This window comes from Pistacia vera, unplaced genomic scaffold, assembly GCF_008641045.1.
Source record: "Pistacia vera cultivar Batoury unplaced genomic scaffold, PisVer_v2 Contig524, whole genome shotgun sequence".
In the NCBI taxonomy this organism is placed as follows: Eukaryota; Viridiplantae; Streptophyta; class Magnoliopsida; order Sapindales; family Anacardiaceae; genus Pistacia; species Pistacia vera.
Genome location: NW_022196362.1, coordinates 473,122 through 544,184, shown reverse-complemented (window position 1 = coordinate 544,184; position 71,063 = coordinate 473,122). Strand labels below are relative to the sequence as shown.

The window sequence follows — 71,063 nt, the reverse complement described above, 5'->3', positions numbered from 1 at the left end:
AAGAAAGCTTGCAGACAAGATTGCAGCTGCTGGATTCTATGTGGCAGTTCCTGACTTCTTTTATGGAGATCCTATGTAGTTAATCCTGAAAGACCTATACAACTTGGTTAAAAGATCATGGAAGTTGGTTCTGAATTTTGATACATGAACTTGTTTATTTAATCAATTTCTGTTACAAAGAGTCGTTTTGCTTCATTGATATCTCGGGATTAATTTTTTAGGTCCATCTAGAATTTCCATGTAGCTCCTAGATTGATTCAGCTGCCTTATTTGTATTAATTGTTATTTCTGTACTAAGCCAAACTGCCTGCTGTACTCCACCGGTCACTATCATGCCTAAATTCATAGTTCTGATGTCTCTGTGGAGTTGTTAATAATGCACCATGTCAGCTTTTAAGTGGCTGAGCCATTTATTGTTTTTAATAGGATAAGGGTTTGATGATGCAAAGCCAGTAATTCAAACCTTAAGAGTAAAGGTATACTGCAATTGGGGCTGTAGGCTTCTGCTGGGCGGTAAGATTAGATCTTTTGCCTTACTAATTTGTTTTTTTTCAATAATACTACACATCCCAAAATTCCCATCCCAAAAGTTTGTAATTTGTGGTGTTAGATGTAAATGAATTGATGATTTGTGAATGAATGACAATGCCAATAAGATGACAGTCATTGGTAAGTGAATTTTGGGTATGTAGATTACTCTTTTATTTTACTTTTTTGATAGTATCATATCATATTCTTTATATCAATATTGTCACTGTAATACATGCAATATTGATTGAGCTGATAATACTACTTTTTTTCTCAGCTAAAGTCGTAGTTCAACTGCAAGGGTGAATTTATCAAAGCTGCTGTCTGTGTCATCCTCATTTGTCACTCCTGACGATATCAGGGTATGAATTCTGAGATATTCTGGATATATTCTTTGTTAATTGCTTATTCATTCTCAGCTAACTTGGGGTGGGTTTCACTGGGACCACTCTGTTAATCATTAATGTTTCATTTTGGTTTAATTAATCATATGTTTGTGATACTCAGTGGTTGAGGTTCCCATTGCTGTACTGGGACTGAGATTGATCACCTTTCTCCACCCTCTCTTGGAAACAGTGAAGAGATCCTAACTGCTAAACCTGAGGTAAGAAGATGCTTTGTCCTAATTTGTCTAATTTGAAAGTGTATTTTCTTTGTTTAGGTAACAGAATTAAACCAAAAGCACAGATTTTTGGTTATGTTGTATTATCTGTTAGGCTTCTCCTGTTATGTTTCTTTACATAACGTGGTTCATATTTGGAGATACGATGTCATCTTAGGTTTAAAATAATGAGACAGTAGCTCATGAGGATTTGATGATGATTGTGTGCCTTGTTGGGTCGGTAATGGTTATTGATGGCATATCTTCAAATTTTGTAATAGTGATAGATGATAATTGTGATTAAATAAAAATACTATGTTTTGTTGAAATGTTTCTTTTATTGTCTCACATTTGTATGGTAGTAATGTTAATGATTTGTCACTCATCTTAGCAAAAATCTAATTCCAACTGCATAGCAAAATTAATTGCTTTGTCCTTAGCTCGTTGTGGGGACAGACCAGTGGTTGAATCACTTTCCTAAACTTCCTCTTTTTTGACTTTTGCCTTGTCTTTCATGGCCATATTGTATTTTGTAGAGACCAACGACATTGAACCATTTGATTTAGGATATTGAATGTTTGTTCTAATGGTCAAATTGATTTTTGTCAGGTTGATGCTTTTGTGAAAATATTCCCGAAAGTTTCGCATGGATGGACGGTGCGATACAATGTAGAAGATGCAGAAGCTGTGAAGTGTGCAGATGAAGCTCATCAGAACATTCTGGAGTGGTTTGCCAAGTATGTCAAGTGAGAAGCTTGCCAGATGATAGTAGTGGTCAATATGTTATATCTAAGTATCTATCAACCAATAACTAGAGACTACCTAGACTTTTATTATCCATGATGTCTGATATATCGAATAATAGCATCTCTGATTAGGGAAAGAGGGTCTTCTTTAGCACACCTCTTATGCATCTTGTATCTGGTAAAATATGTCTCTCTGCGAGTGATTTATGTACCTGTCTGTGTAGTAGATTGTGAAATCTTCAAGAACAATGAGAGATTTGTCTGTCGAATTCGCTTTTCCAGTTCTATGATTTTGGGCCCTTTTAATAGTCTGTCATTTCTGTATGTTCATATAGCATGGACTACTGAGATTCTTCTTCTGTGCATCCTATACATTTACAAACACCCAATGAAGGTGTGCCATGTCAGCATGCGTGTATGATGTGGACTCCCTTGTTGGGCAGTTGTAGGTGTATTGGATGCATAGAAGAATTGTTCCAAGAAAGGGAGGTAAAATCAGTCGGGTTCATTGTGACATTAGCCAGAAAAGATTAACATAGCAAAAGTTTCTCATGAAGATTAACATCCCTTGATCTTATCTGAAAAACTTTGCAATTTCTTCTGAGATAGGTTTCCATGAGCATCTTGGTGGCCATTTTCACAGGTATTGAAAGTCTGAAACTGACTGAAAACAAAAGGATGATTTGTCGTCCAGGGCTTCTCTGTTGTACTATGTGGTGAGTGTTGCATAGTGTCTCATATCCACACACATTGCACATGCTGGAGACTGGGACAGGCCCCATTTCCTTCAACCAACAACCACAAACAAGGAAATACTAATCAATTGCTCAAAACCCCGTAAATTTTTTTTTTTTACCAAAAAAAAAAAAGATACATATAACTATAATTAGATGGTTTTAGTTCCGGCATTGCGGGGGCTCTTAACAATCATGGTTTTTGTTGATGAATGTTTGGCCAAATTAGGTTGTAGATTGGGTATTATATAACAGATAGTAAATTCTTTGAAGGAAATTCTGCCCAATTCTTTATAGGTAGAGGGAAATTCCTCAGGTTTCTTATTCTATGTTCCTATTAATGAGAAACAAATTGACACATTTAATTTACCATTACATAACTGTAATTTTTTTTTTTTATAATTGAAGTGTTTGGATCAATTTATATATATCTTAATTAGTCTACGCTTTGTTAACATGATTGCAACTTTGTGAAAAAAAAAAAAAAAGTTTAAGCAAGTCAAATCATCGAAATTGTTCAATAAATATATAAATAAATAGAGTTGATTTTTTATTCAACAATCAAACAATTTTAACGGACTTTTTCAATAATCAAAGGATAAGAAAGAATTTCCCATATTTATTGAAAAATAAATAAATAAAGTCTACGTGGCTGAGTCTCTGAAGATTGAATTTGCGAAGAGCTTAATGGGACACAAAGCATTTGTTGTCGTAATAAAGAATGAGTAGTGATAAAGCGGTGGAAAGGAGAGGACCCAGCCCCATGCGCCTTACGAAGCAAGTGGCGGACACGCTCTATCACCGATTCTACACAAAACGCGTCTCGTTTCTATCTGGGCTGGCTCTGTGCAAGATGCCACTCACATTACATCACGGGCAATTGCGCGTGGACTTTATACTTGTCCAATTTTTTTTTATTTTAGTATTCAAAAATTTTCCCGTGCTTTCTTGCTTCCACTTTCCCTTTGTCTTCTTGGCCCCGCTTTCATGAATTATTTTACAAACAAACCTTCTCCATCCCAATTTCGCCCTTTATTTTTATTTTATTGCAATAAACTTTAAGAAGGTTTTTCTTTCACCCATTGAGACGTTGAGGCCATGTGCTGCCACATGCCCCCATGTTAATTTCTCCATGGGATGAACTCTGCTGAATTGTTGATGCAAAGAAGATGACAACACGTGTACAAACAGCGACAACCTCAATAATATTAACTATTAAAACTCCCTTATTTTATAAAGATCAACGACTGCAGTAACTTCATTCAATCTTATCTTTAATGACTAATCACCCTATTAATTAACTATTTAATCTTTCCCCTTTTTGGGTAAATTACACCTCAACAAATTACTATTCCCTTCACTCAACATTATATTTTATATTTTTTCATATTACAATGCTGATAGTTTAGGTGGTAATTAAAATAGAATTAATGTTTCTCCTAATTTGGAGCTCCACTAATTATAATAAATTTATTTTTTTATCTTTTAAGAATCTTAGGATCCAAGATATTTATTGGTTTTATAGTCTCTTGTTAAATCATTATTTTTATTTTACCTCTTAAAAATGAAAAATTCCATCTATTTAATTTACTATTTATTCTAGTTAATTCATAATGTTATTTTTTTTTTCTAATTTAAAAAAATATTTTTAATAATAATTTCCAAATATTTTAATAAACATAATTTAAAATTCATTACAAATATTTACTTAGATATCTCCCATAACTATCAAATGTTATTAAATAACTTTAAGAATAAAGATAAAATGGTTTCTTGTGAAAAAAATTGGAGGAAATTCGAAACTTATTATTTACTTTACCGGTAAATTTCACCAATTTGCAGTGGCAAAATGGTCTTTTTGTAGGAAAATGATTGTGTATTACTTTATCAAATTTGAAAAATAAAATAAAAATCCCGTTTCGTCCGTTCTTGTTCTCTCTGTGCTTCAGAAAAAAGCTTTCAACCTGAATAAGTACAGCTCACAGCCCACGTAGATTTTCCATTCTCCGTTTCTCTTAAGATCCAAACACTCAAGCCCCTTTCAGAAAACACTTCGTGTTTTCACTTTCCTTCTGATTAAACAAAGACCTTTCTCAAAGCTCAAAGCTTTTTCATTTATATTTGTTTTCTCACAACACAAAGTACTAGTTTTGATCGTTTTCTTAGATTCATCAAATTTTAGTTTTTTCCGCTAAATTTAATTCTTCTTGATCTGTTACCTCCCTTTTACAGCTGCATTTTTTAGACTCCTCCGCCACAATTGATTTCCTTTTAATAAAGCAAAAATTGAGTAGCTGTTCGGTATTTGTAATCTAAAGTTTGTTGCTTTAGCCGCAAACTCATCGTTTATGTTTCCTTCTTTCTGAACTTCTCTTTTGCTTTCTAATTAAAATATTGTTGATCTTAGCATTTGAGTGCTTTTTGTTTGGTTTTGGCTTCTGGGTATTTTTGTTTTGGTGGAATTGGGTTTTGGTTATCTGGGTTTTTGTGATCTTGTGGTTGGAGTTGCAGTTCAAGTTCAACTTGTTGATTTATTTGCTTTGAAGAGTTTTCATGCTTTGTTGCTAAGATGCAGCCTGATCAAAGAAAAAAGGTAATTTTGATCGTTTCAAATATGTGTTTATGGTTTTGTGTATGTATATGAACTTGTGTAAGCATGTAGAAGCTGATATTCGTAGTGCAAGATCTAAATGAATATTAAGACTGGTGATGTTTATGTGTTGGTCATTACCGATCGCTTATGTTGTTTGTTACTCTAGATCAAAAATATGTTATTAATTTCAATTTGCTCTATACAGCCCTTGAAATTTCTTTTTGTGGCCCAATTAAACTGGAAATTCCTGTGGTATAGTGGGTATAATTTTTGTATCTGGATAGGAAAGAACAGCATGTCAAGGTCATGTCCATCTTCTCTGCCACGTGGTTACGTCTCTTTTGACAATTCGGTGGGAGGTCCCACTGCAACATTCTTGTCACGTAAGAACTGAACGGTTAAGTAGCTTTAGCACAAGTTCTGGGGTTTAAAGTTGATTCAGATACTGTAAATGTGATCTAATTGATACAAGGAATATCACATTTTTTGGTTCAGGATTGTGGAGGCTCTCCACCACAAATTTTATGTTCTAATTCTTTCTCGTTTTTTCCTCTTCTTTTTGTGTTCTCAAAGTTGCCAGAGAAAAACATTATTGATTTTGGTTAAGTTGCCATCTCACCTAAAAGCTTAAGCTAGTAGGTGAAGGCTCAACATTTATTTGACCATTCAGTGGCAGCTTGACACAAAGCTCTATATTCAGCCTCTGTTGATGACAGATACCACCTTCTGTTTTCTGGAGGTCTGTTGAATTAAATTTCCACCAAGGAGGATGCCATATTCACTAATAGATTTTCTGTCCATACCACCTAAAAGCTTAAGCAAGTAGGTGAGGGCTTAACATATATTAGACCAATAGGCCCCCTCGCATCAAACTTGGATTTTTTTCATTTTCTTTATCCAATTTGTATGTGGGAATTCAAACTTGAGACCTTTGGCTCTGATACCAAGTTTAAGTTGTCATTCTATCTAAAAGCTTAAGCTAGTAGGTAAAGACTCAACATATATTATACCAATAATTTTTGTTTTGCATTTACTTTCACTCTGTATATGTCAAGTTTACTTCATCTAGGCGATGGAACTCTAGGAATTCCTTTTCCCAAATTCCTTTATGTAGTCATTAACCTTTTTTAATTGAACTTCTGTAATCATTTCAGTAAGTAGAGAATGTAGACCAAGTACTTCTGTTGTTCTTATACTTACATTGAGGCTGTCAATTAAGCAAAACCTTGATGATGAGAGATGGCAAAAAGGGTTTTTTATCAATTTTAGGTTTTTGGATGTCTATATTGTTGATTTTTATAATATTGCTTTATGTCACAAGTTGATTGATTCCTATTATTACTCTTTGAGTATCTTGTTGATATTGTTGTGGTAATGCAGTCATCTGCAGATGTAGACTTCTTCACAGAATATGGTGAGGGGAGCAGATACAGAATAGAGGAAGTGATAGGTAAAGGAAGCTACGGTGTTGTTTGCTCTGCATATGATACACATACTGGAGAAAAGGTTGCAATTAAGAAAATCAATGATATCTTCGAGCATGTCTCTGATGCCACCCGCATCCTTCGTGAGATTAAACTTCTTAGACTCTTGCGTCATCCAGACATTGTCGAGATCAAACACATCTTGTTACCTCCATCTAGACGGGAATTCAAAGATATATATGTTGTATTCGAACTCATGGAATCTGATTTACACCAGGTTATTAAAGCAAATGATGATTTGACTCCAGAGCACTACCAATTTTTTCTTTATCAGCTTCTGCGAGGTCTGAAGTACATCCACACAGGTTGAAATTTTATTCTTTGATAGTAGGAGATTTTTATGCGTTCTTGTTTGTTGTATAGTTATAAGTCACGGATGTACCCTAAGTAAGAAAGTTAAAGTTGTTGCCAATGAATATAGTAGTCTGATTTTTTTATTTCAATTATGGTTTTGTAGCAAATGTCTTTCATCGGGACCTAAAGCCCAAGAATATCTTAGCAAATGCTGACTGTAAACTCAAGATCTGTGACTTTGGTCTTGCAAGAGTAGCTTTCAATGAAACTCCAACTGCTATTTTTTGGACGGCAAGTTTTCTTTAGCCGATTGTAAATTTGCAACCCATGAAACAATTTGCATGGTCTCTAAATATTTTTTTTAGTCAATTTTGTGATGAACGTGCATTTTTTTTTTTTTTTAATTCTAACAGGATTATGTTGCGACAAGGTGGTACAGGGCTCCAGAATTGTGTGGATCCTTTTTCTCAAAGGTGCAAGAATTATTACCACTTACCATTTGCTTGGAAGTTGCTTGATCTTTGCATCTGGTATCGTGATTCTTGTTCTGTTTAAAGTGATCGTTCTTGAGTGCTCTGTTACAAATTTTGTTTGCTAGTGTACCATTTACGGTGTCTTTTTCTCTTTCAAATCATTCTCTTTTCTATTTTTTGTGCAAAATTGTGACAAAGTATGAAAATCCTCATCACCACTCTTTCGTCTTTGTTTTTCTCCTTACTTTTTGTAATCTGTTTACTCCTTTGTTTTTTCTTTGTTTACTTTTTATTGTTTCAATGCAACTTGAGTTGGATGAATAGTTGCTCAGAACAATACTTCTTAAAAACTCACCTGTTTGTGTGTAGGATTGGAGCCTTACTACGATTAAACTTATTCTTTTGGTTGGATAATTCTTATGAAAGCCTTGTGTATGTATGGCCAATTTTGTAGCTTATCCTCTTCCCTAGTCTTCTTTTCATCATCTATTATTGGCAAACTGAGTTGGAATGTTGCTATAATTTACTCTAAATCTTCGTATTATTTATGGGAATCTGGCCTCATGCAGCGTGACATCGTCAGGAGGAGCTTTTATATGTTGTAACAAGCTTAGCCTAGGTTTAATATTTTCTTATAGTGGATGAGCTCTGCTCAGCTCAAATTAGATTTATTCATAACAAATTTTTTTTCTCTCTTTAATGTTATGTAACTTTTTACAGTATTCTGTTTGTACTGTTTGTCAAGATAATATGCATTACTTTATCATAGCATGTTCTGCTTTTGATCATACTCTTTGCTTTTCTTTCAGTATACACCAGCAATTGATATATGGAGCATTGGTTGTATCTTTGCTGAACTTTTAACTGGGAAGCCTCTTTTCCCTGGGAAAAACGTCGTTCATCAATTAGACCTTATGACCGATCTGCTTGGAACGCCATCCGCCGAAGCCATTGCCAGGGTCTGTTCAATGTTAAACTTATTGTCTTGTTGTGGATATGATTATTTAAAGTTCATTATTACACTGTTTCATGTCCTTGTTTATGCATTTCTTCACTGAATTATTGATATTATATGGACAGGTAAGGAATGAGAAAGCGCGGAGATACTTGAGCAGCATGCGGAGGAAAAAGCCCATTCCTTTCTCTCAGAAGTTCCCTAATGCCAATCCCCTTGCACTTCGTTTATTGGAAAAAATGTTGGCATTTGAACCCAAGGATCGACCTTCAGCAGAAGAGGTGATTGCTATGTCCTGCATTATCTTATTTTTCAAAATGTATTCCTTTTTCTAACAGAGATGTGTTGCTGCATGTTGTCAGGCTCTTGCTGATCCATATTTTAAGGGTTTAGCCAAGGTTGAGAGAGAGCCTTCTGCTCAACCAGTTACCAAGATGGAATTTGAATTTGAGAGACGAAGGATAACAAAGGAAGATGTAAGAGAGCTTATATACCGAGAAATTCTTGAATACCATCCTAAAATGTTGAAAGAGTACTTAGAAGGTTCGGAACCAACAGGCTTCATGTATCCAAGGTATTGTTGTTGTCTATTGATATTTTGTTATGAAAACATCTTAATTATGTTGCTAAATGAAGCTGCATTTTTTTTTCATTGATTTTGTTCCACTTTAACAGTTGTGAACTTGCATTTGACCATTCAATTTTTCACCAATCTTGTATATTTTTTATTTGAACTTTTCTTTGCAGTATTCCTCTGGATTGTTGATAAATTTAGTTCTGTTTTTTCAATATTAACTTTTGTTGAGGAACCATTAATTCCAAAACTTAAGTCGAAACTCTAAGTGCCATATGACATGAATGGTCTAATTTAATTAACAGACTTGTCGCATGGATCTAAATGCATGTAGATCCAAGCAGAGATCCTGCTTCCTTTATGTTTTAAATTAATAGAATGGAGGGATTTGACAAAAGACTTCTTGGTCCACCTAGTTTTGATTCTTCTGAAAAGCTTCAATCAATTGAAAGAATCTAACAATTGTATTTAAACTCGAACAGTTTAGAGGGAACCTTTGAGTCTTTATGAATTCACTTTATTCTGAAGGATGTTGAAAAGTCCCTTGCTTTGAAAGTTGTTATCTTATGTATGCATTTCTTATGCAGTGCTGTTGATCATTTCAAGAAGCAATTTGCTTTCCTTGAGGAGCACTATGGAAATGGTGCGACTGTTGCTCCACTCGAGAGGCAACATGCATCATTACCCAGGTATCCACTCACTATAAATTGGGCATGCTGCTATCCATTTCTTAGGCATCATGTTTATACCATTAATATGCTTCTTTAATGCTGCAATGAATTTTTATTTTATAGCAATTTCCAGCATCCTTATCAAATTTTATGCATGCAGGCCATGTGTATTGTACTCTGATAAACCAGTACAGAACTCAGTAGAGGTCACAGATAACCTTTCCAAATGTTCCATCAAAGAAGTTGAAAAACCACCTTTGGATAGGAGTTCAGGGATACCTATGACAAGGCTCCCTCTTCAAGTTCCTCAAAGCACCCAAAGTAAGTTCAGTTTTATCTAATTGCAGCTAATTTACAGTGCTGACCAAACACACATCTTTATGACATTGGTTATAATTTCTTGGTATTATCTTGCATGAGAATCAATTTATCTAGAAAGAAGACTGTAAATAAAGTGTGGTCCTGTAACTCAATTATTTGTAAATTTTACCATTATGAAATTGGTTATTAACATCTTCCACAGTCAAGGGATAAGATTTAAATTTTTTTGTCCATTTCCACTGCACAAAGGTCCAGACACCGCACATGGATGGCTGATGGTTATACACTTGTTCCTCACTTCTATTGGACCATGGATTGTTGTGCTTAAATGTTCTTGTCATGCAACTTGATCGGAACCCTCCTGTTAAGCTCCTTAATACTTTGTTGTTTCCCTGATACTGAAGTACTTTAACATGCACAATGAATATCCTTATTGTATTGGTGCTTTTTGTAGCACATGGTACTTACTATTCTCTCAAGATACATATTGCTCAGCTTGTGTCATATATGATATACTAATGGCTAATAAATTAATGTTTTCATTCCAGCAGGTGCTGCAAGACCAGGGAAAGTTGTCAGTTCAGTATTGCGTTACAACAATTGTGGAGCTGCAGCAGCAGCAGAGGCTCTTGATCAGCGGAGGGTGGTTAGAAATCCAGCTGTCTCTTCCCAATATCCTGCCAGTTCATATCAAAGTAGAAACCCCGTATGTAAAAATGATTCTGTGGATGATGAATCCGTTGAAAGTTCCAATGGATTGCAGCCAAAGCCTCAATACATGGCACGGAAAGTTGCTGCTGCTCAAGGCGGTAACTGGTATTGACTGTGTTGTGTTATTCTTCTTGTGGATTCAATTGCATACAGTCAGCTGATGACCGTGGTTAGGTGTCACCGCGGATTGATCTGCTCTCAACTAGGAATCATGAGATTCAAGTGGTATGTTTTACCAGCACAGGGCCTGCAGGGACTGAAAAGCTCTCAAGTTGTAATTTATAGCACTAACTAGAAAGGTGGAAGGGGTAATTTTATGTGCCACTGCCCATGACCCTGTTCTTGTATGATCAGAACAATAAACCAAGATACAAGGCATGTCCTCATGAATGAGGAAAAGGCAAGGCAATTCCTTGAGTTACCAATTTCTTTCTGTTTTCTCCTAATTCTTTTCAAATTAGAATTAAGTTATTACCACTTTGTTCTCTATGTCTTATTTAAGTTATTTTGGGGCATAACTGTGACTGTTAATTGTTGTATCTTTGACTTGTGCTTTCTCAACTTGAAATAATTGCATCGATTCTTCCTACTCTTTCACTTAACCAGTATATTGTCGGTTTTGGCATTAAATTTGATCAGAAATATGCATCGACTTTAGTTGATGGTTATATATGAGCTTTGAGAATTGAGACACCAGCTTCATGCAAATATAAGTTGGTTCATTTCCACTTACAATAATCTTGGATAATTGAATATAAAGATGCAAAATCTTACACATTATGCCTCAATAACCAGTATAAATAATGGCATATTTAGACCTCCTCTGACATTAATAAGTTACTAGTTTGACAGGTGAAAGGCAAAAGCAGATCATCAACATGCTACTTATTAGGAATAGGATCCCTATTTGCAGAAATCACATTTTGCTGCTTCTAGTTCTAGTTCTAAGACTTCTAGTTCTAGTTTGGCTTTGCTTTATTTGACAAAGTACCTTGCTATATTAATATTATTCAATTTGCAAAATTATTCCCACAATAAAAAAGAAATGGTCCTGTCAGAGTATGTATAGTTGTATACTATGTAACAAATAATCCCCGCATGCAAATCTGTAATTACATACACTCATTGCTTTAACAACTTACAAGTAATTTCACCATCTTAACTGACACTCAGCTGTTCACAAACTATAGAACAAATTAATGAACCACTATATTAAATTTATCAAATGAATTGTCAACTGTTAGTATGATCCAAAAATGTTTTAACCTAACAAGCTCTTTTTTTTTTTTTTTTTCCTTTTCAATTATTATTATTCTTCTTGAGAAAGAAAGCCCTATCTGTTATTCCTAATCAAGGTGTCCTCGGCTTCACCCGCCTCCCTTCACATCACAGCCATCTATTGTTGTCTCATTTCCATATCCCGAAGCAATGACACAGTGCTCACCAATTCTCGCCACATGCTGCAACAGTTCGGTGAGACAAAGCAGCTTTCTTTTAGTTATCAAATCCATCTGTTTGCATCACGGCTGAAAACAACAATTGACCACTCCTTTTGTTAGAAGCAATCATAATGGCTAAGAAAGAAAAAAGGATAACCAAAAGCAATTCAATTACATTTTTACTCTTTAAACCAATGACTAGCTATCCTGATGATAAAGGATTAGTGTAGCATAGTGATATCAAAGCAGCACAGTGGGTGAGGGATTATATCAACCCTTTTTTTTGAGTTTATAATATAAATGAAATTTTTTGGATATAACATTAGCAATAATCACAAACAAAAGACTAATATCCTACATTCACACCAACTGTCAGCATTACAAGCTGCGCCAAGTGCCATGCAAAACTTAGTACAGAGGCTCTAAGACATGGGGCAACGGCTCTCTACCACAGGTCAAAAACATGAGAGTGATTAATGGTAAACCAGTTCCTTGTACAATAACACATGTAACCCAAAAGAGAACTTTGTAAACATAGGACATAACAAGTGATGATGAATATGCATATTTAAATACCTTTCAAATTTCGGGCAATGCAGTGAACTTGAGACAACAGCTTTCAGTTGGAAACAGTGGTGCTGCTCTGCCAAGGCCAACGTGGTCAACTGTGTATGTAGACATCCTCACAAAGTTTAGCCTCACACAACAACTTGAGCCTCTCAAGAGCATATCGATCTGCTGCTGCAAGCAGATGCTGAGCCATTAGTGTAGAAGCCCTTTTGGATTTAGATCCACAAGCCTTCTCATGTCTGGTAGGTATCCCAGTAGATAAATGGAGTAATGCCTGTAAAGTTCCAACTAACATTAAAAGGAGGATACTTTCATGCAGGTTTACCAAGCAATACTCAGGTACAACTAAACCTTTAGAATCTTCTTGCATCTTTGAGCACTAAAATAAATTAAATAACAAACAGTGCATCACCAACTAGAACCAAAAATGAAAGAACAGACAAAAAAAAAAAAAAAAAAGACATGAATAAAATGAGGGGCAAATAGAAGTATTGGAAGCCATCTCTGCCTTTGTTCCAACTAAATTTCAACGAGGAAGAGGAACCATGATATCACTTGTATTTTCAAACATATGAAGATTTTGTTTATTCCATTGAACCCACACCATGCAGCCAGATAAATCTTAAGAATTTTGAGTACTTATTGATAATTCCAACAAAATCAAATGATTAAAAGCTCATTCAATTTAGAAACCATTATTCGTATCACCAAATAAACAGTTGGATAAACCTGTCCAACAGCAGGCTCTCAGTATCTTTTCAGCTGTCGACTGGACAGACAAATGAGAAATTACAAAAAAATCCTTCAAAATGCACAATCAGGAAATCAAGTAATTTAGATACTACTTAACAGGTGATTCGAAGTAAATCATTATACCATCAAATAGACCGACTATGGAATATATGCATATAGCAGCGTCAATCAGAAGAGAAGCAAAAGATACGTAAACCTTAGCTGGGGTGAGTAAGATTTTTGTACAGGAGCAGCGCCTTAGAAGAAGTTCCAGATGTACATTCGTGTATATATCATCCTGTACAGGAACGCATTACTCACCTCACAAAAGGCAACCAATAGAAGCTACCTCTTCCTATGAATCTTATACATTATGCATAATAAGCTAATTTCCTAACATAGAACTCATCCTTAGAGATCAGCAGGGGCTCAACAGAGAATTAAGAACAATTTGAGAACACGCACCACAACATCTCAAAAGAAACCCGCCTACTGTAATCCAAGACAACCCCTTTTAGTGATATTAATCCAAAAAAAGGAAAAAAAAAAAAAAAAAAAAAAAAAAAAAAAAAAAAAAAAAAAAAGAGAGAAAGAAAAACGATAACAAAAAAATTATATTTCAGCAGCAAGAAAATAAGTTAGGCTTACAACAAACCAGTGCCTTTTTAACTTTTTGTTTTAGCAATATACTAAGAAGTAGAATGGAAGAAGCCATCAGATCACCACCACAACCAGAGGAAATTACGTATTCAAACACTATTCTAAACTCTAGCAGGAAAAATATTTCTTTTGGTAAGGGCTGCAGGAATGTGCATATAAAACAGGGAATAAAAAAATGCCATAAGAGTTAATTTTTTTTTTTTAAACCAAATTATCTCTAGTCTGCCTCTGAAATTCAGTGATTATACACAAGACAAGCTTCATAACAAAGCAAACAGAACACAATCTGCCATTCAAAAATATAACTGCAAAACAAGAACTCAAGAGTAGGAATGAACCACAAAAACAGAGACAACATTTATATAATTTGAAGGCAAATGATTAACGTTTTCCGTCCAATTTCAACCAACAACAATCAGCATATATTGGATCACATATCTATCATTCAGTAAAAACTTTACACTGTACAACCTAAGCAAAGTAAGCACAACAGTGGTGTTGGAGAGAGAGAAAGAGAGAGAGAAAGAGAGAGTGAACCTTAAATACTGGGGCTTCCATGTCTTCAACATTAATGCATTGAGTGTTTTGATCCTTCAGTGGACCAAAAAGTTGAGCTCTGAACACAGGTGAGCGTGCAGCAAGAACCAATTTGTGTGCCGAAAACTTTTCCCCATCAACATCAAAATTCACATCAGTACACCTACCGCTTTCTAAAAGCTTCCCAAAATGCTTACCGATATCACAAGGTGGCACGGCAATAGTGTAAGTCTTAGGTCCCTCTGTATATGACTTAACTACACCAACACAGCAGCGAATTGAGAGGCAGTCATCTTTAAGGTAGTCTGATGTCTCAAGAAGAGTCCTTTTAAAAAAGCGCTTATAGCCCCTGAAACACCCAACAGTGGAACCCATTTCAATATGTTTCTGATCCACAAAAATACTGGACGTCATATTTAATTTATACCAAAATAGATGTAACCGAAATCTTATAAATTTCTATGACAAGACAGCAAATATAGCAATGTGCTCCAAGGCAGGTTTTCTGACACTCAAGAACATTTTTAGATTGCCTCTCTAAAGAAGGCGAACTTACTTTGATGTACTCAGTCCTGTCTAATCTTTGAATTTACATATTATCATTGTTTAAGATTCCAGGTATAGTGGAAGTTAGAATTGAAAAATTAATGAAAGGTTTTACTGTGGAAGGAATGAAGGAAATGACCTTCTTACTTGGAAGTTAATTTCTCGCCCTAGGTTGAAGGTGGATTAGGGATTCGCAATTTAGGGAAGAGGGATAGCAATTTTAGAAAAATGGCTGCTGAGATTTCCTTAAGAAATAAATTATCTTTGGCAAGAAGTAAATCAGCCATATTCAAGTGATTCATGAAAATAGCTTGGAAGCTGATGTGATTAGGAGCTCTCAAGGTTTTCGTGGAAGGCTATTTCAAAAATTTATCCATTTTTCTCCAGACATTTAAAGAATATTGTTGAAAGGGGGAGTAGGTTTAGTTTTTGGGAGGATTATTGGTTTGAAAAAACTTCAGTTTGTTCATTAGAAATTTGAAGGATAGGTAGGTACATGAGTTATCTTCTCTTCTTACTTTAACTGAGAATAATTTTCTGGATGAAATGAATAAATGAAAGATGACAGTAGGACAAATAATCAAACAAAATATGCTAGATAAAAAAACAATCTTCCAATTCCAGAGTCTCAAACAACCTTCAAACCACACTGCATAAACACATCACCAACCCCATTTACTAGAAACTTTCCTGTCCCTTAGCCCATGCATATAAATCAACAGAAATCCACATTTTCCTGCTTTAACATAAAATTGCTTTTAACAACAAATTAACCATAAAATCACACTAGAAGTCAATAAAGATCCATAAACACAAAAACCAAACAATTCAGTTCAAAACACAGATAACATGTTAAAGAAAACCACTGACCACATGCTCCCCCGATATTTAAGCGCGTAGGGTCCACTCTCGAGGGTCCTCCCAAAATGGGTATGAACCTTGTGCCGTGCCTTCCCGCTCTGATCCAAAAGCGTGAGCTCAAACAGCGCTCTAACGTCCGTCCCTTCGCTTGCGAGGGCGATAAACAGCGAAACATAAGCGGCGTTATCTTCAACGCTCTTGCCGTCAGGGTAGAAATAAACAGCCCAAGCATAACCACCGACAAAGAAGGTATCGGAAGCTATGTACTTTCCGATGCCCATGCCTTTAGAGAGCGAGTAGCCGCTGATCTTGAACTGGTGCCACCCATTTATGGTCTCGTTGCGAGAGGTGGAGGTTGTGGTGGGTGTAATTGAGGGTTTTGAAGGGTCTTTAAAGACCCTAATTGTGCCCATCAACCGGGGTGACGGTGAATTTCCACGTTATGAGAAAATGAATCGTTGAATTTGTCTAGATTAATTGGGTTAAATTGGGAATTAGGGTTTTGAGTAAATTCAAATTGAGGGATTTGGGACTGATAAAAATTATTTCTTGGGATTTGGGGCAATGATTATTTGAGAGAAGGGATTTAGAAACGACGAGACGGCGATGCTTCTTGTTTTAATTGGATGATGATGCAAGAGTTTTAAGAATTAGCTCAGCTGTCCTCCACGGAGGTTGCCATGTGACATTATATGTACTCTAAGAACTAAACGACATGTCATTTCTTTATTTACCTCAAAGGCATTTTATTAAAATTCAAATTTAATTAAAAGGGTATGTAGTTTTAAATTGTTAAGTAAATAGCCTTATTATTGATTAAGATTAATTAAACATGATTAGTGATTAATTAGGATTAATGAAGTATTGTATAATCTTTTAAAAATTATAATATGTCTCCAAAAAGCCGAAATTCTTGCAAACAAACCTAAACACCTTATTCTTCTTTCTCTTGCCACACCAACGCACCTCCCCTAATTGTTGTTTCTTCTAAGCTTCGTCTACATTTTCTTCTTCCTTCTTCCTCTACATCTTCTTCATCCTCCGCCATTAACACTTTCTGCTTCCTCCGCTATTAACATCTTCTCCGCCAAAGATTTGCCTCTTCCTCCTCCTCCTCCTCCTCCTCTTACTCCTCCTCATGACATTTCGTCCAAGTATGTGCATCTCCTCTTTGCATTTTAAATTTTGATTTACAAAGATTTAATGATAGATTGGGTTTGGGTTATGATTTTGATTTAGTTGTTTAGGTTGTTGGGTTGTGTTTGATGTAATGCAAGTTGAAAGGAGTGAAATTTGTTGAATATTTTCTTGCATTGTGGGTAGCTAGGGGTGGTAGCACCGATTGTAGGTGGAGATGACTGAAAATGTGTTCTATATCTGATGGATCGCTTAAGCGATCTGATATGTTTGGTATAATGCAGTAGATCACAAATCGCTTAAGTGATTAGATATATGGCAGTAGATCACTTAAGCGATAAGGTATATGGTAGAAGATCGTTTAAGCAATCAAGCTTATTTATACCAAATTGCTTAAGCGATATACTTGATCGCTTAAGTGATCCAGTAAGCGATATACCAAATTGCTTAAGCGATACACCACATTGCTTAACCGACTTTGCAGATGCTTTTTAAAATCTGTCAACCCTTAATATATCGGTTAATAATTTTTGTTTTCTTGCATTATGGGTACTTGGCTATTATTAGACATGGGACAAGTGGTTTTGGGTGTTAAATATTTTAGTGAGTGGGTGGAGGAAGAAAGTTGCTGAAAGTGGATTGGGAAGAGCAAACAAGTTAAAGCAATTGCTGTGAGTACAGAAGTTAGTTTTGATGAGTTGATTAATGAAATCATTAGAAGAGGTGGGTTGAGTTGCTCATGTAATGATATAGTTGTGAAGTATGTTTTAAGCAGAGCTCTTGCAAATTTTAAGGTACCCCTGTTGTATTAATGTCTGATGAAGATGTGAAGTTATTTATGCTTGATGTGGGTGATAATGGTTCGAGATAGATTTTAACTGTTTCAGTTATGGATAAAGCTTTGGAAGTTGGTTCAAGAGTAAGCGCTGATTTGGGTGGGGAGAATGATGGTTTTAATATTAACTATGAGGGCATTGATTTCTTTATTGAAAAATCAAAAGTATGCGGTGATTTGGGTGGTGAGGCTGACACTGTAGAAGAGGTTGGTCATGTGGGGCAGAATGAAAATGTGGAGGAGGAGGACCCCGTATATGTTCCTACAAATGTAGAGATTCCTATCAATACAGATTATGTAGAAGGTATAGTTTGTGAGGAAGAGAACACTATGGTCATTTATGTAGGCTCGAAAGCGGCAATTGAGGGTACTAGTGAATCACCTCACGTTTTTACTGATGGATCGGACTTGCGCGTAGGTTATTTATTTGACAGCAAGGAGGAAGTGGTGAGAAAGCTAAAATTTGTTGCCATGAGAAGTAATTTTGAGTTCATCACCAAAAAGTCTAATTCATCGTTAGTGACGGTTGCATGTTGTGACCGAAAGTACAAGTGGCGGGTTTATTGTAGAAGGTTGGTTGAGTCCGAAAAATTTATTGTTAGCACATATACCCGTGAGCACACATGTGGGTTAGGACATATTTCAGGTGAGCATCGACAAGCCTCTGTTGATGTTATTGGGCAATTTGTCAAAAGTCAGTTTGTTGAAGGGAAAGGTACATCTCCTAAGGACATTCAGAGACTTGTGCGCACAAAGTTGGGATGCGATGTTTGTTACTGGAAATGCTAGAAAGGGAGACAACATGCACAAGATTCTATGAGAGGCACGCCAGAGCACATGTATGAAGTATTAGAAGCACACTGTTATATACTTGAGTTGACAAACCAAGGTAACAAGACGACTTTGAGTGGGACAAGAATATGATGTTTAAATATTTTTTTGTTGCTTATGGTACTGCTATAAGGGGTTTTGTAAACATGAGAAATTTGTTGGCTGTTGATGGTTGCTTTTTTACGGGAAAGTATGGAGGTACATTGTTGGTGGTCACTGCACTGGACAACGAGAATCACACATATCCCGTTGCATGGTGTGTGGTTGACTCTAAGAACGACAAGTCGTGGACTTGGTTTTTTTAGCAATTACTTACGATAGTGCTTGACAGTGACGAGTTGTGCATAATATTCGATAGGCACAACTCTATAAAGAAGGAGATTGCCACTGTTTACCCTCAAACACATCACGGATTCTGTATGAGGCACTTTAGCGATAACATAAAACAAAAGTTTAAGTGTGCTGACCTCCTTCAGACATACTACATGGTAGCAAAAGCTTATCGAGTTGATGAGTTCGAAGAGCACTTTCGGCAAATCTGAATCAAGGATGATATAATTGCTAAGTATCTTGAGTATGATGTTGGTGTCGAGCGATGGAGTAGAGCTCACTTTCTTGGAAGAAGTTTCGATGTTATGACCACGAACATAGTCGAGTCCATAAATTCAGAGTTGTTAATAGAAAGAAAGTTACCAATTATTGCCCTTTTTTATGCAATCCAGAGGACATTGTCATGGTGGTTCCATGAGCGTCGTACGGAGTTAGATAATTTTACCACAATCCTTGTTCCGTCAGCCAAAAAATTATTGCTAGAACTATGGAACTGTCAAATGCACTGTTTGTCTATTGTCTCAATGCTTAAGAGTTCACCATGTGCGGCTATGGTCCAAATGCCCTAGTTAACCTTCTTAGTAAAACTTGCAGTTGTAAAGTGTTTGACATTCAACGTTTACCTTGTCCTCATGCACTAGCAGCACTGAAACACCAACGGAAGCCGAATTTTTGTTCAAGAATTTGTTAGTGTATGCCCTAAGAACCAATCGTGTTGTCAGTTTCAGGGCATTATATCTTGTAAATACTCTTTTGAGAATGGAAGAAAGAGTTATGTTTTCACATGTTGTTTACTGCTTCATTTATACTATTTATAATGCATGTGAAATGTTTGGATGATACGGATCTTTAGAAGATCAAATCATCGAAGCATTCCCTACGTAAGTAATGTTAATTGGACAATAACATTACATAGTAGGTATGGTGAATGCTTCCATTGAATATCATGTGATGTTATTAGTGTGAGTGATTATGAGAGTTATGTCACTAACGCATTAGCATGGACAAACAATTAGTTGACTGTTTATCGAATATGGCCGATTACGATAAATCACATAGACATTTAGTATGTGGTCAATGATACATCGTAGGATCGTAATAGTGTACCACTAATCCTTAGACCTGAGACATCACGGTTGGACTCGACATAGGATGCATATGATTCATATGGTGAATATACACGAGATTAGTCATGTTTTGTGTAAGAAGCCGGTTTGATAATATGTTATTCATGTGCAAGGACAAGTGATGGTCAATATGAGATATGTTGACTCAAAATAGTTTGGTCCCGAGTTCCCAGACGAATATCAATAAACATTAGAAAAAGGAAATCTTTGGCCAGAGTACAAAATAGTCATATGAAAAAGAGTTTCATGATGACACATTCTATTGTATTGATTGACAATTCAGATAAAGATTAAATTAAGGGTTTTGACATACCATGAACTCATACTTAATCGGGATTAGACAATGGAAAGATTTTACTACATAAAACGTACGATCGGGAAAAAGGGTTCATTGGAGTTTAACTTCATTGTGGCTTAGGGGTTATAGAGTATTGCTAGATGCCTACCATGATCGGTGGGAGTTTTGATCAGAAAGAGTTATAATAAAATATATCGGATTGCGATATTAGGCCCACGACTAGGTTATAGTGAACCTAAGTGGTCACACCTAAAAACCAAGTATAATAAGAGAGAGTAATACATGTCGTTAAAGGTTAATGATATTCAGATGTAAACGTGTGGGCAGCCCTATATTCCATATTTGTGAAATGAGGTACGTTTCTACTAACATGTCACACTCGTGACTAATTTACTAAATTGATTAATTGATTGATTGACTTGACACGACATTTGTGTTGATAATATTTATTTTGCCTATCTTACTTTTTTGGGCAGCAGTCAGTGTCTTACAGAGGTGATATGAGAAATTTTACTTACTTAAACCTTTTCTAAAATACATGAAAATGAAAAATAATTAATTTTATTTAATACTATATAAAGGATGATTTATTCAAGGTAATAATTAAATTGAAAACAAGAAGTCTTCAACGGTTGGCCTTGACAACTCTTTCGATTTCATTATTTCTTCTTGATGACATAGCTAGAAATACAAAGACATAAAATCAGTTTAATGCACCACAAAAGAGAAACATAATAAGTTCATCAGATCACTTAAGCAATCTGCTAGTCAGATTTGCAGATAACAGCAGATCGCTTAGCGATCTGGTGTTCACCAAATCTGATTTGAGTAGCAAATCGCTTAAGCGACCGACTATCACTTAAGTGATCTGAGCAGCAGATCGTTTAAGAGATCTTAAGTCGCTTAAGCAATTTGCTATTCAGAGTTACAGATAAGAGCAGATCGCTTAAGCGACCAAGGATCATTTAAGTGATCTACTCTTTTTAGGAGATCTGAACAGCAGATCGCTTAAACGATCTACTGTTCAGATCTGCAGATAAAAGCTCTGCAGATCTTACAATAGGTTGCTTGCTTTCTTGCTTTTGATCGATTTGAACCTAATTTACTGGATCTACATGTGATCAATTCTAGCAATTGCTTTTCTTGTGGCTAGGTTGCTTACAAATTGAACACTTATTCACCTCCGGGGAACCTCACAGGCTAATGGAATACGCTTAACTCTTTTTCTCCCCTTTTTTGTCTTCTTGAATGGCGGATGGATGATAATGTCAACCAACTCTAGCGGCTTCTGGAGGAACTGAATACAATGTTTCTGAATAAGCTAGCTTGGTTTGTCATATAGAGAGGGAAGCAAAGTTCCATGTAAATTCTGAAAGATTTCATGTCGTTAAAGGTTAATGATATTCAGCTAGGGACTGTCCTGCATATTGCAGGGCTGGCCATAGGCAGTTGCGTGTGACCAGCCTTGCAATATGCATGACAGCCCTCCAACCCTCCTATTTTGCCCATTTTGCCATCTCCAGCCCTCCAACCTCCCACAAACAACCTCCATATGGCCTCCCTTGCCTTCCCCCATCCTTTGGAACCCAAACAAAGCCACTCCCCCGATGCCCGACAATTGCTCAACAAAACGCCACAATCGTCTTAACAATCAAAACCAACTATATATCCCCCAAATTCGCACAAACCAATCAATTTTTTCATCAAATTCAAAACCACCAATAAAAAACATACAGTTTTTTCACCAGCGTCATCCTCCTCGCTTGAATTCTCGCCAACGTCCTTCTCTCTGTTCTTGTGCCGTCGTTGTCTCCTTTGCCGCTGGACCACCTTCACTCATTGGATGATCCATCGGAGCGTCTTCTTCGACAACCTTTGAACAATCGCCGCCGCCAGACTCTAAGATTTGGAGTGGGGTTGGGTTTTCTTTTTTTTTTTATGAATATCAGCCATGATTTTTGTGTTAAGATCGAATATTTGCTAGAAATAGAGAACTTTTATCGTTGGAAATCACAGAGAGATGGAAGTGTTTCGTCAATCGTTTTTTGGGTATACTGCTCGATTAAGTGATTTTGAAGGGAGGGGGTCATTTTTTAATTTTCAAAATTTAAACAAATTTCTATTAATTAACTATTATCCATATACGTTTCAATCTTTTCACCCTAGCCCCTTTTTGCATGTTTAGTTACAATTAAGTGTGCCATGTCAGATTTTTAAATTAAAAAAAAAAAGAAAAAAAAAAAAAAAGATCTTCTGATTTCCAGGGTTATGTTTTAAAATCCAAACTTGGGATATTTGGAGAGTTAAATTTCCTCCCGTCTGTAACTCTGTACCAAAGCCGAAACAGAAGCAAAAGAAACTCAAAACAGATTTCTATTTCCTACAACAAAGCCCCTAATCCGTCTCCACCTAGAATTCCAATTCATGCTCTACTTCCCCTCTTCTCTATAACAACACTCTTTTTCTCCTCATGTTTCGCCGACTTTGCACCTCTTTTTCTGTTTCTATCTCAAAACCAAAACACACTCTTACCTTCCAAAACCCCATCAGCAAACAATTAAAGTTTCAGTCCTTATCTCAAACCCCGCGTTTTTTCTCATCAAATATCACAATGAGCGACACCCAGAATCTTCAACTTAGGAAAGCTGAGTTATTTCGATCTCTTGAAGCTTCATTGGGTCATTCTTTCAACACAAACCCAATTTGTCCTCCGCCCAATCCTTTGATAATTGTCATAAGCGGACCAAGTGGGGTTGGCAAAGATGCTGTTATAAAGAAACTGAGGGAATCTAGGGATTCACTCCATTTTGTTGTAACGGCTACAAGCAGGCCAATGCGGCCCGGTGAAGAGGATGGAAAAGATTATTATTTTGTGACAAAGGATGAATTTTTAACAATGGTTGAGAAAAATGAGCTTTTAGAGTATGCACTTGTGTATGGGGATTATAAAGGGATACCAAAGAAGCAAATAAGGGAGTATATGGGAAAGGGGTATGATATAGTGTTGAGAGTTGACATTCAGGGGGCTGAGACGTTGAGGAGGATTTTGGGGAATTCGGCTGTGTTTGTGTTTTTGGTTGCGGAGAGTGAGATGGCAATGGTGGAGAGATTGGTTCAGAGGAAGACTGAGAGTAAGGAGGAGTTGCTAGTGAGGATTGCCACAGCGAGGGAAGAGATAAAACATGTGAAAAACTTTGATTATGTGGTGGTAAATGCGGAGGGGAAGCTTGATAATGCTGTGAAGTTGGTCGATTCTATAATTGATGCTGAGAAAGCCAAGGTCCGGCAAAGGAGTGCTGTCATTTGAGTATTTCTTTATTTTTTAGGAGCAATATTATTAGAATTATCAAAAATTAATGTAGACATTCCAGATTGTTGATATGAGTCCAGTAGTTTTATTAAAGGATTTATTAAATGGTTGTCTTTGATTGGCTTAGAATAATCACTCTTAAATGTTCTGTAACTCAAAAACTAGGCTGTCAGCGTATCATTTCTGAACAAATTCTTGGGTCACTACATAAGATCAAAATTATTTTAAAATTCTATGTTTACTAGTTTAATTACATTTTTGTAGATAATTTGTAGCTTTAGTTAATGGCTTCTTCCAATGTTTGTGTAATGACACTGCAAATTTTTTGTGGCTGCATATTCGGTGTTCAATTAACCCTCTTGGACAAAACCTTTGGGCTTACCAGAATGTAATTCTTGTAGAATTTTCTTAAATTTTATTTTGTTTGTTGTTAATATTCGCCATGTCTCCTTTATGTTTGTGTGTTCATTATCTTACTCATTAGTTCCTTAACATGGATTTAAGCATTTAGTAGATTTGCATATTTTAACTTGTTTTCATCTTACAAAGGACTCTTTGACATATCTTTCTGCTTTTACCATCATTAGATGTAAATACTCTGTGCGTAACGTAGAATAATGTGTGTGCAGTCAAATGTTATATGTATAGGAAATTATTGAAGTTATTTATGGAAATTGTTGTTGTTGATAGAATCTGTTTTGACATAGGGAAGGGAAGATTAACTTCAACATATTTTTGTCACTATCTTGTGTAGAATTGCTCTCCTTTTTCAGATTTTTTTATCTTTTTGTGGTTTGCTGCCGTACCTACTTCAACTACTTTTTAAAAATATTGTTGACATGAAAGCTATGTGTATGGCTAGTTGGTATTATGCAGTATCGAGTTAATTGTAATATGCAATTTTTCATTCCTTGTTCAAGTAGTCAAAATTCAACAAGAGTTCCTTTAAAGAGAATTGCTTTTGTGATTAGTTTCATCTTTGTGGATATCAGTTCTTTTTTATGTGTTCAGTAAAGAGATTGTTTTCAGCATTTGATTTCTTGGAGTTATTAACTTCTTATTCAAGCATGTGTCACCAACTCTTCTTATTTTCTTGCTGTGTTTTTTCCTTTGATGAGTCATCTAGGTATTGATAATATAAATCTTGTAGAAATTGCATACTTTGAAAGATGAAGGGACAATTAGTTGGAAAAAGGCTTGCTAAATAGAATGTGTAGCTGAGATATTAAAGAAATGACTATTCTTTTGATTACTTGCATCATTATATTTTATTACTTGAAACCTTTTTATTCTTATATTTTGCATAGAGGAACCTTTTCTTTGCTAACTTGTATATATTTGGAATTGAATTTTGTTTTTGTTTCTTGCAATTATTCGTTACATCTCATTGAGTATCTTTGTTACATAGTTGAGGCATGAAGTTGAAAAAAAGTCTATATCTTGGTTAGGATCTCTTGTACCTTTGTTATGCTAGTTTAACCTTAGATGCATCTGTGATGCTTTCTATTTGATTGTATGTGTTGTTAAGTAAAGTGCGACATGCATCTTAAAGTTAGTGTGATCACCCTGATGTTATCAGTTTATTGATTTGGTTTTGGTCCCCTTTGATACTGAAAACTTTATACTAAATTGTGAGAACTAAATTGTTAGTAATGAATACAATCTTGAGAATTGAGGATAAGATGGTTTTTTGATATATAACAGCTTCTTGGTTGGTCCCCCATTCCATCTCCTTCCAGGTTGAAAATAAGGTTCAAGACATTTTGTTTGTATGGTGATTGTTATCTTGTGTTTAATTTGGAATGAGAGAAATAGCTAGATGTTCAATGATGTCATTGAGAAGGAGGTCTCAATCTTATGGGACAAAGTCACATTCGCCAACTTAAGACAAGTTCCCTTCTTTATACTACATAATTGGGAAGCTGCTCTAAACCCGTGCCTTAGTTTTTTCAGTTTCGGGGTCTGGTGAGTAGTTTTTCGGCTTCTGTTGATCATGTTTCCTGGGTTTTTCTGTGTCTTTAGCTTCTTCATTTTCATGTAAAATTTCTTTTCATGTATAAAATAAAAGATCTTACAACGGCTGAAACATGGGGAAAAAAAATGTCCTATCTCAATATGTTGGACTAATATTGGTGGTTGTTTCTGACAAGCAAATCTTTGCACAAGTCTCATAAATTATTGATCCCATTTAGATACTTGCATTTGTGTGAGCTTAAAGGCATTAATGCCGAGTTGAGCTTAAGCCATTAATGCCAATTTGAGGTGATTATTTAATGCTTAGCATTGAAGTTTAAGACCTCACGCAACAGCAAATCAGTTTTACAGAAGCCGGTGGCTAGGCCACCACAGCTTAAAGAGATAAAGATGACAAACATTCCAGCAAGTTGAAATACGCAACCCGAGTAGATTGTGTGCTACCTGTCCGGCCAAATTGGATCTGGACATATTGATAGATATTCGTGTAGTTAAAGGAATAATATGCAGACTTTGGTTCTCTTTAAGCCTTTAACTTGACTCAAGAAACACTCTTATTATATACCCTTTTTCTTTTTTGCAAGCTACAACTAACCAAATTTTACGCATTAGTGATAGACTTTGAGCAATCTAAGTGACAATGAACAGAACAGAAGATAGAATGAGTCACGAAATGGTTTGATTATTGTGTTGGTGACATGGTTTCAAAAATCTAGTGTAAACCCTCTTTAGTTAATTGATTTTTGACCCCATTTGTATTATAATATGAGCTTGAGCTTGGATCGAGAGATGAATAGGAGTGAAAAAAGCAAGGGTGCCCATTTTTTCATTAATAAATGATCTTTCTTAGGCATCATGTTTATACCATTAATATGCTTCTTTAATGCTGCAATGAATTTTTATTTTATAGCAATTTCCAGCATCCTTATCAAATTTTATGCATGCAGGCCATGTGTATTGTACTCTGATAACCAGTACAGAACTCAGTAGAGGTCACAGATAACCTTTCCAAATGTTCCATCAAAGAAGTTAAAAACCACCTTGGATAGGAGTTCAGGATACCTATGACAAGGCTCCCTCTTCAAGTTCCTCAAAGCCCCAAAGTAATTCAGTTTTATCTAATTGCAGCTAATTTACAGTGCTGACCAACACACATCTTTATGACATTGGTTATAATTTCTTTGTATTATCTTGCATGAGAATCAATTTATCTAGAAAGAAGACTGTAAATAAAGGTGGTCCTGTAACTCAATTTTTGTAAATTTTACCATTATGAAATTGGTTATTACATCTTCCACAGTCAAGGGATAAGATTTAATTTTTTGTCCATTTCCACTGCACAAAGGTCCAACACACGCACATGGATGGCTGATGGTTAACTTGTTCCTCACTTCTATTGGACCATGGATTGTTGTGCTTAAATGTTCTTGTCATGCAACTTGATCGGAACCCCTGTTAAGCTCCTTAATACGTTTGTTGTTTCCCTGATACTGAAGTACTTTAACTGCACAATGAATATCCTTATTGTATTGGTGCTTTTGTAGCACATGGTACTTACTATTCTCTCAAGATACATCTTGCTCAGCTTGTGTCAATATATATACTAATGGCTATAATTAATGTTTTCATTCCAGCAGGTGCTGCAAGACCGGGAAAGTTGTCAGTTCAGTATTGCGTTACACACATTGTGAGCGCTGCACACAGCGGCTCTTGATCAGCGGAGGGTGGTTAGAAATCCGCTGTCTCTTCCCATATCCTGCTACAGTTCATATCAAGAGAAACCCGTATGTAAAAATGATTCTGTGGATGATGAACCGTTGAAGTTCCAATGGATTGCAGCCAAAGCCTCATACAGGCACGGAAAGTTGCTGCTGCTCAAGGCGGTAACTGGTATGACTGTGTTGTGTTATTCTTCTTGTGGATTCAATTGCATACAGTCAGCTGATGACCGTGGTTAGGTTTCACCGCGGATTGATCTGCTCTCAACTAGAATCTGAGATTCAAGTGGTATGTTTTACCAGCACAGGGCCTGCAGGGACTGAAAAGCTCTCAAGTTGTAATTTATAGCACTAACTAGAAAGGTGGAAGGGTATTTTATGTGCTACACTGCCGCATGACCCTGTTCTTGATGATCAGAACAATAAACCAAGATACAAGGCATGTCCTCATGAATGAGGAAAAGGCAAGGCAATTCCTTGAGTTACAATTCTTTCTGTTTTCTCCTAATTCTTTTCAAATTAGAATTAAGTTATTACCACTTGTTCTCTATGTCTTATTAAGTTATTTTGGGCATAACTGTGACTGTTAATTGTTGTATCTTTGACTTGGATTTCTCAACTTGAAATAATTGCATCGATTCTTCCTACTCTTCACTGAACCAGTATATTGTCGGTTTTGGCATTAAATTTGATCAGAAATATCAATCGACTTTAGTTGATGGTTATATATGAGCTTTGAGAATTGAACACCAGCTTCATGCAAATATATTGGTTCATTTCCACTTACAATAATCTTGGTAATTGAATAAAAGATGCAAATTCTTACATATTATGCCTCAATAACCAGTATAAATAATGGCATATTTAGACCTCCTCTGACATTAATAAGTTTAGTTTGACTGGTGAAAGGCAAAGTAGATCATCAACATGCTACTTATTGGAATAGGATCCCTATTTGCAGAAATCACATTTTGCTCTTCTAGTTCTAGTTCTAAGCTTCTAGTTCAGTTTGGTTTGCTTTATTGACAAGTACTGACATTATATTATTCAATTTGCAAAATTATTCCCACAATAAAAAAGAATGGCTCTGTCAGAGTATGTATAGTTGTATCCTATGTAACAAATAATCCCCGCATGCAAATCTGTAATTACATACACTCTTGCTTAAACAACTTACAAGTAATTTCACCAATCTTAACTGACACTCACTGTTCACAAACATAGAACAAATTATGAACCTAATATTAAATTTATCAAATGAATTGTCAACTGTTAGTATGATCCAAATGTTTTAACCTAACAAGCTCTTTTTTTTTTTTTTTTTTCTTTTCAATTATTATTATTCTTCTTGAGAAAGAAAGACCTATCTGTTATTCCTAATCAATGTGTCCTCGGCTTCACCCGCCTCCCATTCACATCACAGCCATCTAATGTTTTCTCATTTCCATATCCGAAGCAATGACACAGTGCCACCAATTCTCGCCACATGCTGCAACAGTTCGGTGAGGACAGAAGAACAGCTTTCTTTTAGGTATTCAATCCTCTTGTTGCATCACGGCTGAAAACAACAAATTGACCACTCCTGTTTTTAGAGCAATCATAATGGCTAAGAAGAAAAAAGGTAACCAAAAGCAATTCAATTACATTTTTACTCTTTAAAAAAAAATGCTATCTATCCTGATATAAAGGATTAGTGTAGCATAGTGATTGCATAAAGCAGCACAGTGGTGAGGGATTATATCAACCCTTTTTTTTTTGAGTTTATAATATAAATGAAATTTTTTTGGATATAAACATTAGCAATAATCACAAACAAAACTAATATCCTACTTAACCAACTAGTCAGCATTACAAGCTGCCCAAGTGGCCCATGCAAACTATAGTACAGAGGCTCTAAGAATGGGGCAACGGCTCTCTACCACAGGTCAAAAACATAGAGAGTGATTAATGGTAAAACCAGTTCCTTGTAAATAACACATGTACCCAAAGAGAACTTTGTAAACATAGACAGACATAACAAAGTGATGATGAATATGCATATTTAAATACCTTTCAAATTTTCGGGCAAGCAGTGAACTTGAGACAAACAGCTTTCAGTTGGAAACAGTGGTGCTGCTCTGCCAAGGCCACGTGGTAGCAACGTGTTTATGGCAACATCCTCACAAAGTTTAGCCTCACACAACAACTTGAGCCTCTCAAAGCAATCGATCTGCTGCTGCAAGCAGATGGGCCATTAGTGTAGAAGCCCATTTTGGATTTAGATCCACAAGCTCTCCATGTCTGGTAGTGTATCCCAGTAGATAAAATGGAGTAATGCCTGTAAGTTCCAACAACATAAAAGGAGATACTTTCATGCAGGTTTACCAAGCAATCTCAGTACAACTAAACCTTTAGAATCTTCTTGCATCTTTGGAGACTAAAATATATTAATAACAACAGTGCATCACCAACTAAACCAAAAAATGAAAGACCAGACAAAAAAAAAAAAAAAAAGACATGAATAAATGGGGGCAAATAGAAGTATTGGAAGCCATCTCTGCCTTTGTTCCAACTAAATTTCAGAGAAGAAGAACCATGATATCACTTGTATTTTCAAGAGTATAAAGATTTTGTTTCATTCCATTGAACCCACAGCCATGCAAGCCAGATAAAATCTTAAGAATTTGAGTACTTATTGATAATTCCAACAAAAACAAATGATTAAAAGCTCATTCATTTAGAAATCCTTATTCGTATCACCAAATAAACAGTTGGATAAACCTGTCCAACACAGGCTCTCAAAGTATCTTTTCAGCTGTCAGACTGGACAGACAAATGAGAAATTACAAGAAAAATCCTTCAAAATGCACAATCAGGAAATCAAGTAAATTTAGATACTACTTAACAGGTGATTCGAGTAAATCATTATACCATCAAATAGACCACTATGGAATATATGCATAAGCAGCGTCAATCAGAAGAGAACAGAAGATACGTAAACCTTAGCTGGGTGAGTAAGATTTTTGTACAGGAGCAGCGCCTAGAAGAAGGTTCCAGATGTACATTCGTGTATATATCATCCTGTACAGGAACGCAATTACTCACCTCACAAAAGGCAACCAATAGAAGCTACCTCTTCCTATGATCTTATACTTATGCTAATAAGCTATTCCGTAACATAGAACCATCCTTAGAGATCACAAGGGCTCAACAGAGAATTAAGAACATATTTGAGAACACGCACCACAACATCTCAAAAGAAACATCTGCCTACTGTAATCCAAACAACCCCTTTTAGTGATATTAATCCAAAAAGGAAAAAAAAAAAAAAAAAAAAAAAAAAAAAAAAGAAGAAAGAAAACGATAACAAAAAATTATATTTCAGCAGCAAGAAAATAAGTTAGGCTTACAACAAACCAGTGCCTTTTTAACTTTTTGTTTTAGCAATTACTAAGAAGTAGAATGGAAGAAGCCATCAGTCACCACCACAACCAGGAAATTACGTATTCAAACACTATTCTAAACTCTAGCAGGAAAAATAGTTTCTTTTGGTAAGGGCTGCAGGAGTGTGCATATAAAACAGGGAAAAAAATGCCATAAGAGTTAATTTTTTTTTTTTTCCAAATTATCTCTAGTCGGCCTCTGAAATTCAGTGATTATACACAAGACAAGCTTCATAACAAAGCAAACAGAACACAATCTGCCATTCAAAAATATAACTGCAAAACAAGAACTCAAGAGTAGGAATGAACCACAAAAACAGAGACAACATTTATATAATTTGAAGGCAAATGATTAACGTTTTCCGTCCATTTCAACCAACACAATCAGCATATATTGGATCACATTCTATCATTCAGTAAAAACTTTACACTGTACAACCTAAGCAAAGTAAGCACAACAGTGGTGTTGGAGAGAGAAAAGAAGAGAGTGAACCCTAAATACTGGGCTTCCATGTCTTCAACATTAATGCATTGAGTGTTTTGATCCTTCAGTGGACCAAAAAGTTGAGCTCTGAACACAGGTGAGCGTGCAGCAAGAACCAATTTGTGTGCGCAAACTTTCCCCATCAACATCAAAATTCACATCAGTACACCTACGCTTTCTAAAAGCTTCCCAAATGCTTACCGATATCACAAGGTGGCACGGCAATAGTGTAAGTCTTAGGTCCCTCTGTATATGACTTACCTACACCAACACAGCAGCGAATTGAGAGGCAGTCATCTAAGGTAGTCTGATGTCTCAAGAAGAGTCCTTTAAAAAAGCGCTTATAGCCCCTGAAACACCCAACAGTGGAACCCATTTCATATGTTTCTGATCCACAAAATACTGGACGTCATATTGAATTTATACCAAAATAGATGTAACCGAAATCTTATAATTTCTATGACAAGACAGCAATATAGCAATGTGCTCCAAGGCAGGTTTTCTGACACTCAAGAACATTTTTAGATTGCCTCTCTAAGGAAGGGAACTTACTTTGATGTACTCAGTCCTGTCTAATCTTTGAATTTACATATTATCATTGTTTAAGATTCCGGTATAGTGGAAGTTAGAATTGAAAAATTAATGAAAGGTCTTACTGTGGAAGAATGAAGGGAATGAGGAAATGCACCTTCTTATTGGAAGTTATTTCTTGCCCTAGGTTGAAGGTGGTTAGGGATTCGCAATTTAGGGAAGGATAGCATTTTAGAAAAATGGCTGCTGAGATTTCCTTAAGAAATAAATTATCTTTGGCAAGAAGTAAATCAGCCGTATTCAGTGATTCATGAAAATAGCTTGGAAGCTGATGTGATTAGGAGCTCTCAAGGTTTTTCATGGAAGGCTATTTCAAAAATTTATCCATTTTTCTCCAGACATTTAAAGAATATTGTTGAAAGGGGGAGTAGGTTTAGTTTTTGGGAGGATTATGGGTTTGAAAAACTTCAGTTTGTTCATTAGAATTTGAAGTAGAGTACATGATTCTTCTTTCTTACTTTAACGGAATAATTTTCTGGATGAATGAATAAATGAATGATGACAGTAGGACAAATAATCAAACAAAATATGCTAATAAAAACAATCTTCCAATTCCAGAGTCTCAAACAACCTTCAAACCACACTGCATAAACACATCACCAACCCATTTACTAGAAACTTTCCTGTCCCTTAGCCCATGCATATAAATCAACAGAAATCCACATTTTCCTGCTTTAACATAAATTGCTTTTAACAACAAATTAACATAAATCACCTAGAAGTCAATAAGATCCATAAACAACAAAAACCAAACAATTCAGTTCAAAACACAGATAACTTGTTAAACAGTTAAAGAAAACCACTGACCACATGCTCCCCGATATTTAAGCGCGTAGGGTCCACTCTCGAGGGTCCTCCCAAAATGGGTATGAACCTTGTGCCGTGCCTTCCCGCTCTGATCCAAAAGCGTGAGCTCAAACAGCGCTCTAACGTCCGTCCCTTCGCTTGCGAGGGCGATAAACAGCGAAACATAAGCGGCGTTATCTTCAACGCCTTTGCCGTCAGGTAGAAATAAACAGCCCAAGCATAACCACGACAAAGAAGGTATCGGAAGCTATGTACTTTCCGATGCCCATGCCTTTAGAGAGCGAGTAGCCGCTGATCTTGAACTGGTGCCACCCATTTTGGTCTCGTTCGAGAGTGGAGGTGTGGTGTGTGTAATTGAGGGTTTTGAAGGGTCTTTAAAGACCCTAATTGTGCCCATCAACCGGGGTGACGGGAATTTCCACGTTATAAAAATGAATCGTTGAATTTGTCTAGATTAATTGGGTTAATTGGGAATTAGGGTTTGATAAATTCAAATTGGGGATTTGGGACTGATAAAATTATTTCTTGGGATTTGGGGCAATGATTATTTGAGAGAAGGGATTTAGAAACGACGAGACGGCGATGCTTCTTGTTTTAATTGATGATGATGCAGAGTTTTAAGAGTTAGCTCAGCTGTCCTCCACGGAGGTTGCAATGTGACATTATATGTACTCTAAGAACTAAACGACATGCATTTCTTTATTCCTCAAAGGCATTTTATTAAAATTCAATTTAATTAAAAGGTATGTATTTAAATTGTTAGTAAATAGCCTATTATTGATTAAGATTAATTAAACATGATTATATTATTAGGATTAATGAAGTATTGTAATCTTTAAAAATTATAATATGTCCCAAAAAGCCGAAATCTTGCAAACAAACCAAACACCTTATTCTTCTTTCTCTGCCACACAACGCACCTCCCCTAATTGTTGTTTCTTCTAAGCTTCGTCTACATTTTCTTCTTCCTTCTTCCTCTACATCTTCTTCATCCTCCGCCAAACACTTTCTGCTTCCTCTCGCTATTACATCTTCTCCGCCAAAGATTGCCTCTCCTCCCCTCCTCCTCCTCCCTTACTCCTCTCATGACATTTCGTCCAAGTATGTCATCTCCTCTTGCATTTTAATTTGATTTACAAAGATTATGATAGATTGGGTTTGGGTTATGATTTGATTTAGTTGTTTAGGTTGTTGGGTTGTGTTTGATGTAATGCAGTTAAAGGAGTGAAATTTGTTGAATATTTTCTTGCATTGTGGGTAGCTAGGGGTGGAGCACCGATTGTAGGTGGAGATGACTGAAAATGTGTTCTATATCTTGGATCGCTTAAGCGATCTGATATGTTTGGTATAATGCAGTAGATCACAATCGCTTAAGTGATTAGATATGGCATAGATCACTTAAGCGATAAGGTATATGGTAGAAGATCGTTTAAGCAATCAAGCTTATTTTACCAATTGCTTAAGCGATATACTTGATCGCTTAAGTGATCCAGTAGGCGATTAAACCAATTGCTTAAGCGATACACCACATTGCTTAACGACTTTGCAATGCTTTTTAAAATGTCAACCCTAATATATCGGTTAATAATTTTTTGTTTCTTGCATTATGGGTACTTGGCTATTATTAGACATGGGACAAGTGGTTTGGGTGTTAAATTTTTAGTGAGTGGGTGGAGGAAGAAAGTTGCTGAAAGTGGATTGGGAAGAGCAAACAGTTAAAGCATTGCTGTGATACAGAGTTAGTTTTGATGAGTTGATTATGAAATATTAAAGAGTGGTTGAGTTGCCATGTAATGATATAGTTGTGAAGTATGTTTAAGCAGAGCTCTTGCAAATTTTAAGGTACCCCTGTTGTATTAATGTCTGATGAAGATGTGAAGTTATTTATGCTTGATGTGGGTATAATGTTCGAGATAGATTTTAACTGTTCAGTTATGGATAAAGCTTTGGAAGTTGGTTCAAGAGTAAGCGTGTTTGGGTGGGAGAATGATGGTTTTAATATTAACTATGAGGGCATTGATTTCTTTTATGAAAAATCAAAATATGCGGTATTTGGGTGGTGAGGCTGACACTGTGAAGAGGTTGGTCATGTGGGTAGAATGAAAATGTGGAGGAGGAGGACCCCGTATATGTTCCTACAAATGTAGAGATTCCTATCAATACAGATTATGTAGAAGGTTAGTTTTGTGAGGAAGAGAACACTATGGTCTTTATGTAGGCTCGAAAGCGGCAATTGAGGGTACTAGTGAATCACCTCACGTTTACTATGGATCGACTTGCGCGTAGGTTATTTATTTGACAGCAAGGATGAAGTGGTGAAAAGCTAAATTTGTTGCCATGAGAGATTTTTGAGTTCATCACCAAAAAGTCTAATTCATCGTAGTGACGGTTGCATGTTGTGACCGAAAGTACAAGTGGCGGGTTTATTGTAGAAGGTTGGTGAGTCCGAAAATTTATTGTTAGCCATATACCCTGGAGCCACATGTGGGTTGGACATATTTCAGGGAGCATCGACAAGCCTCTGTTGATGTTATTGGCAATTTGTCAAAGTCAGTTTGTTGAAGGAAGGTACATCTCCTAAGGACATTCAGAGACTTGTGCGCACAAAGTTGGGATGGCGATGTTTGTTACTGGAAATGCTAGAAGGGAGACAACATGCACAAGATTCTATGAGAGGCACGCCAGAGCATGTATGAAGTATTAGAAGCACCTGTTATATACTTGAGTTGACAACAAGGTAACAAGACGACTTTGAGTGGGACAAGAATATGATGTTTAAATATTTTTTTGTTGCTTATGGTACTGCTATAGGGGTTTTGTAAACATGAGAAATTTGTTGGCGGTTGATGGTTGCTTTTTACGGAATATGGAGGTACTGTTGGTGGTCACTGCACTGGACAACGAGAATCACACATCCGTTGCAGGGTGTGTGTGTTGACTCTAAGAACGACAAGTCTGGACTTGGTTTTTTTAGCAATTACTTACGATATTGCTTGACAGTGACGAGTTGTCATATATTCGATAGGCACAACTCTATAAGAAGGAGATTGCCACTGTTTACCCTCAAACACATCACGGATTCTGTATGAGGCACTTACGATAACATAAACAAAAGTTTAAGTTGCTGACCTCTTCAGACATACTACTGGTAGCAAAAGCTTATCGAGTTGATGAGTTCGAAGAGCACTTTCGGCAAATCTGAATCAAGGATGATATAATTGCTAAGTATCTTGAGTATGATGTTGGTGTGTCGAGCGAGGAGTATAGCTCACTTTCTTGGAAGAGTTTCTGTTATGACCACAGAACATAGTCGAGTCCATAAATTCAGAGTTGTTAATAGAAAGAAAGTTCCAATTATGCCCTTTTTTATGCAATCCAGAGGACATTGTCAGGTTGTGTCCATGAGCTCGTACGGAGTTAGATAATTTTACCACAATCCTGTTCCGTCAGCCAAAAAATTATTGCTAAGAACTATGGAATGTCAAATGCACTGTTTGTCTATTGTCTCAATGCTTAAGAGTTCACCATGTGCGGCTTGGTCCAAATGCCCTATTACCTTCTTAGTAAAACTTGCAGTTGTAAAGTGTTGACATTCAACGTTTACCTTGTCCTCATGCACTAGCAGCACTGAAACACCAACGGAAGCCGAATTTTTGTTCGAAATTTGTTAGTGTATGCCCTAAAACCAATCGTGTTGTCAGTTTCAGGCATTATATCTTAAATACTCTTTTGAGAATGGAAGAAAGAGTTATGTTTTCACATGTTGTTTACTGCTTCATTTATACTTTATAATGCATGTGAAATGTTTGGATGATACGGATCTTTAAAAGATCAAATCATCGAAGCATTCCCTACGTAAGTAATGTTAATTGGACAATAACATTACATAGTAGGTATGGTGAATGCTTCCATTGAATTCATGTGATGTTATTAGTGTGAGTGTTATGAGAGTTTGTCACTAACGCATTAGCATGGACAAACAATTAGTTGACTGTTTATCGAATATGGCCGATTACGATAAATCACATAGACATTTAGTATGTGGTCAATGATACATCGTAGGATCGTAATAGTGTACCACTAATCCTTAGACCTGAGACATCACGGTTGGACTCGACATAGGATGCATATGATTCATATGGTGATATACACGAGATTAGTCATGTTTTGTGTAGAAGCCGGTTTGATAATGTATTCATGTGCAAGCAAGTGATGGTCAATATGAATATGTTGACTCAAAATGTTTGGTCCCGAGTTCCCAACGAATATCAATAAACATTAGAAAAAGGAAATCTTTGGCCAGAGTACAAATAGTCATATGAAAAGAGTTTCATATGACACTTCTATTGTATTGATTGACAATTCAGATAAGATTAATTAGGGTTTTGACATACCATGAACTCATACTTAATCGGGATTAGACAATGGAAAGATTTTACTACATAAAACGTACGATCGGGAAAAAGGGTTCATTGGAGTTTAACTTCATTGTGGTTAGGGGTTATAGAGTATTGCTAGATGCCTACCATGATCGGTGGGAGTTTTGATCAGAAAGAGTTATAATAAAATATATCGGATTGCGATATTAGGCCCACGACTAGTTAAGTGAACCTAAGTGGTCACACCTAAAAACCAAGTATAATAAGAGAGAGTAATACATGTCGTTAAAGGTTAATGATATTCGATGTAAACGTGTGGGCAGCCCTATATTCCATATTTGTGAATGAGGTACGTTTCACTAACATGTCACACTCGTGACTAATTTACTAAATTGATTAATTGATTGATTGACTTGACACGACATTGTGTGTTGATATATTTATTTTGCCTACTTACTTTTTGGGCAGCAGTCAGTGTCTTACAGAGGGAATATGAGAAATTTTACTTACTTAAACCTTTTCTAAATACATGAAAGAAAAATAATTAATTTTATTTAATACTATATAAAGGATGATTTTTTCAAGGTAATAATAAATTGAAAACAAGAAGTCTTCAACGGTTGGCCTTGACAACTCTTTCGATTTCATTATTTCTTCTTGATGACATAGCTAGAAATACAAAGACATAAAATCATTTAATGCACCACAAAGAGAAACATATAAGTTCATCAGATCACTTAAGCAATCTGCTAGTCAGATTTGCAGATAACAGCAGATCGCTTAGCGATCTGGTGTTCACCAATCATCTTTTGAGTAGCAAATCGCTTAAGCGACCGACTATCACTTAAGTGATCTGAGCAGCAGATCGTTTAAGAGATCTTAAGTCGCTTAAGCAATTTGCTATTCGAGTTACAGATAGAGCAATCGCTAAGCGACCAAGGATCATTTAAGTGATCTACTCTTTTTAGGAGATCTGAACAGCAGATCGCTTAAACGATCTACTGTTCAGATCTGCAGATAAAGCTCTGCAGATCTTACAATAGGTTGCTTGCTTTCTTGCTTTGATCGATTTGAACCTAATTACTGGATCTACATGTGATCAATTCTAGCAATTGCTTTTCTTGTGGCTAGGTTGCTTACAATTGAACACTTATTCACCTCCGGGGAACCTCACAGGCTAATGGAATACGCTTAACCTTTTTCTCCCTCCCCTTTTTTGTCTTCTTGAATGGCGGATGGATGATAATGTCAACCAACTCTAGCGGCTTCTGGAGAACTGAATACAATGTTTCTGAATAAGCTAGCTTGGTTTGTCATATAGAGAGCAAAGTTCCATGTAATTCTGAAGATTTCATGTCGTTAAAGGTTAATGATATTCAGCTAGGACTGTCCTGCATAGCAGGCTGCCATAGGCAGTTGCGTGTGACCAGCCTTGCAATATGCATGACACCCTCCAACCCTCCTATTTTGCCCATTTTGCCATCTCCAGCCCTCCAACCTCCCACAAACAACCTCCATATGGCCTCCCTGCCTTCCCCATCCTTTGGAACCCAAACAAAGCCACTCCCCCGATGCCCGACAATTGCTCAACAAAACGCCCAATCGTCTTAACAATCAAAACCAACTATATATCCCCCAAATTCGCACAAACCAATCAATTTTTTCATCAAATTCAAAACCACCAATAAAAACATACAGTTTTTCACCAGCGTCATCCTCCTCGCTTGAATTCTCGCCAACGTCCTTCTCTCTTGTCTTGTGCCGTCGTTGTCTCCTTTGCCGCTGGACCACCTTCACTCATTGATGATCCATCGGAGCGTCTTCTTCGACAACCTTTGACAAATCGCCGCCGCCAGACTCTAAGATTTGGAGTGGGGTTGGGTTTTCTTTTTTTTTTATGAATTCACCATGATTTTGTGTTAAGATCGAATATTTGCTAGAAATAGAGAACTTTTATCGTTGGAAATCACAGAGAGATGGAAGTGTTTCGTCAATCGTTTTTTGGGTATACTGCTCGATTAATGATTTTGAAGGGAGGGGGTCATTTTTTAATTTTCAAAATTTAAACAAATTTCTATTAATTAACTATTATCCATATACGTTTCATCTTTTCACCCTAGCCCCTTTTTGCATGTTTAGTTACAATTAAGTGTGCCAGGTCAGATTTTTAAATTAAAAAAAAAGAAAAAAAAAAAAAAAGATCTTCTGATTTCCAGGTTATGTTTTAAAATCCAAACTTGGGATATTTGGAGAGTTAATTTCCTCCCTTCTGTAACTCTGTACCAAAGCCGAAACCAGAAGCAAAAGAAACTCAAACAGATTTCTATTTCCTACAACAAGCCCCTAATCCGTCTCCACCTAGAATTCCAATTCATGCTCTACTTCCCCTCTTCTCTATACAACACTCTTTTTTCCTCCCATGTTTCGCCGACTTTGCACCTCTTTTTCTGTTTCTATCTCAAACCAAAACACACTCTTACCTTCCAAAACCCCATCAGCAAACAATTAAAGTTTCAGTCCTTATCTCAAACCCCGCGTTTTTTCTCATCAAATATCACAATGAGCGACACCCGAATCTTCAACTTAGGAAAGCTGAGTTATTTCGATCTCTTGAAGCTTCATTGGGTCATTCTTTCAACACAAACCCAATTTGTCCTCCGCCCAATCCTTTGATAATTGTCATAAGCGGACCAAGTGGGGTTGGCAAAGATGCTGTTATAAAGAAACTGAGGGAATCTAGGGATTCACTCCATTTTGTTGTAACGGCTACAAGCAGGCCAATGCGGCCCGGTGAAGAGATGGAAAGATTATTATTTGTGACAAGAATGAATTTTTAACAATGGTTGAGAAAAATGAGCTTTTAAGTATGCACTTGTGTATGGGGATTATAAAGATACCAAAGAAGCAATAAGGGAGTATATGGGAAAGGGGTATGTATAGTGTTGAGAGTTGACATTCAGGGGCTGAGACGTTGAGGAGGATTTTGGGTAATTCGGCTGTTTGTTTGTTTTTTGTAGCGGAAGTGAGATGGCAATGGTGGAGAGATTGGTTCAGAGGAAGACTGAGAGTAAGGAGGATTGCTAGTGAGGATGCCACAGCGAGGGAAGAGATAAAACATGTGAAAAACTTTGATTATGTGGTGGTAAATGCGGAGGGGAAGCTTGATAATGCTGTGAAGTTGGTCGATTCTATAATTGATGCTGAGAAAGCCAAGGTCCGGCAAAGGAGTGCTGTCATTTGAGTATTTCTTATTTTTTAGGAGCAATATTATTAGAATTATCAAAAATTAATGTAGACATTCAATTTTGATATGAGTCCAGTATTTTTATTAAAGGATTTATTAAATGGTTGTCTTTGATTGGCTTAGAATAATCACTCTTAAATGTTCTGTAACTCAAAAACTAGGCTGCACGCGTATCATTTCTGAACAAATTCTTGGGTCACTACATAAGATCAAAATTATTTTAAAATTCTATGTTACTAGTTTAATTACATTTTTGTAGATAATTTGTAGCTTTAGTTAATGGCTTCTTCCAATGTTTGTGTAATGACACGCGCAATAGATCTGTGACTTTGGTCTTGCAAGAGTAGCTTTCAATGACACTCCAACTGCTATTTTTTGGACGGCAAGTTTTCTTTAGCCGATTGTAAATTTGCAACCCATGAAACAATTTGCATGGTCTCTAAATATTTTTTTTAGTCAATTTTGTGATGAACGTGCATTTTTTTTTTTTTTTTTTAATTCTAACAGGATTATGTTGCGACAAGGTGGTACAGGGCTCCAGAATTGTGTGGATCCTTTTTCTCAAAGGTGCAAGAATTATTACCACTTACCATTTGCTTGGAAGTTGCTTGATCTTTGCATCTGGTATCGTGATTCTTGTTCTGTTTAAAGTGATCGTTCTTGAGTGCTCTGTTACAAATTTTGTTTGCTAGTGTACCATTTACGGTGTCTTTTTCTCTTTCAAATCATTCTCTTTTCTATTTTTTGTGCAAAATTGTGACAAAGTATGAAAATCCTCATCACCACTCTTTCGTCTTTGTTTTTCTCCTTACTTTTTGTAATCTGTTTACTCCTTTGTTTTTTCTTTGTTTACTTTTTATTGTTTCAATGCAACTTGAGTTGGATGAATAGTTGCTCAGAACAATACTTCTTAAAAACTCACCTGTTTGTGTGTAGGATTGGAGCCTTACTACGATTAAACTTATTCTTTTGGTTGGATAATTCTTATGAAAGCCTTGTGTATGTATGGCCAATTTTGTAGCTTATCCTCTTCCCTAGTCTTCTTTTCATCATCTATTATTGGCAAACTGAGTTGGAATGTTGCTATAATTTACTCTAAATCTTCGTATTATTTATGGGAATCTGGCCTCATGCAGCGTGACATCGTCAGGAGGAGCTTTTATATGTTGTAACAAGCTTAGCCTAGGTTTAATATTTTCTTATAGTGGATGAGCTCTGCTCAGCTCAAATTAGATTTATTCATAACAAATTTTTTTTCTCTCTTTAATGTTATGTAACTTTTTACAGTATTCTGTTTGTACTGTTTGTCAAGATAATATGCATTACTTTATCATAGCATGTTCTGCTTTTGATCATACTCTTTGCTTTTCTTTCAGTATACACCAGCAATTGATATATGGAGCATTGGTTGTATCTTTGCTGAACTTTTAACTGGGAAGCCTCTTTTCCCTGGGAAAAACGTCGTTCATCAATTAGACCTTATGACCGATCTGCTTGGAACGCCATCCGCCGAAGCCATTGCCAGGGTCTGTTCAATGTTAAACTTATTGTCTTGTTGTGGATATGATTATTTAAAGTTCATTATTACACTGTTTCATGTCCTTGTTTATGCATTTCTTCACTGAATTATTGATATTATATGGACAGGTAAGGAATGAGAAAGCGCGGAGATACTTGAGCAGCATGCGGAGGAAAAAGCCCATTCCTTTCTCTCAGAAGTTCCCTAATGCCAATCCCCTTGCACTTCGTTTATTGGAAAAAATGTTGGCATTTGAACCCAAGGATCGACCTTCAGCAGAAGAGGTGATTGCTATGTCCTGCATTATCTTATTTTTCAAAATGTATTCCTTTTTCTAACAGAGATGTGTTGCTGCATGTTGTCAGGCTCTTGCTGATCCATATTTTAAGGGTTTAGCCAAGGTTGAGAGAGAGCCTTCTGCTCAACCAGTTACCAAGATGGAATTTGAATTTGAGAGACGAAGGATAACAAAGGAAGATGTAAGAGAGCTTATATACCGAGAAATTCTTGAATACCATCCTAAAATGTTGAAAGAGTACTTAGAAGGTTCGGAACCAACAGGCTTCATGTATCCAAGGTATTGTTGTTGTCTATTGATATTTTGTTATGAAAACATCTTAATTATGTTGCTAAATGAAGCTGCATTTTTTTTTCATTGATTTTGTTCCACTTTAACAGTTGTGAACTTGCATTTGACCATTCAATTTTTCACCAATCTTGTATATTTTTTATTTGAACTTTTCTTTGCAGTATTCCTCTGGATTGTTGATAAATTTAGTTCTGTTTTTTCAATATTAACTTTTGTTGAGGAACCATTAATTCCAAAACTTAAGTCGAAACTCTAAGTGCCATATGACATGAATGGTCTAATTTAATTAACAGACTTGTCGCATGGATCTAAATGCATGTAGATCCAAGCAGAGATCCTGCTTCCTTTATGTTTTAAATTAATAGAATGGAGGGATTTGACAAAAGACTTCTTGGTCCACCTAGTTTTGATTCTTCTGAAAAGCTTCAATCAATTGAAAGAATCTAACAATTGTATTTAAACTCGAACAGTTTAGAGGGAACCTTTGAGTCTTTATGAATTCACTTTATTCTGAAGGATGTTGAAAAGTCCCTTGCTTTGAAAGTTGTTATCTTATGTATGCATTTCTTATGCAGTGCTGTTGATCATTTCAAGAAGCAATTTGCTTTCCTTGAGGAGCACTATGGAAATGGTGCGACTGTTGCTCCACTCGAGAGGCAACATGCATCATTACCCAGGTATCCACTCACTATAAATTGGGCATGCTGCTATCCATTTCTTAGGCATCATGTTTATACCATTAATATGCTTCTTTAATGCTGCAATGAATTTTTATTTTATAGCAATTTCCAGCATCCTTATCAAATTTTATGCATGCAGGCCATGTGTATTGTACTCTGATAAACCAGTACAGAACTCAGTAGAGGTCACAGATAACCTTTCCAAATGTTCCATCAAAGAAGTTGAAAAACCACCTTTGGATAGGAGTTCAGGGATACCTATGACAAGGCTCCCTCTTCAAGTTCCTCAAAGCACCCAAAGTAAGTTCAGTTTTATCTAATTGCAGCTAATTTACAGTGCTGACCAAACACACATCTTTATGACATTGGTTATAATTTCTTGGTATTATCTTGCATGAGAATCAATTTATCTAGAAAGAAGACTGTAAATAAAGTGTGGTCCTGTAACTCAATTATTTGTAAATTTTACCATTATGAAATTGGTTATTAACATCTTCCACAGTCAAGGGATAAGATTTAAATTTTTTTGTCCATTTCCACTGCACAAAGGTCCAGACACCGCACATGGATGGCTGATGGTTATATACTTGTTCCTCACTTCTATTGGACCATGGATTGTTGTGCTTAAATGTTCTTGTCATGCAACTTGATCGGAACCCTCCTGTTAAGCTCCTTAATACGTTGTTGTTTCCCTGATACTGAAGTACTTTAACTTGCACAATGAATATCCTTATTGTATTGGTGCTTTGTGTAGCACATGGTACTTACTATTCTCTCAAGATACATCTTGCTCAGCTTGTGACATATATGATATACTAATGGCTAATAAATTAATGTTTTCATTCCAGCAGGTGCTGCAAGACCCGGGAAAGTTGTCAGTTCAGTATTGCGTTACAACAATTGTGGAGCTGCAGCAGCAGCAGAGGCTCTTGATCAGCGGAGGGTGGTTAGAAATCCAGCTGTCTCTTCCCAATATCCTGCCAGTTCATATCAAAGTAGAAACCCCGTATGTAAAAATGATTCTGTGGATGATGAATCCGTTGAAAGTTCCAATGGATTGCAGCCAAAGCCTCAATACATGGCACGGAAAGTTGCTGCTGCTCAAGGCGGTAACTGGTATTGACTGTGTTGTGTTATTCTTCTTGTGGATTCAATTGCATACAGTCAGCTGATGACCGTGGTTAGGTGTCACCGCGGATTGATCTGCTCTCAACTAGGAATCATGAGATTCAAGTGGTATGTTTTACCAGCACAGGGCCTGCAGGGACTGAAAAGCTCTCAAGTTGTAATTTATAGCACTAACTAGAAAGGTGGAAGGGGTAATTTTATGTGCCACTGCCCATGACCCTGTTCTTGTATGATCAGAACAATAAACCAAGATACAAGGCATGTCCTCATGAATGAGGAAAAGGCAAGGCAATTCCTTGAGTTACCAATTTCTTTCTGTTTTCTCCTAATTCTTTTCAAATTAGAATTAAGTTATTACCACTTTGTTCTCTATGTCTTATCTAAGTTATTTTGGGGCATAACTGTGACTGTTAATTGTTGTATCTTTGACTTGTGCTTTCTCAACTTGAAATAATTGCATCGATTCTTCCTACTCTTTCACTTAACCAGTATATTGTCGGTTTTGGCATTAAATTTGATCAGAAATATGCATCGACTTTAGTTGATGGTTATATATGAGCTTTGAGAATTGAGACACCAGCTTCATGCAAATATAAGTTGGTTCATTTCCACTTACAATAATCTTGGCTAATTGAATATAAAGATGCAAATTCTTACACATTATGCCTCAATAACCAGTATAAATAATGGCATATTTAGACCTCCTGACATTAATAAGTTGCTAGTTTTGACTGGTGAAAGGCAAAAGTAGATCATCAACATGCTACTTATTGGGAATAGGATCCCTATTTGCAGAAATCACATTTTGCTGCTTCTAGTTCTAGTTCTAAGACTTCTAGTTCTAGTTTGGCTTTGCTTTATTTGACAAAGTACCTTGACATATTAATATTATTCAATTTGCAAAATTATTCCCACAATAAAAAAGAAATGGCTCTGTCAGAGTATGTATAGTTGTATACTATGTAACAAATAATCCCCGCATGCAAATCTGTAATTACATACACTCATTGCTTTAACAACTTACAAGTAATTTCACCAATCTTAACTGACACTCAGCTGTTCACAAACTATAGAACAAATTAATGAACCACTAATATTAAATTTATCAAATGAATTGTCAACTGTTAGTATGATCCAAAAATGTTTTAACCTAACAAGCTCTTTTTTTTTTTTTTTTTCCTTTTCTTTTCAATTATTATTATTCTTCTTGAGAAAGAAAGACCTATCTGTTATTCCTAAATCAATGTGTCCTCGGCTTCACCCGCCTCCCATTCACATCACAGCCATCTAATGTTGTCTCATTTCCATATCCTGAAGCAATGACACAGTGCTCACCAATTCTCGCCACATGCTGCAACAGTTCGGTGAGGACAGAAGAACAGCTTTCTTTTAGGTATTCAAATCCATCTGTTTGCATCACGGCTGAAAACAACAATTGACCACTCCTGTTGTTAGAAAGCAATCATAATGGCTAAGAAAGAAAAAAGGGTAACCAAAAGCAATTCAATTACATTTTTACTCTTTAAACCAAATGACTATGCTATCCTGATGATAAAGGATTAGTGTAGCATAGTGATATGCATAAAGCAGGCACAGTGGTGAGGGATTATATCAACCCTTTTTTTTTGAGTTTATGAATATAAATGAAATTATTTTGGATATAAACATTAGCAATAATCACAAACAAAATACTAATATCCTACATTACACCAACTAGTCAGCATTACAAGCTGCACCAAGTGGCCCATGCAAAACTTAGTACAGAGGCTCTAAGACATGGGGCAACGGCTCTCTACCACAGGTCAAAAACATAGAGAGTGATTAATGGTAAAACCAGTTCCTTGTACAATAACACATGTAACCCAAAAGAGAACTTTGTAAACATAGACAGACATAACAAAGTGATGATGAATATGCATATTTAAATACCTTTCAAATTTTCGGGCAATGCAGTGAACTTGAGACAAACAGCTTTCAGTTGGAAACAGTGGTGCTGCTCTGCCAAGGCCAACGTGGTAGCAACTGTGTTTATGGCAACATCCTCACAAAGTTTAGCCTCACACAACAACTTGAGCCTCTCAAGAGCATATCGATCTGCTGCTGCAAGCAGATGCTGAGCCATTAGTGTAGAAGCCCATTTTGGATTTAGATCCACAAGCTCTTCCATGTCTGGTAGTGTATCCCAGTAGATAAAATGGAGTAATGCCTGTAAAGTTCCAACTAACATTAAAAGGAGGATACTTTCATGCAGGTTTACCAAGCAATACTCAGGTACAACTAAACCTTTAGAATCTTCTTGCATCTTTGGACACTAAAATAAATATTAAATAACAAACAGTGCATCACCAACTAGAACCAAAAAATGAAAGAACAGACAAAAAAAAAAAAAAAAAGACATGAATAAAATGAGGGGCAAATAGAAGTATTGGAAGCCATCTCTGCCTTTGTTCCAACTAAATTTCAACGAGGAAGAAGGAACCATGATATCACTTGTATTTTCAAACGATATGAAGATTTTGTTTCATTCCATTGAACCCACAGCCATGCAAGCCAGATAAAATCTTAAGAATTTTGAGTACTTATTGATAATTCCAACAAAAATCAAATGATTAAAAGCTCATTCAATTTAGAAATCCATTATTCGTATCACCAAATAAACAGTTGGATAAACCTGTCCAACAGCAGGCTCTCAAAGTATCTTTTCAGCTGTCAGACTGGGACAGACAAATGAGAAATTACAAGAAAAATCCTTCAAAATGCACAATCAGGAAATCAAGTAAATTTAGATACTACTTAACAGGTGATTCGAAGTAAATAATTATACCATCAAATAGACCAACTATGGAATATATGCATACAACAGCGTCAATCAGGAAGAAAAGCAAGAAGATACGTAAACCTTAGCTGGGGTGAGTAAGATTTTTGTACAGGAGCAGCGCCTTAGAAGAAGGTTCCAGATGTACATTCGTGTATATATCATCCTGTACAGGAACGCAATTACTCACCTCACAAAAGGCAACCAAAAGAAGCTACCTCTTCCTATGATTCTTATACATTATGCATAATAAGCTAATTACCGTAACATAGAACTCATCCTTAGAGATCACCAAGGTGCTCAACAGAGAATTAAGAACATATTTGAGAACACGCACCACAACATCTCAAAAGAAACATCTGCCTACTGTAATCCAAAACAACCCCTTTAGTGATATTAATCCAAAAGAGTAAAAAAAAAAAAAAAAAAAAAAAAAAAACGACAACAAAAAAATTATATTTCAGCAGCAAGAAAATAAGTTAGGCTCACAACAAACCAGTGCCTTTTTAACTTTTTGTTTTAGCAATATACTAAGAAGTAGAATGGAAGAAGCCATCAGTTCACCACCACAACCAGAGGAAATTACGTATTAAAACACTATTCTAAACTCTAGCAGGAAAAAAGTTTCTTTTGGTAAGGGCTGCAGGAATGTGCATATAAAACAGGGAATAAAAAAATGCCATAAGAGTTAATTTTTTTTTTTTAAACCAAATTATCTCTAGTCTGCCTCTGAAATTCAGTGATTATACACAAGACAAGCTTCATAACAAAGCAAACAGAACACAATCTGCCATTCAAAAATATAACTGCAAAACAAGAACTCAAGAGTAGGAATGAACCACAAAAACAGAGACAACATTTATATAATTTGAAGGCAAATGATTAACGTTTTCCTTCCAATTTCAACCAACAACAATCAGCATATATTGGATCCCATATCTATCATTCAGTAAAAACTTTACACTGTACAACCTAAGCAAAATAAGCACAACAGTGGTGTTAGAGAGAGAGAAAGAGAGAGAGAAAGAGAGAGTGAACCTTAAATACTGGGGCTTCCATGTCTTCAACATTAATGCATTGAGTGTTTTGATCCTTCAGTGGACCAAAAAGTTGAGCTCTGAACACAGGTGAACGTGCAGCAAGAACCAATTTGTGTGCCGAAAACTTTTCCCCATCAACATCAAAATTCACATCAGTACACCTACTGCTTTCTAAAAGCTTCCCAAAATGCTTACCGATATCACAAGGTGGCACGGCAATAGTGTAAGTCTTAGGTCCCTCTGTATATGACTTAACTACACCAACACAGCAGCGAATTGAGAGGCAGTCATCTTTAAGGTAGTCTGATGTCTCAAGAAGAGTCCTTTTAAAAAAGCGCTTATAGCCCCTGAAACACCCAACAGTGGAACCCATTTCAATATGTTTCTGATCCACAAAAATACTGGACGTCATATTTAATTTATACCAAAATAGATGTAACCGAAATCTTATAAATTTCTATGACAAGACAGCAAATATAGCAATGTGCTCCAAGGCAGGTTTTCTGACACTCAAGAACATTTTTAGATTGCCTCTCTAAAGAAGGCGAACTTACTTTGATGTACTCAGTCCTGTCTAATCTTTGAATTTACATATTATCATTGTTTAAGATTCCAGGTATAGTGGAAGTTAGAATTGAAAAATTAATGAAAGGTTTTACTGTGGAAGGAATGAAGGAAATGACCTTCTTACTTGGAAGTTAATTTCTCGCCCTAGGTTGAAGGTGGATTAGGGATTCGCAATTTAGGGAAGAGGGATAGCAATTTTAGAAAAATGGCTGCTGAGATTTCCTTAAGAAATAAATTATCTTTGGCAAGAAGTAAATCAGCCATATTCAAGTGATTCATGAAAATAGCTTGGAAGCTGATGTGATTAGGAGCTCTCAAGGTTTTCGTGGAAGGCTATTTCAAAAATTTATCCATTTTTCTCCAGACATTTAAAGAATATTGTTGAAAGGGGGAGTAGGTTTAGTTTTTGGGAGGATTATTGGTTTGAAAAAACTTCAGTTTGTTCATTAGAAATTTGAAGGATAGGTAGGTACATGAGTTATCTTCTCTTCTTACTTTAACTGAGAATAATTTTCTGGATGAAATGAATAAATGAAAGATGACAGTAGGACAAATAATCAAACAAAATATGCTAGATAAAAAAACAATCTTCCAATTCCAGAGTCTCAAACAACCTTCAAACCACACTGCATAAACACATCACCAACCCCATTTACTAGAAACTTTCCTGTCCCTTAGCCCATGCATATAAATCAACAGAAATCCACATTTTCCTGCTTTAACATAAAATTGCTTTTAACAACAAATTAACCATAAAATCACACTAGAAGTCAATAAAGATCCATAAACACAAAAACCAAACAATTCAGTTCAAAACACAGATAACATGTTAAAGAAAACCACTGACCACATGCTCCCCCGATATTTAAGCGCGTAGGGTCCACTCTCGAGGGTCCTCCCAAAATGGGTATGAACCTTGTGCCGTGCCTTCCCGCTCTGATCCAAAAGCGTGAGCTCAAACAGCGCTCTAACGTCCGTCCCCTCGCTTGCGAGGGCGATAAACAGCGAAACATAAGCGGCGTTATCTTCAACGCTCTTGCCGTCAGGGTAGAAATAAACAGCCCACGCATAACCACCGACAAAGAAGGTATCGGAAGCTATGTACTTTCCGATGCCCATGCCTTTAGAGAGCGAGTAGCCGCTGATCTTGAACTGGTGCCACCCATTTGTGGTCTCGTTGCGAGAGGTGGAGGTTGTGGGTGTAATTGAGGGTTTTGAAGGGTCTTTAAAGACCCTAATTGTGCCCATCAACCGGGGTGACGATGAATTTCCACGTTATGAGAAAATGAATCGTTGAATTTGTCTAGAATCTCTAGATTAATTGGGTTAAATTGGGAATTAGGGTTTTGAGTAAATTGAAATTGGGGGATTTGGGACTGATAAAAATTATTTCTTGGGATTTGGGGCAATGATTATTTGAGAGAAGGGATTTAGAAACGACGAGACGGTGATGCTTGTTGTTCTAACTGGATGATGATGTAAGAGTTTTAAGAGTTACCTCAGCTGTTCTCCACGGAGGTTGCCATGTGACATTATATGTACTCTAAGAACTAAACGACATGTCATTTCTTTGTTTACCTCAAAGGCATTTTATTAAAAATACCAAATGAAATTCAAATTTAATTAAAAGATAATTTTAAAGTGTTAAGTAAATAGCCTTATTATTGATTAAGATTAATTAAACATGATTAATAATTAATTAGGATTAATAAAGTATCATATAATCTTTTAAAAATTATAATATGTCCCCAAAAAGTCGAAATTCTTGCAAACAAACCCAACACCTTCTTTTTCTTCCTCCTGTCACATCAACGCACCTCCCCTAATTGTTGTTTCTTCTAAGCTTCGTCTACATCTTCTTCTTCCTCCTTCGTCTACATCTTCTTCATCCTCCGCCATTGACACTTTCTTCTTCCTCCGCCAAAGATTCGCCTCCTCCCCCTCCTCCTCCTGACATTTCATCCAAGTATGTGTATCTCCTTTTTGCATTTTAAATTTCGATTTACAAAGATTTAATGATGGATTGAGTTTGGGTTATGATTCTGATTTAGTTGTTTAGGTTGTTGGATTGTGTTTAATATAATGCAAGTTAAAAGGAGAAAATTTGTTGAATATTTTCTTGCATTGTGGGTAGCTGAGGGTGGTAGCACTGATTGTAGGTAGAGATGACTAAAAATGTGTTCTAGATCTGATGGATCACTTAAGCAATCTGGTGTATCGCTCAAGTGATCTGATATGTCTGGTATAATGCAGTAGATCGCAAATCGCTTAAATGATCATATATATGGTAGCAGATCGCTTAAGCGATAAGGTATGTGACAGAAGATCGTTTAAGCAATCAGGCTTATTTATATCAGATTGCTTAAGCGATATACATGATCGCTTAAGCTATCCAATAAGCGATATATCAGATCGCTTAAGCGATACACCAAATTGCTTAATCGACTCTGCAAATGCTTTTTAAAATTTGTCAACCCTTAATTTATCGGTTAATAATTTTTGTTTTCTTGCATTATGGGTACTTGACTATTATTAGACATGGGATAAGTGGCTTTGGGTGTTAAATATTTTTGGTGAGTGGGTGTAGAAAGAAAGTTGATGAAAGTGGATTGGGAAGAGCAAACAAGTTAAAGCAGTTGCTGTGATGACAGAAGTTAGTTTTGATGAGTTGATTATGAAATCATTAGAAGATCTGGGTTGAGTTGCTCATGTAATGATATAGTTGTGAAGTATGTTTTAAGCAGAGCTCTTGCAAATTTTAAGGTACCCCTGTTATATTAATGTCTGATGAAGATGTGAAATTATTTATGCTTGATGTGGGCGATAATGGTTTGAGACCCATTTTAACGATTTCGGTTATGGATAAAGCTTTGGAAGTTGGTTCAAGAGTAAGCAGTTATTTGGGTGGGGAGAATGCTGGTTTTGATTTTAACTATGAAGGCATTGATTTCTTTGTTGAAAAATCACGAATGTACAGTGATTTGGGTGGTGAGGAGGATACTTTAGAAGAGGTTGGTCATGTGGGGTAGAATGAAAATGTGGACGAGGAGGACTCCGTATATGTTCATGCAGATGTAGAGATTCCTATAAATATAGATTATACAGAAGGTATAGTTTGTGAGGAAGAGAACACTATAGTCGTTTATGCAGGCTCGGAAGCGGCAATTGCGGGTACTAGTAAATCACCTCACATTTTTACTAATGGATCGAACTTGCACGTAGGTTATTTATTTGACATCAAGGATGAAGTGGTGAGGAAGCTAAAATTTGTTGCCATGGGAAGTAATTTTGAGTTCATCACCAAAAAGTCTAATTCATCGACAGTGACGGTTGCACGTCGTGACCGAAACTGCAAGTGGCGGGTTTATTGTAGAAGGTTGGCGGAGTCCAAAAAATTTATTGTTAGCACATATACCCGTGAGCACACATGTGGGTTGGGACATATTTCAGGCAAGCATTGACAAGCCTCTGCTGATGTTGTTGGACAATTTGTCAAAAGTCAGTTTGTTGAAGGAAAAGATCCATCTCCTAAGGACATTCAGAGACTTGTGCGCACAAAATTGAGATGCGATGTTTGTTACTGGAAATTCTGGGAAGGGAGACAACATGCACAAGATTTTGTGAGGGGCACACCAAAGCATAGGTATGCAGTATTAGAAGCGTACCGTTATATGCTTGAGTTGACAAAGCAAGGTAGCAAGACGGCTTTGAAGTGGGACAAGAATATGAGATTTAAATATATTTTTGTTGCTTATGGTGCTGCTATAAGGGGTTTTGTAAACATGAGAAATGTGTTGGCTGTTGATGGTTGCTTTTTGACAGGAAAGTATGGAGGTACATTGTTGGTGGTTACTGCACTGGACAACAAGAATCACACATATCTCGTTGCATGGTGTGTGGTTGACTCTAAGAACGACAAGTCGTGGACTTGATTTTTTTTAGCAATTACTTACGATAATGTCTGACAGTGACGAGTTGTGCATAATATCTAATAAGCACAACTCTATAAAGAATGGGATTGCCACTATTTACCCTCAAGCGCATCACAGATTCTGTATGAGGCACCTTAGCGAGAACATAAAACAAAAGTTTAAGTGTGCTAACCTTTTTTAGACATACTACATGGCAGCAAAAGCTTATCAAGTTGATGAGTTCAAGGAACACTTTCGGCAAATCTGAATCAAGGATGATATAATTGCTAAGTATCTTGAGCATGATGTTGGTTTCGAGCGATGGAATATAGCTCACTTTCTTGGAAGAAGGTTCAATGTCATGACCACAAACATAGCCAAGTCCATAAATTCGGAGTTGTTAATAGAAAGAGAGTTACCAATTGTTGCCCTTTTTTATGCGATCCAGAGGACATTGTCAGGGTGGTTTCATGAGAGTCGTACGGAGTCAGATAATTTTACCACAATCATTGTTCCGTCAGCCAAAAAATTATTACAAGAACGTATGGAAATGTCAAATTCATTGTTTGCCTATCATCTCAATACTCAAGAGTTCATCGTGTGCGGCTATGATCCAGATGCCCTAGTTAACCTTCTTAGTAAAACTTGAAGCTGTAAAGTGTTTGACATTCAACGTTTACCTTGTCATCATGCACTAGCAGCACTGAAACACCAACGGAAGCCGAATTTTGATTCAAGAATTTGTTAGTGTATGCCCTAGGAACCAATTGTCTTGTCAGTTTCAAGACATTATATCTTATAAATACTCTTTTGAGAATGGAAGAAAAAGTTCTATTTTCACATGTTGTTTACTGCTTCATTTATATTATTTATAATGCATATGAAATGTCCGGATGATACGGATCTTTAGAAGATCAAATCATCGAAGCATTCCCTACGTAAGTAATGTTAATTGGGCAATAACATTGCATAGTAGGTATGTTGAATGCCTCCATTGAATATCATGTTATGGTAATAGTGTGGGTGATTATGAGAGTTATGTCACTAACGCATTAGCATGTACAAATAGTTAGTGGACTATTTATCGGATATAACCGATTACGATGAATCACGTGGACATTTAGTATGTGGTCAATGATACATCGTAGGATCGTAATAGTATACCACTAATCCTTAGATCTGAGACATCACGGTTGGACTTGACATAGGATGCATATGATTCATATGGTGAATATACACGAGACTAGTCATGTTTTGTGTAAGAAGTCGGTTTGGTCATATGTTATTCATGTACGAGGACAAGTGATGGTCAAGATGAGATCTGTTGACTCAAAATGGTTTGGTCCAAAGTTCCCAAATGAATGTCAATAAACATTGGAAAAAGAAAATCTCTGGCCAGAGTACAAAATAGTCATATGAAAAGGAGTTTCATGATGACACTTCTATTGTATTGATTAACAATTTAGATAAAGATTAAGGGTTTTGACATACCATGAACTCATACTTAATCGGGATTAGACAAGAGAGGGATTTTACTACATAAAATGTACGATCGGGAAAAAAGGTTCATTGGATTTTAACTTCACTGTGGCTTAGGGGTTATGGAGTATTACTAGATGCCTACCATGATCGGTGGGAGTTTTGATCACAAAGAGTTATGACAAAATATATCGGATTGCGGTATTGGGCCCACGGCTAGTTTACAGTGAACCTAAGTGGTCACACCTAAAAACCAAGTATAAGAAGCGAGAGTAATATATCTCGTTAAAGGTTAATGATATTTAGATGTAAACGTGTGTATCCAAATTTATGTATTGGTGAGAAATTATTACTCATGGAAGCTAGCACTTACCAAGGGTAATAAGGTAATTTGTTCATTATTGGATTAGATTCAATTATGGATTGAAATATATTGTTGAATTGAATTCAGTAATGAGTCAAATATTAAATGGGATTATTTATATGCCTTGATTATAACTTTGTTTAAATCAAAGATTTAATATTAAGGAGTTTATATTAAATTGAAATTGTTTCAAGGATTTAGGATCAACAACGATTTAATATTAAGAGTTAATATTAAATTGAAATTACTTTAAAGACTTGAAAGCAATATTGAATTTGTATTAAATGTTAATATAGGATTTATATTAATTCAAGGACTTGAGAACAATTTCAAATTATTGCAGAATGGTCATTATATATAAATAAGTGGTATTTCCAAATTTAATCTAATTTTTCATTTGATTGAAAAAATCTCTCTTGTGCTCTCATGGCCGACTCTCTCTTCTTTATCTTAGGGTAGACTTTACTTTGAGAATTTTCATCAAATTTGTTGAAGATCTTGAACTTCTTTTTTCAAGTTATAAAAGTTGTAAAACATAAAAGGTAACAATTTCACCCTTTTAGATTCAATAACATGTCATATGACCTTATACCATGTTTTACACCAATTTTAGCCTTTCTAAGCATGAATTCTTTCAGAATTTACATGGAACTTTGCTCCCCTCTCTATATGGCAAACCAAGCTAGCATATTCAGAAACAATGTATTTAGTTCCTCTAGAAGCCGCCAAAGTTGGTTGACATTATCATCCATCCACCATTCAAGAAGACAGAGAAAGGGAGAAAAAGAGTTAAGCGTATTCCATCAGCTTGTGAGGTTCCCTGGAGGATGAATAAGTGCTTAATTTGTAAGCAACTTGGCCACAAGAAAAACAGTTGCTAGAATTGATCACATACAGATCTAGAAAATTAGGTTCGAATCAATCAAAAGCAAGAAAGCAAGCAACCTATTGTAAGATCTGCAGATAAGAGCAGATTGCTTAAGTGTTTGGCTTTTATCTGCAAATCTGAACAGCAGATTGTTTAAGCAATCTGATGTTCAGGTCTCCTAAAAAAAGTAGATCGCACTTATATGTAACTCTAAACAGCAAATTGCTTAAGCGATCTAAGATTGCTTAAACGATTTGCTGCTCAAATCACTTAAGTGACAATCGGTCGCTTAAGTGATCTGCTACTCAGATCAGATATGCTGTTATCTGCAGATCTGACCAACAGATTGCTTAAGTGATTTGATGAACTTATTATGTTTCTCTTTTGTGGTGCATTAAACTGATTTTATGTCTTTTTATTTCCAACTATGTCATCAAGAAGAAAGATGAAATCAAGAGAGTTGCCAAGGCCAACCGTTGAAGACTTCTTGTCTTCAATTTTTTATGTTTTTAATTTAATTGTTACCTTGAATAAATCATCATTTATATCGTATTAAATAAAATTAATTATTTTTCATTTTCATCTATTTTAGAAAGGTTTAAGTAAGTAAAATTTCTCATATCTCCTCTATAAGGCACTGATTGCTGCCTAAAAAAGTAAGACAGGCAAAATAAAAATATTATCAACATAATTGTCGTGTCAAGTCAATCAATCAATCAATTTATTAAATTAGTCACGAGTGTGACACGTTAGTATAAACGTACCTTATTTCACAAATATAGATGGTTATGATTGAATATAGAGCTGACCCACAATACAGAATATAATTTCTCATTCAAACGTGCACAATATCAAAAGATTAAGGAGATAAGAAGCAAAATGGCCTTGGTCGCTTAAGCGATGTCGTCTATCGCTTAAATGATCACGGCTTATCTGTATAGGATCGCTTAAGCAAGATCTTACATCGCTTAAGCGATCAAGGCTAATTTACTTTAGTACTTTAAAAACATTAAAATTTGTATTATATAGAATTACTCTATACTTTAATATTTCTTTTCCATGTTTATCTACACAGTAAAAAAATTAGTTTAATTAAAATAGAATTATAAAAACAAAATTGATTAAGTGATATAAATAATCAAATCAATTGAGATAAGACACGTGTACAGTAGTATATAAATTAGTTTTTTTTTTACACATTTCAAAAAATAAAACAAAAAAAGAAGAGAGAGTGGTTATCAAGTTTGGGGTAGGTGACAGATCATGGTCCACTAAACTAATCGTACAGTTAAAATTCAAGCTTATTTTTATCTAGTCCCTCCACCTCGTACAAGATTTGATTGTATTTTGGTTAGTAAAAAGAGCACAATAATCATTCTCAAATACACCATTCATATTTGTGAAATGAGATATCTCAAATACACCATCCATATTTGTGAAATGAGATACATTTCTACTAACATGTTATACTAATGTGCTATGACATTCATCCATATATCACACGGTTGTATGTCACATATCGTAGTTGTTATATTTTGATGCTGTGAACGCCCGAGGTGTAATTTAACATTAATAATCTTCTTACATGGTCTTAATGTGTGTTAATGGAATTAGGTTGCAAATAATCCTTCTCTAATGGCCTTAATATGTGTTAATAATCTTGAACACCTATTCCAAAAAAAAAGGGATCGCTTAAGTGATCTAGTGTTTATAAGTCTTCGTCGCTTAAGCAATAAAATAAATCGCTTAAGTGACCTGGGCCAATTATTGTTAAAAACATTCTCAGTGCACGATCGCTTAAGAGATTCCACATATCACTTAAGCGATCTTGTATATTTAGCCTTGGTCGCTTAAGCGATGTATGTTATCGCTTAAGCGATCTTGTCAAAGGTAGAATAAAGGTCATCTGAATATATTGGATCGCTTAAGCGATCTAGTACATTTAGCCTTAATTGCTTAAGCGATGTACAGTCGCTTAAGTGATTACGTACAAGGCAGAATCAATATCACTTAAGCGATTCTTCACTTTTAGTCTTGGTTGTTTAAGCGATGCATGATTGTTTAAACGATCACATACAAGGCAGAATCAAGATCACTTAAGCGATTCTTCACTTTTAGCCTCGGTCACTTAAGCTATGCATGATCGCTTAAGCAATCACTTACAAGGCAGAATCAAGATCATTCCATGTGCATAATCGCTTAAGCGATTCTTAACTTTTACCCTTGGTTGCTTAAGCGACGTAGGATCACTTAAGCGATTAAGTCCAAGGCAGAATCAAGATCACCCCAAGTGCACAATCGCTTAAGCGATTTAAGGTCTCGATAAAGCAATTCTTCACTTTTAGCCTTAGTCGCATCGCTTAAGCGATCAAGTCTAAGGCAAAATCAAGATCATCCTAGGTGCACGATCGCTTAAACGATTTCAGGTTTCGCTTAAGCAATTCTGGCCTTTTAGCCTTGGTTGCTTAAGCGATGTTGGATCGCTTATGCGATCAAGTTCAAGCAGAATCAAGATCACCCCAAGTGCACGATCGCTTAAGTGATTTAAGGACTCGCTTAAGCGATTCTTCACTTTTAGCCTTGGTTGCTTAAGTGATGTTGGATCACTTAAGCGATCAAGTCCAAGGTAGAATCAACATCATCCCCAAGTGCACAATCGCTTAAGTGATTTCAGGTCTTGCTTAAGTGATTCTGGCCTTTTAGCCTTGGTTGCTTAAGCAACCATGGCCGAGGCACTGTTAAAATATCCCCAAGTGCACGATCGCTTAAGCAATGTCATTTCTCACTTAAGCGATCCTGTATAGAAAACCCTTGATCGCTTAAGCGATATCTATACTCACTTAAGCGATACCTATAGTCACTTAAGTGATCATGACCAACATATATTATTTCCAGCTTTTCTCCTCAATTTGACAACCTAAAATCACCAACACGTATTAATTCCATCTTTTCTCTTGAATTTGACAACCTAATTGCATCAACAAATTAATTCCATATTTTCTCCTCAATTTGACAACCTAATTGCATCAACACATTAATTCCATATTTTCTCCTCAAGTTGACAACTTAATTGCATCAACACATTAATTCCATATTTTCTCCTCAATTTGACAACCTATTTGCGTCAACACATACAAATTCTATTTAACGAGAATCCTACATAAACTCAAAGTCAAAAGAGGGAAATAAATACTAAATTGCTTTTGTACAGATCTGAAATGTGTCAATTACATAAAATTATAACATTATAAACAAGAAATAAATGTCCTATATGCATCCAAAATAAAAGCAGCGTTGGCAGCCTCCATCCTCCCTCTTCATCATTGTCTTCAGCCACTTCCTCATCCTTCGAAGTTATCCAGCACACCTTCAACATCAACCGTAGTAGCAACAACCTATTCGTCTTCTTCTACAGCACCCCTTCCAACATTATCTAGCCTTGGACTTGGCCACAAAGCATACATAACACCATAACCTAAGTATCAACAGCCTGACGCCTAACAACACCAGCTGATCCAATTCAAGACAATATAATTATTTAAGACAACCTAATAAGAAATACATTTCATATAAACTATAAAACTCTAAGTCCAACTTCCATACCTTTTTATGACAACATCAACAATGACTTGGATTGGGTTCTGGTCAGTCAAAAGGGATCCATATGCACATGGAAGTACTTAACAGCCAAGCGCTCCCAAAAGTTGCTCATTGTATCATCGTTCAACTTGTCCATTGGGGTGTTGGTCATGTCAAACACAATAAATTTTAGGGCATATGCCCCGCAATCAGTACTATAATAGGAGAAAGACATTGATATTAGCATTTAAATCAGCTTATAGAACAATTATATTATGTAAGTTTTATATAAAATTTACCTCGAGTCATTTGTCGGGATAGGAAGGCACTTGTGTGGCCACTTTCCCGTCAGTAGTTCATCACCCAAGTGCTGAAACATCCTGTTGTTGCGCAACAGTTGTGGGGACAATATGCACAGCGGATGCAACTCCATCTCCAACTGTCTCTCTCGACAAATACTCGGGTTGCAATCAAGGATCTGCAACAAGCCATCCGCTAGTAACCAAACGATGGTTATCCAATGCATATCCTTGATGTTCACGATGCAATATACTCTTTTCACGTTTGCCAAACTGTTGCCATATTTGGGCCTTTCCCCTTATATATACTGCATCATCCTCTCATCAAACCAAAAATAACCGTCGAAGTCTTTTGTAGCCATTCTTTTCCGCTTGCCTCCCCTTGTTGCACCTCCACCATTGGCTTTTTTCATTAATGTGTCATATGTAATTACTAGGCTTTGGCCAAAGGCCACATCGGTGATGGCACAATGCAGATACAAAATATCACCATTACTGCTCTGTCGCAACCTCATAAGTACCAATACCTCATTAATGTGCTGCATCAAATAAAAACAACATGATAAGTGTCTATTCAAATACCTCATCAACGGTTTTTCCTTAGGCGATCTGTTTTGTTTTAAGCGATCTCTTAAAACAAAATAGATTGCTTAAACGAGCTCCTAAAAAAAAAATAAAAAAAATAGATCGCTTAAGTGATTCAGTATATAATACCTCATGGAAAACATAAGCAAAAATAAGGAAAAATACGGGAAAATAACTCACCGAGTTGTCAAGCCACCTGCTTATTGTCAACATCTTTTCAAACTACTCCCAAGGATAATCCCTGGTCTTACACTTCACACGCCCATCACTTCCAGAATCATTATAATAGGCATTGAATAGTTTCTTCTTTTCCTCATCTATTGGCCTATACAATCGACCTTTAACTCCTTCGTTTTTACTTCCCCACTTCCTCCGCCTTCCTCATCACCTTCCTCCATTTTCACTTCCCCACTTCCTTCGTGTCCCTCCTCACCCTCCTCCATTTTCACTTCCCTACTTCCCCCGCCTTCCTCTTTACCCTCCTTCATTTTTGCTTCTCCATTTCCATGGACTTCCTCATTTTTTTTCTTCGTTTTCCTCTTCTTTCCATACATTACTGTCGTGTAAGGAGATTTTACGTGCTTACCCTTTCGGTCCTCTCTTTTATGCTTAGGTTGCACTTCAACCACTTTCAATACCCCACCAACTTCCTCCTCCACCCTACCAACTTTCTCTGCCACCATATCAACTTTTTCCTCCACCATTTTCATCTGCTCTTCCATCTTCTCAAACCTCTCATAAACGATTGTTATAAAACTGTCAAAGAGACCGTTTATGAGGTCAACCACCTCATTCTCCTGACCTCGACGCCTCAACAAATCGGTGCTTGTTGTACTGGTTTACCAATTGGGTGGAGGCGTACGAACCTATTCATCCTCTTCCTTCTCCTCCTCTCTCCCGCCGACTGGAGCTTCATCCTCGTCGGCCTCAAATACATTCTCAAGTAGTGGCCCTGCAACTGCACTCACATACGTGACCCCTTCTAAGGTCCCGCATTAGGCGGTCTATCCCCTCATTTGCTACATCGTCCACTACTGTGAACAATGTAACATACTCCTCTCCCACTTCACCCCTAGTAGGGGTGAGGAAGGGGCATACGACTCCCTGCAATAAGAAAAAAAATCAATCAAATTTAAGTCACATTTATAAGCAAGTGCATATTCAAAAGATTAATCCTTTAATCTTACCTGAGCTGCTGGAATTTCTATTTCTATTTTGTCATAGTCCCAATGGACTCACTTCTCGGTATGCCACCGCAACATCTTGGGAAATTGCGATCGCTCATCCGAAGTCTTTTTCTGCCCCCTGCCTTAGCCAAGACAGTGACAACCTCATACATCCAAGCCTACATCGTAAAAAAAACAATCCATATCGTAATTAAAACACATATAATACAAAAAAATATAACAAAAAGCTATTAATATTTACCTGCATTGCCCATGGGAAGCCAAACAAATTGTATGTGCTCAATCTATCCTTTTCGACAGATTGGCGATGCTTTATCGCTATGTCTTTTCCGTGCAAGGACTCAATGGTTAGCTGAAAGGATAACCTTCCCCACGGATAAGCAATAAAGAACTCCATGTTGCTTGCAAACTTCACCCAATCCATATTAATGACTTTTGTTGAGTCAGAAGCCATTAGGATCAAATGCACGAACCATATTAGACACATCTTAAACTTCTCCGAAGAGGTATACCCATCTTCTTCTAACCTTTCCTCTAAATTACGTCCCGTAATAGACGCCTTCCCCCCCTAAACCTTTATAACCAAGTTATCAACTGCCCTACTCTTTGTTATTCTCTCTTGCCCCATATCTTAGGCCTATCATTAGGGCAAATTCCATCATTCCAAAATGTAGTGGCTTCCCATCCACCATGAACCACATTTAATTTTTTTTTTTTTTTTTTTGGGCTTCTAACTGAGTGCAGCAACATATAATGCACTCCCTGCCCTCAGAATGCCTTTTTCCAATTTTCTCCTATGTCCACAAAATGACCGAAATAACTATCTTTGAATCAGTCCATAACCTTCCTTTGTTCCTCTAAAATATCCTTTATTCTCATAAAAACTTGCCAACTCGACCTAACTGTCACCCTTACGAGGAAGTATGGTATTTTATCGCTTACAACCTCCAACCCATAGTCTTTATACTTTACGATTCAAAAAATATGCAGAATCAATATAAACTAAATATCAACAAAAAACAGAAACCAAAACAACCAATAGGTTACCAATTTGGGGGATATGAGCTTCGAGGGCATCGGAGAGTGGGTGTTTTTGGCTTCGAGAGAACCGAGAAAGCCAATGCAGGCCCTACAGAGGCTGTTGTGGTAGGTTCCATAATTGGAGATGGTAGAAGGGGGTGGAATAGGGGGGGCTGAGGGCTATCCTACATATTGCAGGGTTGGCCATAGGTAGTTGTGCACACGCAACTGTGTGTGGCTAGCCCTGCAATATGCAGGGCAGGCCTCCAACCCCCCTATTTTGCCCCTCCTACAGTCCCCAGCCCTCCAACCCCCCTATTTTGTCCTTCCTACCGTCCCTAGCCCTCCAACCTCCCACAAACAAACTCCATATGGCCTCCATTGCCTTCCCCCATCCTCTGGAACCCAAACAAAGCCACTCCCCCGATGCCCGACAACTGCGCCACAACCACCGTAACAATCAAAACCAACTACATATCCCCTAAATTCGCACAAACCGATCAATTTTTTCATACGTACGTTTTCTTCACCGGCGTCCTCCTCCTCGCCTGAAATCTTGCCAACATCCTCCTCTTTAAAACCATTTTTCGATTCTCCTCTTTGTTCTTGTGCCGTCGTTGTCTCACTTGCCGCTGGACCACCTTCACTCATTGGATGATCCACCGGAGCGTCTTCTTCAACAACCTTTGAACAATCGTTGCCGTCGGACTCTAAGATTTGGAGTGGGGTTGGGTTTTCCTCCTCTGTGTGAATACCAGCCATGATTTTTGTGTAGCCAAGCTTTAAGATTGAATATTTGCCAGAAATATGGAACTTTATCGTCGAAAATCACAGAGAGATGGAAGTGTTTCGTCGATTGTTTTTGGGTATACTGTTCGATTAAGCGATTTTGAACGGAGGGGGTCGTTTTTTAATTTTCAAAATTTAAACAAATTTTCATTAATTAACTATTACCCATATACCTTTCAATCTTTTCACTCTAACCCCTTTTTGCATGTTTAGTTACAATTAAGTGTGCCATGTCAGATTTTTAAATTTTAAAGAAAAAAAAAAAAAAAAGGGTTTCTGATTTCTAGGGTTACGTTTTAAAATCCAAACTTGGGATATTTGGGGAGTTAAATTTCCTCCCGTCTGTAGCTCTGTACCAAAGCCCAAACAGAAGCAAAAGAAACTCAAAACAGATTTCTATTACCTACAACAAAACCCCTAATCCGTCTCCACCTAGAATTCCAATTCATGCTCTACTTCCTCTCTTCTCTATAACAACACTCTTTTTCTCCTCATGTTTCGCCGGCTTTGCACCTCTTTTTCTGTTTCTATCTCAAAACCAAAACACACTCTTACCTTCCAAAACCCCATCAACAAACAATTAAAGTTTCAGTCCTTATCTCGAACCCCGCGTTTTTTCTCATCAAATATCACAATGAGCGACACCCAGAATCTTCAACTTAGGAAAGCTGAGTTATTTCGATCTCTTGAAGCTTCATTGGGTCATTCTTTCAACACAAACCCAATTTGTCCTCCGCCCAATCCTTTGATAATTGTCATAAGCGGACCAAGTGGGGTTGGCAAAGATGCTGTTATAAAGAAACTGAGGGAATCTAGGGATTCACTCCATTTTGTTGTAACGGCTACAAGCAGGCCAATGCGGCCCGGTGAAGAGGATGGAAAAGATTATTATTTTGTGACAAAGGATGAATTTTTAACAATGGTTGAGAAAAATGAGCTTTTAGAGTATGCACTTGTGTATGGGGATTATAAAGGGATACCAAAGAAGCAAATAAGGGAGTATATGGGAAAGGGGTATGATATAGTGTTGAGAGTTGACATTCAGGGGGCTGAGACGTTGAGGAGGATTTTGGGGAATTCGGCTGTGTTTGTGTTTTTGGTTGCGGAGAGTGAGATGGCAATGGTGGAGAGATTGGTTCAGAGGAAGACTGAGAGTAAGGAGGAGTTGCTAGTGAGGATTGCCACAGCGAGGGAAGAGATAAAACATGTGAAAAACTTTGATTATGTGGTGGTAAATGCGGAGGGGAAGCTTGATAATGCTGTGAAGTTGGTCGATTCTATAATTGATGCTGAGAAAGCCAAGGTCCGGCAAAGGAGTGCTGTCATTTGAGTATTTCTTTATTTTTTAGGAGCAATATTATTAGAATTATCAAAAATTAATGTAGACATTCCAGATTGTTGATATGAGTCCAGTAGTTTTATTAAAGGATTTATTAAATGGTTGTCTTTGATTGGCTTAGAATAATCACTCTTAAATGTTCTGTAACTCAAAAACTAGGCTGTCAGCGTATCATTTCTGAACAAATTCTTGGGTCACTACATAAGATCAAAATTATTTTAAAATTCTATGTTTACTAGTTTAATTACATTTTTGTAGATAATTTGTAGCTTTAGTTAATGGCTTCTTCCAATGTTTGTGTAATGACACTGCAAATTTTTTGTGGCTGCATATTCGGTGTTCAATTAACCCTCTTGGACAAAACCTTTGGGCTTACCAGAATGTAATTCTTGTAGAATTTTCTTAAATTTTATTTTGTTTGTTGTTAATATTCGCCATGTCTCCTTTATGTTTGTGTGTTCATTATCTTACTCATTAGTTCCTTAACATGGATTTAAGCATTTAGTAGATTTGCATATTTTAACTTGTTTTCATCTTGCAAAGGACTCTTTGACATATCTTTCTGCTTTTACTATCATTAGATGTAAATACTCTGTGCGTAACGTAGAATAATGTGTGTGCAGTCAAATGTTATATGTATGGGAAATTATTGAAGTTATTTATGGAAATTTTTGTTGTTGATAGAATCTGTTTTGACGTAGGGAAGGGACGATTAACTTCAACATATTTTTGTCACTATCTTGTGTAGAATTGCTCTCCTTTTTCAGATTTTTTTATCTTTTTGTGGTTTGCTGCCGTACCTACTTCAACTCCTTTTTAAAAATATTGTTGACATGAAAGCTATGTGTATGGCTAGTTGGTATTATGCAGTATCGAGTTAATTGTAATATGCAATTTTTCATTCCTTGTTCAAGTAGTCAAAATTCAACAAGAGTTCCTTTAAAGAGAATTGCTTTTGTGATTAGTTTCATCTTTGTGGATATCAGTTCTTTTTTATGTGTTCAGTAAAGAGATTGTTTTCAGCATTTGATTTCTTGGAGTTATTAACTTCTTATTCAAGCATGTGTCACCAACTCTTCTTATTTTCTTGCTGTGTTTTTTCCTTTGATGAGTCATCTAGGTATTGATAATATAAATCTTGTAGAAATTGCATACTTTGAAAGATGAAGGGACAATTAGTTGGAAAAAGGCTTGCTAAATAGAATGTGTAGCTGAGATATTAAAGAAATGACTATTCTTTTGATTACTTGCATCATTATATTTTATTACTTGAAACCTTTTTATTCTTATATTTTGCATAGAGGAACCTTTTCTTTGCTAACTTGTATATATTTGGAATTGAATTTTGTTTTTGTTTCTTGCAATTATTCGTTACATCTCATTGAGTATCTTTGTTACATAGTTGAGGCATGAAGTTGAAAAAAAGTCTATATCTTGGTTAGGATCTCTTGTACCTTTGTTATGCTAGTTTAACCTTAGATGCATCTGTGATGCTTTCTATTTGATTGTATGTGTTGTTAAGTAAAGTGCGACATGCATCTTAAAGTTAGTGTGATCACCCTGATGTTATCAGTTTATTGATTTGGTTTTGGTCCCCTTTGATACTGAAAACTTTATACTAAATTGTGAGAACTAAATTGTTAGTAATGAATACAATCTTGAGAATTGAGGATAAGATGGTTTTTTGATATATAACAGCTTCTTGGTTGGTCCCCCATTCCATCTCCTTCCAGGTTGAAAATAAGGTTCAAGACATTTTGTTTGTATGGTGATTGTTATCTTGTGTTTAATTTGGAATGAGAGAAATAGCTAGATGTTCAATGATGTCATTGAGAAGGAGGTCTCAATCTTATGGGACAAAGTCACATTCGCCAACTTAAGACAAGTTCCCTTCTTTATACTACATAATTGGGAAGCTGCTCTAAACCCGTGCCTTAGTTTTTTCAGTTTCGGGGTCTGGTGAGTAGTTTTTCGGCTTCTGTTGATCATGTTTCCTGGGTTTTTCTGTGTCTTTAGCTTCTTCATTTTCATGTAAAATTTCTTTTCATGTATAAAATAAAAGATCTTACAACGGCTGAAACATGGGGAAAAAAAATGTCCTATCTCAATATGTTGGACTAATATTGGTGGTTGTTTCTGACAAGCAAATCTTTGCACAAGTCTCATAAATTATTGATCCCATTTAGATACTTGCATTTGTGTGAGCTTAAAGGCATTAATGCCGAGTTGAGCTTAAGCCATTAATGCCAATTTGAGGTGATTATTTAATGCTTAGCATTGAAGTTTAAGACCTCACGCAACAGCAAATCAGTTTTACAGAAGCCGGTGGCTAGGCCACCACAGCTTAAAGAGATAAAGATGACAAACATTCCAGCAAGTTGAAATACGCAACCCGAGTAGATTGTGTGCTACCTGTCCGGCCAAATTGGATCTGGACATATTGATAGATATTCGTGTAGTTAAAGGAATAATATGCAGACTTTGGTTCTCTTTAAGCCTTTAACTTGACTCAAGAAACACTCTTATTATATACCCTTTTTCTTTTTTGCAAGCTACAACTAACCAAATTTTACGCATTAGTGATAGACTTTGAGCAATCTAAGTGACAATGAACAGAACAGAAGATAGAATGAGTCACGAAATGGTTTGATTATTGTGTTGGTGACATGGTTTCAAAAATCTAGTGTAAACCCTCTTTAGTTAATTGATTTTTGACCCCATTTGTATTATAATATGAGCTTGAGCTTGGATCGAGAGATGAATAGGAGTGAAAAAAGCAAGGGTGCCCATTTTTTCATTAATAAATGACAATTAAAGTTAATATCTTAGTCTCCCCATTAAGAAATAGTATTCCAACTACTTTTAGATGATCGAGTAGTTTGATAGGAGCTTTTGGATATATTACTTAAGAGGTCTTGAGTTTGAATCCCTCTTCGAATACTAATAAGGGTAATCACTTGAGCTTTACTCCGAACGGTAGTTTTAGAGGGTCAAAAAATTAGTTGAGGTACACAAATTGATCTCAACACCTCATTCATAAAAAAAAATTCCAATCTAAATGAACTGTTGTTTGGCAAATTATTCCAACGGGCTACAATAATGCTAGGGACACCGAAAATTTTACACGAAAATGTGTACCGGCCTACGTGTAACACGCATCGTTTTGTTTAATAATTCTTTTCTATGAACCCGTCCATTAAATTTGACGGTCGTTCACTCACATGGACGCCCGTCATATTAATGGACGGGCGTCCAATACAAGGGACGAGCGTCCCCATTTAAAGGACGCCCGTCCATAAATAAAATATGAAAATAAAAAAAAAAAACTTTGGGGACGGCCGTCCATATTTTGGACGGCCGTCCCTTATGTTTGACGCGTCCATTAGGAATGGACGCCCGTCCATACTTAAAAAATAAAAAAAAAACATTTGGACGGGCGTCCATTAGGAATGGACCCCGTCCATACTTTAAAAAAAAAAAATTCGTCTTCTTCCTCTTCATTCCCAGCTCGTTCTCCTGTTAGTTCTTCGTCTGAACATTTTATTGTACAAAATTTTGTTGTAAAACTAAGGTGAAAAGAACCATCCCACTATGGCACTGTGGTTTTCATTTCTTGTCTTTTGAAATCGTATCAACATTTCTGCAAATTTAGGACTTGCTCCTATTATGTGGATTTCAGATCCTTGAAGGAAGATCATATAAGCTACAGTATCTTTGGATTGGCGTAGTTAATTGCTCTCAAGCTGTATCAACAAAAGTGTTGATATGATTACTGCTTGACGTAGAGAGCGGAGTACTTTGCAAACAGCCCAGAATACAGCATCTTAGTAACAGGATGGGTTCTGAGTATCTTGGAAAGGTGCTTTCTAAGGTATGAAATTTGATGCATTTATGTGGGTACATGAGAACATAGGCGCTGGGGAATGAAGAGAAGACGAATTCTATGGTATGAAATTTTGATGCAATTTATGTGGGTACATGAGAACATAGGCGTTGGGGATGAGGAAGAAGACGAAATATTTTTTTTTTTTTTTTTTAAAGTATGGACGGCGTCCATTAGGAATGACACCCTCCAAATGTTTTTTTTTTTTTTTTTTAAGTATAGACGGGCGTCCATTCCTAATGACGCCCGTCCAAACATAATGGACACCGTCCATAAATTTTGGACGGCCGTCCCCAAAGTTTTTTTTTTTTTTTTCAATTTTATTATGGACGGGCGTCCTTTAAATGGGACGTCCGTCCCTTGTATATGAACGTCCGTCCATATAATATGGACGGGCGTCCATGTGATGTGAACGACCGTCCAAATTTAATGGACGGCCGTTCACTATAAAAACTTGTTCAACAAAACAGATGTGTGTTACACGTAGGCCGGTATACATTTTCGGTGTAAAATTTTCGGTGTCCCTAGCATTATTGAACTGGCTATCATTACCAAGAAGCTTGTACAGAATAGTTTAAGAGCTGGCTGTTATCAAGATTAAGTCAATGCATAGCAAAGGATATGGATGTTTTTAAGGGTAATTAAGTCAATGCTTCAGAAAATAAATAAATAATGCATAATAAGATAAAAGAAAATGGAAAGGACTACACAATTTCCCATGTTCACAAATATACCCTTTATGTCAATTTGATTGCTTCTGCAATGGGTTTCTTCTAGTAATCCCCCTTTTGGTTATAGCTTTTAAAATTAGTTATTTTATGAAGAAACTTATTAGATAGCCAACAAAAAACTTTATGAGAGAAATATAAACAAATCCTTAACAAAACTTGTTGAAAAAATGACAGAAAAAAAAAAAAAAAAGTAACTTGACTTGACGTTACACTTTCCTTTCATTTTCATAGAGTAAACGTGCTCCCCAAGCTCATTCTCCTCTTTGTATATAATCAACATTCCACTTTAGGCACACCATTCAAGCCATAGCCAATCTTAAAAGTAAAATCAAGTTCAAACAGAAATAGTTTCTTTCTGAAACATGGAAAGGGGAACTTCCACAGATGGTGGAAGCGTTTGTGTGCAAGTCGTTGAGCTAAGCAGGCTTACTGCAAATGTGGGTTCGGGTACAACCATTTTTGAACCCCAAAGCTCCATTGAAAAGAGAGAAAGTAGCAACGAAGCAAGTCCCATTTCCCCAAAAACACCAGCATTTCGTGCACCAGAAAAGAAACTTACACTCTTTGCTCTACGCCTTGCGATTCTTGAGAAGGTAGCTACTGGCCTGGGAGCTCTTGGTTTCATCTGGGCAACAGTTGTTCTTCTAGGTGGTTTTGCTATCACTTTGGATAAAAGTGACTTCTGGTTTGTCACCATTATTTTGTTGATTGAGGGGGCACGTATTTTTAGCCGAAGCCATGAGCTAGAATGGCAGCACCAAGCCACCTGGTCAATAGCAGATGCAGGAATTTATAGTTTTCGAGCAATAAGGACTAGCTCTCATAATCTCATTGAAGCTATTAAGTCCATATTCCAGCCAATTTCTCTAGTTGGAAAGCGTAGTTCAAGGACTAGAGACATAACAGAAAATGCCGATGGAACAAGCTTTAGAAACTGCCAAAGAAAACAATCTACTCGAACATGGAAAAGTTCAGATGTTCCAATTCTACCATATGCTCAATGGGTTTTCCTCACAAGAAATATCAGCAAGCTTCTTTATTGGCTCCAGCTTGCATCTGCAACAGCCTGTGTGGCTCTCTCATTGATGAAGCTGATCAAGCATGACTATGGGGAGGTAGCTAAAGGAGATACTGACAAGAGGAACCGGTACGCAGCTCTGAATATTTTCTATTCCTTGGCCTTGGCAGAAGCTCTATTGTTTCTTGTGGAGAAAGCTTACTGGGAGTGGAAGGTTATATACTGCAAACTACTGGAAGAGGTTAACAAAGATTGTGATCTGGGGCCTACGGGTATGGTCTCTATTCGGAGGTTCTTCTATGACGCGTATTCGAGATGTATCAATGGAAGCATTTTTGATGGCCTGAAAATGGATATGGTTAGTCTGGCTATGGATCTCTTGGATTCCAATTTTCCTGAAGAGCAGCTCATTGGTGCTAGAATTCTTCGTCAATTTGCGCTAAGTGAGCGGTTTTCCAATGACACCCTCCAGAAGATTGGAATAAATTTGTCAGTAATAGAAAGATTAGTGGAAATGTTGAACTGGAAAGATCCACAAGAGGAAGAGATCAGGCGTTCAGCTGCAGAAATATTGTCAAGATTAGCTGGCAAAAAGCAAAACTCTCTTCGAGTTGCTGGAATACCTGGCGCAATGGAATCAATATCATCTCTGCTCCAAACCAATAGGAACTCTAGTTGTGCAACTGATGAAATTGGTGAAAAGAAAATCATCTTTGATCATGCAAATTATGGATGCTGGACATTTAATCATTTAGGACTTCTTATTCTGAAGAAACTTGCTCGTGACCATGATAACTGTGGGAAGATTGGAAATACAAGAGGGCTCCTACCAAAAATCATAGATTTTACACACGCTGGAGAGAGTTTGTTGAAGAATGAACATGCCACTTCATCTCAGATTCTGACAGTCAAATATTCTCTGCAAGTGGTGAAGATGCTGGCTAGCACAACAGGCGACGGAGGGAAACATCTCCGAAGAGAGATTTCAGAGGTGGTTTTCACAATAAGTAACATCAGAGATATATTGAGACATGGAGAGAAACAACCACTGCTGCAAAAGTTGGGAATAGAAATTTTAACTAGTCTGGCCATAGAAGAAGATGCAAAAGAGAGGATTGGAGGCACAGGTGGAATTCTAAAGGAGTTGTTCAACATT

At 36.5% G+C, this 71,063-nt stretch overlaps 7 protein-coding genes and 3 pseudogenes across 9 annotated transcripts in view; 7 read left to right on the top strand and 3 right to left on the bottom strand.

Annotated features, from left to right (window-relative positions):
* LOC116106841 overlaps positions 1-2,191 on the top strand; it is a 12,977-nt pseudogene extending 10,786 nt beyond the window's left edge.
* Positions 2,192-4,536: 2,345 nt separating this feature from the next.
* LOC116106893 (mitogen-activated protein kinase 16-like) lies at positions 4,537-11,296 on the top strand. Of its 3 annotated transcripts, none has more exons than XM_031393200.1 (10): positions 4,537-5,202; positions 6,583-6,991; positions 7,144-7,271; positions 7,394-7,453; positions 8,263-8,412; positions 8,534-8,689; positions 8,771-8,982; positions 9,570-9,671; positions 9,814-9,974; positions 10,526-11,296. In XM_031393200.1, exons 1-10 carry the CDS (start codon positions 5,179-5,181, stop codon positions 10,795-10,797), a joined length of 1,674 nt encoding a protein of 557 aa, XP_031249060.1. In that variant the 5' UTR covers positions 4,537-5,178; the 3' UTR covers positions 10,798-11,296. The 3 variants fall into 3 exon arrangements, with proteins under 3 accessions (XP_031249060.1, XP_031249059.1, XP_031249061.1); XM_031393199.1 differs by having other exon boundaries at positions 10,523-11,296; XM_031393201.1 differs by lacking the exon at positions 10,526-11,296 and adding an exon at positions 10,224-10,391.
* Positions 11,297-12,785: 1,489 nt separating this feature from the next.
* LOC116106894 (BTB/POZ and MATH domain-containing protein 2-like) lies at positions 12,786-16,326 on the bottom strand. Its single transcript, XM_031393202.1, has 3 exons — positions 16,040-16,326; positions 14,624-14,972; positions 12,786-12,968 (listed from the first exon to the last, which is right to left on the bottom strand). The coding sequence occupies exons 1-3, from the start codon at positions 16,309-16,311 to the stop codon at positions 12,786-12,788; spliced, it is 804 nt and encodes a 267-aa protein (XP_031249062.1). The 5' UTR covers positions 16,312-16,326.
* Positions 16,327-23,175: 6,849 nt separating this feature from the next.
* Positions 23,176-24,249, top strand: LOC116106895 (guanylate kinase 3, chloroplastic-like). The gene has a single exon (XM_031393203.1). It carries the CDS (start codon positions 23,200-23,202, stop codon positions 23,893-23,895), a length of 696 nt encoding a protein of 231 aa, XP_031249063.1. The 5' UTR covers positions 23,176-23,199; the 3' UTR covers positions 23,896-24,249.
* A 4,657-nt stretch (positions 24,250-28,906) lies between these two features.
* Positions 28,907-33,981, bottom strand: LOC116106840 (annotated as a pseudogene).
* Positions 33,982-34,753: 772 nt separating this feature from the next.
* On the top strand, positions 34,754-40,514 carry LOC116106839 (annotated as a pseudogene).
* Positions 40,515-40,617: 103 nt separating this feature from the next.
* Positions 40,618-44,790, top strand: LOC116106838 (mitogen-activated protein kinase 16-like). Its single transcript, XM_031393149.1, has 9 exons — positions 40,618-40,662; positions 40,837-40,899; positions 41,025-41,084; positions 41,894-42,043; positions 42,165-42,320; positions 42,402-42,613; positions 43,201-43,302; positions 43,445-43,605; positions 44,157-44,790. Exons 1-9 carry the CDS (start codon positions 40,618-40,620, stop codon positions 44,426-44,428), a joined length of 1,221 nt encoding a protein of 406 aa, XP_031249009.1. The 3' UTR covers positions 44,429-44,790.
* Positions 44,791-45,405: 615 nt separating this feature from the next.
* Positions 45,406-50,355, bottom strand: LOC116106875 (BTB/POZ and MATH domain-containing protein 2-like). The gene is made up of 4 exons (XM_031393169.1): positions 49,703-50,355; positions 48,287-48,635; positions 46,363-46,639; positions 45,406-45,855 (listed from the first exon to the last, which is right to left on the bottom strand). The coding sequence occupies exons 1-4, from the start codon at positions 50,101-50,103 to the stop codon at positions 45,674-45,676; spliced, it is 1,209 nt and encodes a 402-aa protein (XP_031249029.1). The 5' UTR covers positions 50,104-50,355; the 3' UTR covers positions 45,406-45,673.
* Positions 50,356-63,284: 12,929 nt separating this feature from the next.
* Positions 63,285-64,619, top strand: LOC116106900 (guanylate kinase 3, chloroplastic-like). The gene has a single exon (XM_031393208.1). It carries the CDS (start codon positions 63,430-63,432, stop codon positions 64,264-64,266), a length of 837 nt encoding a protein of 278 aa, XP_031249068.1. The 5' UTR covers positions 63,285-63,429; the 3' UTR covers positions 64,267-64,619.
* A 4,585-nt stretch (positions 64,620-69,204) lies between these two features.
* LOC116106891 overlaps positions 69,205-71,063 on the top strand; it is a 2,826-nt gene continuing 967 nt past the window's right edge. The window contains exon 1 of the mRNA XM_031393197.1: positions 69,205-71,063. This exon is cut by the window's right edge and continues 255 nt beyond it. Within this exon, the coding sequence (XP_031249057.1) occupies positions 69,252-71,063 (1,812 nt within the window). The 5' untranslated portion in view covers positions 69,205-69,251.

Bases quoted from the DNA above. Each gene is read 5' to 3' on its own strand.
- LOC116106895 (XM_031393203.1), top strand. From the start codon at position 23,200: ATGAGCGACACCCAGAATCTTCAACTTAGGAAAGCTGAGTTATTTCGA.
- LOC116106838 (XM_031393149.1), top strand. From the start codon at position 40,618: ATGGTTGTCTTTGATTGGCTTAGAATAATCACTCTTAAATGTTCT. The intron at 42,321-42,401 runs GTGATTGCTATG...GCATGTTGTCAG, and splicing joins ATCGACCTTCAGCAGAAGAG to GCTCTTGCTGATCCATATTT. The intron at 42,614-43,200 runs GTATTGTTGTTG...TTTCTTATGCAG, and splicing joins ACAGGCTTCATGTATCCAAG to TGCTGTTGATCATTTCAAGA.
- LOC116106900 (XM_031393208.1), top strand. From the start codon at position 63,430: ATGTTTCGCCGGCTTTGCACCTCTTTTTCTGTTTCTATCTCAAAACCA.
- LOC116106893 (XM_031393199.1), top strand. From the start codon at position 5,179: ATGCAGCCTGATCAAAGAAAAAAG. The intron at 6,992-7,143 runs GTTGAAATTTTA...ATGGTTTTGTAG, and splicing joins TCTGAAGTACATCCACACAG to CAAATGTCTTTCATCGGGAC. The intron at 9,975-10,522 runs GTAAGTTCAGTT...TTTTCATTCCAG, and splicing joins AGTTCCTCAAAGCACCCAAA to CAGGTGCTGCAAGACCAGGG.
- LOC116106875 (XM_031393169.1), bottom strand. From the start codon at position 50,103: ATGGGCACAATTAGGGTCTTTAAAGACCCTTCAAAACCCTCAATTACA. The intron at 48,636-49,702 runs GTCAGTGGTTTT...TGGGTGTTTCAG, and splicing joins AAATATCGGGGGAGCATGTG to GGGCTATAAGCGCTTTTTTA. The intron at 45,856-46,362 runs GTATTTAAATAT...TGTTGTTTTCAG, and splicing joins ATTGCCCGAAAATTTGAAAG to CCGTGATGCAAACAGATGGA.
- LOC116106894 (XM_031393202.1), bottom strand. From the start codon at position 16,311: ATGGGCATCGGAAAGTACATAGCTTCCGATACCTTCTTTGTCGGTGGT. The intron at 14,973-16,039 runs GTCAGTGGTTTT...TGGGTGTTTCAG, and splicing joins AAATATCGGGGGAGCATGTG to GGGCTATAAGCGCTTTTTTA. The intron at 12,969-14,623 runs GTTCACTCTCTC...GGAACTTTACAG, and splicing joins TGGAAGCCCCAGTATTTAAG to GCATTACTCCATTTATCTAC.